The sequence below is a fragment of the Vipera ursinii genome (genome assembly GCF_947247035.1).
Source record: "Vipera ursinii genome assembly, chromosome: 4".
Taxonomy (NCBI): Eukaryota; Metazoa; Chordata; class Lepidosauria; order Squamata; family Viperidae; genus Vipera; species Vipera ursinii.
This window is the reverse complement of record NC_139514.1, coordinates 18,147,233-18,219,321: the sequence shown is the minus strand read 5'-3', so window position 1 is coordinate 18,219,321 and position 72,089 is coordinate 18,147,233. Positions and strand designations below refer to the sequence as shown.

General features: G+C 39.5%; 1 protein-coding gene across 1 annotated transcript; it reads left to right on the top strand.

Annotated features, from left to right (window-relative positions):
* Nucleotides 1-18,047: 18,047 nt before the first annotated feature.
* Nucleotides 18,048-69,188, top strand: ALKBH8 (alkB homolog 8, tRNA methyltransferase). The gene is made up of 11 exons (XM_083362840.1): nucleotides 18,048-18,217; nucleotides 19,679-19,919; nucleotides 20,623-20,754; nucleotides 23,699-23,794; nucleotides 24,824-24,928; nucleotides 25,570-25,640; nucleotides 37,782-37,888; nucleotides 44,419-44,570; nucleotides 52,295-52,551; nucleotides 65,727-65,876; nucleotides 68,491-69,188. The coding sequence occupies exons 1-11, from the start codon at nucleotides 18,083-18,085 to the stop codon at nucleotides 69,043-69,045; spliced, it is 2,001 nt and encodes a 666-aa protein (XP_083218966.1). The 5' UTR covers nucleotides 18,048-18,082; the 3' UTR covers nucleotides 69,046-69,188.
* The last annotated feature ends 2,901 nt before the right edge of the window (nucleotides 69,189-72,089 follow it).

The following is a 72,089-nucleotide window of genomic DNA, read 5'->3' as shown; positions in this document are numbered from 1 at the left end:
TTGTTCTGTTTTTATTTGCTCTGGTATTATGTTACTTCATAAATAAGTTACCTCTTAGTCACCTGGATTTCTGCACCTCATATACTTAGTGCTGGAGTGAATTATGGAGCAAAGGAAACAAGTGGGAGTAAAGCTGCAGTTGGTATTACTTTGCCATCCACAGCTGTTCTCAAGTCTGCTGCTGTTTCAGCAGGCAGAGCTCCAGCAGAGGCCAGGGAGGCCTTGACATCTTCCCAGGGGGATCACTAGTATTGGCCACTCTCTTCTTTTGTGTCGGTAAAAAGGAGTTAAAACCAGGCACAGCAAAATTGAGACGTTAAGCAAAAAGACATATTTCGCACTGCTTTGGGGCCAATGCCAGGCACAAGGAATCAGAATCACATGTTAAGTTCTAGTTTAGAAGATTTATTGCTCAAGCCAATACACAAGAATCTGGTCAGCTAATGGTCAGCACTAAATTGGTGCTAGATATGAGTCAATGGAATTCAAGGGGTGTTGGACTTGGATTGCTTGTGGCAATATAACGATTCCAGACTGATAACTCTCTTAACTCCACATGCAGACTCTGCCTCTTGTACACAGAATCTACCACCTCACAGAATTATATTATATAAGTCCCATTGAAATACATAGAATAGATATGTAAGTTTGTATTGTGACCAATGTGGGATTTAATTATGAGTAAACCGCCATAGGATTGAGCTGCAGTCCTGCACAAACTAGAACTCTAATTGACTGAACACCATTGAGCTAAGTCATATGTGGGATTTGACTGATTTTGGTTTAAATTATTGAGTGAACCCAGTATCTTGACTTGTAGCATTTTCAACCATGGCTTAGCTAACAGTGGCTTACTGCAACATATGAACTCTTTGTATATTGTAAATTCAACCTATGTGGTTAACATGTAGTTCAATGTGTCAATATAGTTCAAAGCCAACCCCTAAAGTGGGATGTTACTTATCTGAACAAATCATGGTTACATTACACAACAATGTATTCTGAGAACACAGCCACAGCCTTGGTGGAGCAGTGGGCTAATGCCTCCTTAAGTAACACCAGCTGCCTGCAATTAGTGCAGGTTCGCATCCCACCAGGCTCAAGGTTGACTCAGCCTTCCATCCTTCCGAGGTAGGTAAAATGAGGACCCAGATTGTTGGGGGCAATTAAGCTGACTTTGTAATAATGCCGCTTGGGGTGTGTGTGAAAGCCCTAATAAGCAGGCATATACATAGAATGAAGGCTACTGCTAAGCTTGTAAGCTGCCCTGAGTCTTCGGAGAAGGGCGGGATATAAATGGAATTAAAATAAAATAAATAAATAAATTTCAGTTCTACAACAGAAGCTCTTCAGAGCCACTGCATACACAAACCACCCAGAAATCTTGAGATAGCCATTTCACAACCAGCTATGGTATCAAACTATAGTTTAATTAGAACCACTGAATCTGAGATGCAAAATCCAGGAAACTTTAGATAGAAGCATTAATTTTGCTATCAAAACAAATTGCCATTATTGGTAATCTAGATTTTTGCACCCCAGATCTGTTAGTCTTAGAACCTTTTCAGTGTACTGATACAAAGTAAATTCTTTCTCCTAAATAATTTTATGCAAAGCATCTCTCTTTTTTCTCCTATGGCAAACAGGAGGAGGAAGAAGAAAAAAAGATACTCTCCTTTGAGCACTAAAGTCTTTTTAAAAATCGGTTGAAACAAATGTAGTCAGGAGTCAGAGAGAGCACCTTAAACCCACCTGCCTTATTGTGTTCCTGTCCCACTTCTCTGCCATACTGCGTCCTTTCTCTAGAAGGGTTTTTAAGTCAGATCTGCTTTCTTTTATTCCTATTTTATTTCGTGGCGATCGAGTGTCACGTTATTTATTTCACAACCCCTCATCAGAATCAAGAGGCAATCAATAATAAATGAAATAACGTCTTCATGATGCTCTAACCTCCCCCCCCCCTGGGCTGGAAGAAAATATTTACGCCACAATGCCAGCACAGTCCTATCCACAGCTATCCAGAAGCACCTTGCCTTGAAGCCCAGGGATTTTCTGCCAGGTAAAAAAAGCACGCCTAGGATCGCCTTGCTAAAACGGTCAGTTCTGACAGCGCCCCAGAAACGCAACGTGTGAATTAGACAGGGGGAAAAAAACAACAACAACCACCAGCAAATAATACAAAAAAAAAAAGGAAGGTCCGTTTTCTCTCGGTACTCACCTTCCTCGACGCCTCCTTCCCACCTTTGCTAAACAGTGAGGGGTGTCTTTTGGAGGCAAAGTGTAACCCCTTCTCTTCCCCCCCACCCTTCTCCCCCTAAGCACGGCCACGGGGAAAATCCGCCAATATTCCGGAATCGACTACTAGGGAAAACCACTCTGCCACAGCGGGCCGTGCAGGAACGACGGATGCCCCAAAGCCACAATCAATAACCGCAATGCCGCCCCCCCCTTCTTCCCTTCTGCTGGCTCGGATGTCCAGATGGTGGAACCGGGCGCGGGGTGCACCGTGTGCGCCCCAGGAGCTCGCGCCGCTCCTTATGATTAATGGATTGCCGGTCGCTAGGCGACCAGCGCTGGGGTTTAAAGATCCCCCCCTTCGCCCAGCCAGCCAGAGATCAACAGCAGCCTCAGCCTGCTCGGCCGCTAGAAAGAAAAGGAGGCGAAAGCCCCCCCCCCTCCCCCGCCACCAATGCAAGCGACGCCAGCCGGGGTGGGGAATGAAATAGCTGGCGCTGCCCGCTGCAATAATGCACGCATCATTTCTACGCAGCGCTGAGATGCAAAGATGCAAAGAAAAAGGCTTAAAGTGTGTGTGTGTGTGGGGGGGGTTTAATGCCCAGGGTTTGGAATCCAGGATTTAGACATTTCCGCAGCTGCAACGAGAAAGAAGGGAGGAGGGGGGGGGGAGACGGGAGGAATCCGAAGGAAAAGTGACCCCTACCCCTGCCGCTTACTCACCCTCTCCTCAGCCACCGCAGCGCCACCCCACCGCCGTCTCGGGAAGCCGCCTAGCCGAGTTTTCCCGCCGCAAGGACGAGAGCCCGCGGGCGCCGCTGGAATGTGGGGGTCACCCGCAGGCTTCCAGGAGGGAAAGAAACGGCCGCCCCGCGGACAAGAGTCGCCGCGCTGGCTGGGCCAGGCAGGTGAGGCGCAACCGCTGCCAGCCGCCTGGGAGAACGGGAGCCTCGCCTCGCCGCCTGCCGGCCAGCGCGAAGAAGTGCGAGGTCAGGGCCGGGGGGGGGGGAGCAAGGGTCGGGCCTGCTCTGGTGTGAAGGCGCCCTGCTTAGGGTTAGTTATAAGGTTCGCTGAGGTGAACGGTGTTAGCCAAGGAGAAGCCGGTTGTGCGAACGCAGCCTTTGCTGCCCTGGTTCTGAGAAGAGCCTAAGCTTGGGCTTCTGTGTTTCCGTGCTTCTTCTCTCTCTCTCTGAAAGAAATTTAGGGCTGGAAAACAGTTTGCCTGGGAAATGAGTTGTGCTTTGGCCTTTTCCTTCACATGATAAGTTATCCAAGCACCAGATATTTTCATCCTAAAAGCTAAACAGCCTACTTTTCCAAGGATTGAACTGAAAATTCCCTTTCAAGGAAATGTCCTTTTCCTGTATTACTTTACACCACACAAGCTTGCCCTGTTGGGGTTGTATTCCTTTCCCTGAATACATTTATTTTAAAATGTCCCTACAGGCAAGAATAAAAAGGCACATCTATAGTCTGTAATGGGACAGACTCAAAAAATCTGAACTTGGCAGACTTGTCATTGAACTTGCCATGGTAAAACTCTTGACTACATTCACACATGACACATCTGGAACCACCATGTGAATTGTTTACTTATTACAAATGCTGGTGCAGTTATCAAAGCTCTGAATGACTCACAGGAGCAACATAATGCACAATAAAGCAGTACACATGCAAACCATAATAATCTAATGAATGGCACAATTAAGCAATCATAATATTCTGATCATAAAACCACAGAACATGAGTTGTGATACCTGGAACTCATTACATACCCAGATTTTTCTATATGATCTCTGAATGCCCTTCAAGTGACAAGTCTTCAAAAAATTTCAAAATTCGAGTAGTAAGAGTGAGAAGCTTCTGTCCAGTTGTGCTTGCTGGTTGGACGCAGTTAATTTTAGTACGTATGGCATGTGAACAAAGTGAAGGATAATACAATGTATGAATCCAATCACTGAATCCAACATTCTATTACTGCAGCAGTGAATGTGAGTGCATTGTGAAAAGTCCTCAATTTATAATCGCAATTGCAACTGGAATTTTGAGTGTACAGTGATGCCTTTATTAAGCAAGTCATCATTTGACTGGACTTGGCTTTATGACCATTTTTACTACAGTTGTTAAGCAAATCACATTAGGTGAATCCAGCTTCCCCAACTGACTTGTTGAAAGCTGACTGGGAAGATCATAAATCTTGATTACGTGACTGCAAGATGCTGCAACTATTGTAAAGGTGAGCTGGTTGCCAAGCACTCAAATTGCAGTCATTTGGCTATATAGGATTGTGTGACCTTCAGGACAGGTAGTAAGTTGCTTTTTCTCAGTTTGTTATAACTTCAAAATTTCAATCCCAATTTTGATTAGAACTTGAGCACTACCTATAATGGGCTCATGTTCACTACTGCAGGAAGAAAATATTGGCTTTAGTAGTTGGGTTCATACATTGCATTAAGCCTCCACTCTGTTCATACACCATATTGAACATTACATTTGTCTATAAAGAAAGCTCCACTTGACATATGCTTCTCAACTACTGGAATTCAAAAATTTTCTTGTTAATACCCATAGCATTCTTCTGTTGAGAAATTTAGCCTATGTACGTGTGCACATTTTTGCTAAGCCATAATGTAGTTTGTTTTCCCTAGGCTTAATGCTGTCTGTGTGGCTTATATCTTTGCATGTGATTGACCATATACTATTCCACATATCATGGTTTAGTTTAATGCAGCACAATGTATGAATGCAGGCTTATTCTCCATCAATTCACAATCTTGCAAAAGCTTGACACCTGTTCCATATACCCATACTTTCCTTTTAGTTGGTCCTTTCATTCTGGTCTTAAAAATCAACAAGACTCTCATCCCCATTGCGGTGTTTTAAGTAGGAATGCCCCAGTCCTTTAAGTGCTCCACTTAGTTTTGCAGGGCTTCTGCCAACAGAACAGTTCAAGGACTGGGCAACCAATTTAGCACCTTAGAAGAAAAAGCAACGAGGGACTGCTTAAATTCTTAATTAAACTTGTAAGTAAATTAAACTTAAATGCTGCCGTGGACTATAGCCAAAAGTATATTGCTCCAATCAATGGGATGTAAGCCAAAAGCCATCTAGGCTTTCAGGATATTCAGCACTTTACAGTGCCTTAACAAGACTCACACATGCGGGAACACAAGATAGGAAGGGCTTTCACTGAAACCCACTCGATTACTTGTAGTACCCATGATGTTGTCTCTTGTGTCCTCCATGAAATCCTTGATCTCCAACTACAGCAAGGAATCAGCTGCTAAGGGGAAAATATTAGTAATAAATGCTGCTATGATAGTTCAAATACAATGTTTCTTTCAGTTTCTGGAGACATGGTTTGTCACAGCAGAAACAAAATAAACATAAGCAAAAATAGATAAATTATGCCTTATTTTACCTTAAGCTCTTTATTGTTGTTTTATTAAAGACACTCTGCAGGTGAATTTTGCTACAGGGTGAAGGATATAGGGCAGGATTGCAGGAGGACCTGATTCCCTTATTCCATCTCTGGAGTTTCCTCTAATCCAGTTACCCAAAACCATCGAGATGAACAGAACTGAGAACTATAATGTAAATCCTAAAATAGCTTTTTTTAAAAGAAAAAAAAATAGAAACATCCTAGTCTCATCCATTTCGCACCATCAGTGTGCTCAGCTTCCCCCAAAATGTTGTATCAAACAGGTAGCCCATCTTTTTGTGAAGGGAAGAGCCAGCCCTGTCCTTTGAATAAGGAAGTTGCTTAAGGTAGCAGGAGGTAAGGTATAGAGAAGGAATGCAAAGTGTTAAAAGAAAGGCATGTATAATGTGTAGGATTTGATTTGTTACCTGTTGCCATCATGATGTCAGCCTTTTGAGATTGGCTAGGACAAGAAACAGACACATTGGGATTGCAAGAATGCTATTTTATTTCAAAAATGCCTTTAACAGAATCTTAAAAGGACAACTAGGTTAAGGTGGGGCTGATCTGAGTATTTTTCTCATGCTTTCTACTTTCCCATGATTAATGATTTTTCCTCTCCCATCTCCTTTTCAAGGCCAGAGCCATTCCTCCATGCAGATGTAATGAAGAATGCTATTCTTTTGCTAGCATTGAAGTGAAATTCCATCATCAGTTTGATTAGTTTTTTTCACATGGAATTGGGGGAAATCATGTGTTTCTTTTTCTAGAAATGCACAATATTGGGTTGGTCTTATTTAGGTTGGTCCCTAAAAGTTCTTACTTCATTACACTTTTTAATATCACAGAAGAGGGCATTTTAAAACACTTTATTGGAGAATACTTTTAGTACTGTAATTACATTTAATTTTAACTACATTTGAAATAAACGAAAACTTCTTTATTCAATAGAATTCAGACCATGAACTTAGAAAAGTTGCACATTTCGATTTTATTCCATAAAAAGGACAATATCTTGATTTTTCATCTTGTGTGGGTATTAACCACAGATCACTCTGATTGCCTAGATATCACCAAAGTGCTGTGAAACGGGATTAGTTTAACTTGCTCCCAGAAAGCAAGAAAATTGTAGCTATGCACACTTCTTAGGATAAGATGTTCCCTAGAGTAGAAGTCACCATCAAAAGCTCTGTTGACTTGCCCATATCCCATGTACTTACCTCATGCATTTTTTGCCTATAGTTTCCTATTTTTGTACCTAACATTATTATTTTAATATTTATTATTTTACTTGTAAGCCTACCAGAGTCACTTTGCAGAGTGAGATATGTGTCATATAAATTTAAATAAATTTATTTATTTATTGAGAGGAAAGGGGCCCTCAACAGCCTCTCTAGATGTCTGCAACAAATAGGCAGATTTTGTTTTGGCAAATAATAATATATCATTTTGCCAAGCTCATATAATAATCAATTGCACAAATGACACTAACCCATTAGTTTAACTGTGGTTAATTGACTAAATCAGAGATGGTTGCTAAACATACATTTTTTAAAAACACACACTGTTAAACATGCATTTTTTAAAACAACACACATTGTAATTTTTAAATATGTAAATCTTGTAATATACTTAGCATTTCTATCAGATATGTCCTTGAATTCAGATGGCATATATATATATATATATATATATATATATATATATATATATATATATATGTGTGTGTGTGTGTGTGTGTGTGTGTGTGTGTGTGTGTGTGTGTTTTCTGAGGTTTATATATATAATATATATATATATATATATATATATAATTCAAATACTTGTAGATTATCTCTCCCAGTGCTTTTTATAGATTTAGTTTGTAGTTTGAAACATCAGATTTAGAGTGAAAATGAGTCTGAACCATTTTGAATTGTTTTATATTTCTATAGAAACCTTCTAAAGTCATGCAGGCTTGTATCTATTGACTGGTGAGGTCAAGGTCAATGGAAGGAAGCATTGCTCTCTGCCCATTTTTTTGGTGTGATAACATGAGGTGAAAGCAACTAAACAGAGGGTCAACAGACAAAGAGAGAAAGAAAAGGAAGGGGGCCAGTTTGACTGTAGTCCAGAACAATAGAAAACAACACATTACTGCCACATATCAGGAGAGCAACTGTTGGAATTAGGGCAGCAGTTTGCCAGGTTCAGCTGGGCATAGGCACATATCACAAAGCTGTGATATTCACTGGTCCATCACAGATGCTGAGACCAGTGGCGTAGCGTGGGTTGTCAGCACCCGGGGCAAGGCAAGTAATTTGCGCCCCCTAACCCGTGGATTTTGGCACTCGAGTCTCTTCCACTAGATTAGTTAAAGAAACCCTTACCCCCTAAGCACATGTATTGTTTGTTATGAAAATACTGATGTAATTAAAGTAAAATGCATCCAATGCGCCCCCCCAGATGTTGCGCCCGGTGCGGCCGGCCCCCCTGCACCCCCCACGCTACGCCACTGGCTGAGACCATTGGCTCTAGACTGAGGAGAAATTGGGACTGTGTTCCCAGAATGAATGGACCAGGAAGTATCTGCACTTGCTTGAAGTCCTGCATTTAGCTGGAGTCACAGACAGGATGAGGGGTGGGACCAGCTCTTTATCATTTAGCTATTACCCTATCATCACACCAATATGCTAAGTTTAATTTAGAAGTAGTCCAGAAACAGGTGACATAGAGTCCTCCCTCCCCATTCTTAATCATGATTTTATTGCATTAACCACTCCCTGAAATTACACAGTCCACTCTGAAGCATCAACTCCAGTGACTGGACTTGCATAGCACACTGAACTATTAAACTAGACTATTTTCGTGTGAATCCATTCACATATTTCTAGCTCTCCATTAGTATGTTTTATGTTAGCCACTCATAACTTTGCTTCAGGAAAACTTCTGTCGTAATAAATTTGGATATAAACTGTCACATATCTACTTCTTTAGTAATGTGCTCAATTGATTTGAATAAATCTAGTTTTGATGCAGTAAAAGTGCTACACTCAATTTGCCAGCAAATTTGGAAAACTCAACAGTGGCCACAGGATTGGAAAAGATCAGTTTACATTCCAATTCCAAAGAAAGGCAGTGCCAAAGAATGTTCAAACTATCGCACCATTGCACTCATTCCTCATGCTAGTAAAGTTATGCTTAAAATTCTACAAACTAGACTCCAGCAGTATGTGGATCGAGAACTACCAGAAGTACAGGCAGGATTTCGAAGAGGCAGAGGAACTAGAGATCAAATTGCTAACATATGCTGGATCATGGAGAAAGCTAGAGAGTTCCAGAAAAACATCTACTTCTGCTTCATTGACTATGCTAAAGCCTTTGATTGTGTGGATCATAACAAACTGTGGCAAGTCCTTAAAGAGATGGGCATACCAGACCATCTTATTTGTCTCTTGAGAAACCTATATGCAGGCCAAGAAGCAACAGTGAGAACTGGACACGGAACCACTGATTGGTTCAAAATTGGGAAAGGAGTCCGGCAAGGCTGTATACTGTCGCCTTGCCTATTTAACTTATATGCAGAGCACATCATGAGAAAGGCAGGGCTAGATGAATCAAAAGTTGGAATTAAGATTGCCGGAAGAAACATCAACAACCTAAGATATGCAGATGATACCACTCTAATGGCAGAAAGTGAAGAGGAACTAAAGAGCCTCTTGTTGCGAGTGAAGAAGGAGAGTGCAAAAGTTGGGTTGAAACTAAACATTAAGAAAACCAAGATCATGGCATCTGGCCCTCTCAATTCCTGGCAAATAGATGAGGAAGAAATGGAGGTAGTGACAGATTTTATTTTCCTGGGCTCCAAGATCACTGCAGATGGGGACTGTAGCCAAGAAATTAAAAGACGCTTGCTCTTGGGGAGGAAAGCCATGGCAAATCTAGACAGCACACTAAAAAGCAGAGACATCACCCTGTCAACAAAAGTGCGTATAGTCAAGGCTATGGTCTTCCCAGTTGCAATGTATGGCAGTGAAAGCTGGACCATAAGAAAGGCTGAGCGCCAAAGAATTGAAGCCTTTGAACTCTGGTGCTGGAGAAGACTCCTGCGAGTCCCTTGGACTGCAAGGCGATCAAACCGGTCAGTCCTAGAGGAGATCAACCCTGACTGCTCTTTAGAAGCTGCTACTGCTTCTACTGCTAAGCTTGTAAGCCGCCCTGAGTCTTCGGAGAAGGGCGGGATATAAATGGAATTAAAATAAATAAATAAAATAAATAAATAGAAGGCCAGATCCTGAAGCTAAAACTCAAATACTTTGGCCACCTGATGAGAAGGAAGGACTCACTGAGCCTAATGCTGGGAAAGATTGAGGGCAAAAGAAGAAGGGGACGACAGAGAATGAGGTGGCTGGATGGAGTCACTGAAGCAGTAGGCATGAGCTTAAATGGACTCCAGAAGATGGTAGAGGACAGGAAGGCCTGGAGGAACATTGTCCATAGGGTCGCGATGGGTCGGACACGACTTCGCAACTAACAACAACAAAGTTTTGAATAGATTCTTAGCCCTGAAATTCTTTATTCTTACCATAACTAAGAGTTCTTATCAGGCAGAACGTATTGTACTGCAAATACTGTCTGGTTGATGTCAGAAAACATACCAGTTACTATCCATGTCCATATCCTGGGGTGGGCATGGGGGGGCACATGAAAAAAACAAGGTTGGAAGGAGACAATGGATGAAACAAGGTTAAGAAACACTGGACTAAAAATACAAATTTCCTTGCTCTTCCTTATCATGAGACAATGTGACACCTTGTTTCTATGATTAAAGAAGGTGAGAGACTCTCAAAATCCCATATAGTTCTTACATAATCTTGAAACGTGAAAGACAGCATGATGGAAATGTAAAATCAAGTGCTTTATTAGAATGGAAATTATTGGTATTATTCTTTCTGGTATTCATTTTTCTTTTTATCTCTGTGGACTTTGTATGGAGAATTTGCCTTTCTTTCCTTCCTTCCTGGAAGCAGAAATATAATTTAAATAGGTCACTGCATATTTATTAGACCTGCTTTCTGCCTAGAACATAACTGTACTCCATAAAGAATTCTGTTACTTCCCATAATTTACATAATCCTGTAAAGTAGTTCAGGGAACCATTGATTTTAATGAACTGTACCTGACATTACCTTTCCCAATTAAATTAATTTAAATCAGTGGGTTTAAAATAGATAATTTGAGGTAAATCATGCAGGGAATTCAACTGTTTTTGCAATCAAATTGTTTTAATGTGAAGTTTTAATGAGGAAGAACATCTATCTTAGGTGGATTTCGGATGCTGTAAACGTTGATATCTTATACACATTTACAGATAGACTGTGTTTGTAAGAACTTTCTAACTAGGCTAAAACAGGTTTTATGGTTCATAGCAAAGAAGGGTCTTGAACTCCCTTGAGTTTAAAATTCAATAATATCCCCATATTGCTTGTCCAGACTTCTAATCAGATTTTTTTTTCTTGCAGCATTTAATCATCCTTAAATGTTATGCCCAGAACTACTCGGTGTATTTGAGATGGGGTCTGAATAATGTAAGATACAATGGAATTCTGCATAATCATTTCTGCTTTGGGCTCACAGCTCAATGCAGCTTAAAATGATAATTTCCTTTTTGGTAGGGATATCACACTTTTGAAACATATTAGCATATGATTAACCACAATTCCAACACCTACTTTACACCAAGGTGAGATAACACCATATTGTACCTATACATTTTGATTTCTCTCTCTCAAATGAAGAATTTCACATTTATATGTGGCAATTTCATTGTTATTTTTCATCCTAGATTTTTGATTTGTCAGTTTTTTGATGTATCAGACTTTTTTTGTTTGTTTACCTGACACAGATCTATAATTCTGAGTTATCTGCTAATACTTTGGGTCTTGGTTCTCTTTTCACTTTTGGCCATCTACAGCACTGCCAAACTTATTCACTGAGCAGGGATGAGTATTTTTAATACACTGTGTAATTCCTCTTTCCTATCTATTATTTCTATCCTTTTGAACAACTGTTATCTTTGAGTTGTCATATTCCAATTGTACAAGTATCCTATCGGTTCTGTTATAGCTTTTAAATTTGCTTTTCTTTATTAATTCAGATTCATTTTGTTTATTTACCATATTCTCCTCATAGTCAATAGACATTGGAAATGAGGAACTACTGATAGCAATGTTCTTAAGAAGCTTGCTTGCTCCTGCTGCCTAGCTCAACACAAGCAGAGGAAGTTTTCTAATCCATCAGATGCCAAGTGGGCTTTCCATATGGATAGCTGCACTGCAATAAACAGAACAAAGAATTTGGGCACCTTAAGAGCCAATAGATTGATATGGCTCAAATTTCCACCTGGCTATTTTTATGCCTCACAGAAAATAGGATAGGTGGGTTAGAAGGGCCAATTGTTGTTCTCTTGTTAAGTGTCAGAATAATTTATTTCATTCTTTATTGGCTAAGCGTGATTAGATACACATGGGATTTGTCTCTGGTGCGTAAGCTTTCAGTAATATACAGGTAGTCTTCAACTTACAACAGTTAATTTAGTGACCATTCAAAGTTACAACAGCAGTGAAAAATGTGACTTATGACTGTTTTTCACACGACCTTTGCAGCATCCCCATGGTAATGTGATCAAAATTCAGATGCTTCACAACGGGTTCACATTTATGACCCTTGCTGTGTCCCAAGGTCATGTGATCACCTTTTGTGACCTGACAATCAAAGTCAATGGGGGAGCCAGATTCACTAAACAACTGGGTTACTAACTTATCAACTGCAGTGATTCACTTAACAACTGTGGCAAGAAAAGTTGTAAAATTGGACAAAACTCACTTAACAAATGTTTACTTAACAACATGAATTTTTGGGCTCAGTTGGGGTGGTAAGTCGAGGACTAAGTATAATCATGTTACCAATAGTAGACGAGAATAGGAAAAATGAAAAGTATAATAGTAATACAGCCCTACTACATGGGTAAATATCCTGAGACATAACATAGTGCTGTGGGAATTAGGAGTTAAATGTTAAATTACATATTAAATGTTTCATTTAATTTTAGTTGGGGAAATCATCTGTCTATCTATCTATCTATCTATCTATCTATCTATCTATCTATCTATCTATCTATATCTATCTATCTATCTTATCTATCTATCTAAAATTTATATAGCTGTCCATCTCACTGAAGGTGAATCTGGGCAATGGCAGAAAAAACATATACTGTACATAAAAATGTATAAAAATCACATTAACAGTAAATATAAAAACGGATACAAATCTTAGACCAAGAGGAAATAAAAACAGATGGTTCAGCAATGGAGTTATCTAACAAAATAATTTTGTTTCTCTGCTGTGGAAATAGACAATTCCGTTTCCAAAACATGAAATCGGAACACTGGATGTGTTTAAATACAAGCTGAACATCCATCTCTTAAGGCAGGGTTCTCCAATCCCTGGTCCGTGGACCAGTACAGGTCTGTGGCATGGCAGCAACTGGTCCACACAAACAAGCAAAGCCCCATTCGTGGAATGCAGGCAGCACACAAAACCATGCCCCCTCCGGTCTGCGGAAAAACCTCTCTCCACATAACTGGTCCCTGGTGCCCAAAAGGTTGGGGACCTCTGTCTTAAGGGATGCTTTCATTAGGATTCCTATACTGAGTTGGACTCAGGGACCTAAACAGTCCTTTCCAAATTTGTGCTTACAACATTAATTGGAGATAAACTCTATTCGGTAGCAACGTTCACAATTTGGGTACGATGTGGGATGTGGTATCTAGTATGTTAATGGTTTTATTGCTACAGATAGGCAAGAGGTTGGCAGTGTTATGGTTACTAGATATGAGCTGGGAAAAATAAGATGAGCAAAAGATGAGATAGTAGAGATATGCAAAAATGCTCAATTTTAATCGTATGGATTTTTACAGCCCAGATTTGATAGATTTGGTTAAATAGCTTTTCAATTTCAAGTTCATGATTTTTTTTTAAAAGGGGCAATGCTTTAAGTATATTATTAATTCAACTGCCGTGTCCTTAATGATGTCACACTAGAAGATCGAGATTTAATTAAGGTATATTAAAAATTTGCAGTTCAACCAACAGAAGCAATGGTTCAGTAAATGAAATGTGTGGGAAACCCACTTTGGGTTCTGCCCATTTGATATAAAGAATTAATTAGAATATTCAATATTTTAAATGGAGCTTTCTCCCTACATATGAGGCCCTACATATGAGGGCAGCCACAGTGATGTAAGCACCGGCTGTAACATGTACTTACTTTCATTTGATGCTAATTCCAAGTGCTCAAATAGAGTGCAAAGATAGGCCTAAGGGCTTGTATTAATTTTTTTAATGCAAATTTTGTTTACTGTTGCTAGCCATTCACTAATTTTAAAGATATATACAAACCATTGAATTTACAGGAATTTCCTTGCATTATGGTGTAATTAATAAAATACTCAGCTATTTCCGAGAAGATTCTGGTTCAAATCCAACTTCAGCTCTGGGTACCTGATGACTTTCAGTCTTTTATTTTATTTATTTTATTATTTTAGGCCAATGTATCTTAAAGCAGGGGTCTCCAACCTCAGCAACTTTTAAGACTTGTGGACTTCAACTCCCAGAATTCCCAAGTCAGCACAGAGACCCCTGCCTTACAAGGCTTATTGCAGGGTGAAAAGATCTTGTGTAAGCTGCCTTGAACTCCTGGTGGAAATAACAAATTGTACGTTAAGTTCTAAACTTAAGCAAAAATGTATTTCCATCCATCCAATAATCCTGCGGCCAGTTAAGAAAACAAAGCAGTGGAACATCAAATAAATAAATGCAATGTTCTTATTTGATGCACAAATTATCAGCCTCAAATTATCTTATTTTGGACACATTATGCTAAGATCTAGCTTTTTTGGAAAAGGCTCTAATGCTGGGAAAGATGTTAGAAGAGATGTCCAGCAGCAAGGTGGGTGGATTCAGTTACACAAGGGATGTGCACTATTGGAAGACCTGAAAGGCCAGGTTAGGGATAAATCGTCATGGAGAAAATTTACCTATGTAGCTGCTGAGTTGAAAATGACCTGATGACAAATAATCAATTAAAGTCAATATTTTGACAGCAACTTAGAAACTGATATACGGGAGAGGTAAGGAAGGATAATATCTTATTTTTCTCTATTAAAAATGTTACCTGTAAGTCCATTGAACGTATTAGTACGTTTTAAAACCAGGATATCCAATGAGTATTGTACAATATAAGCTTCAGGAGACTTCTACTAAGGGGTTAAGTAGCTGAGCGTTCATAAGCATGATGGGAAATGTAGGCAGCGAGGTTCATGGGAATTGCAGTTCTGCCCTCCAACATGGCTGCCTTCAGCTAGGTAAGGGGATCCTTATGTGCTGTGCTCCCTCTTGAATATTTTCAAAATAACAGAAAACTTACTTTTTTTTCAGGATAAGGGGATAGAATTTAGTTTAGTTTAGGGAGATTTCTGTCTCTGAGTAAAAGCCTGTAATTGCATCGGAGCTTTTGCACAATATATGTTGTATTTCATTTACTGGAAATAAAAATATTGGCCAAAGCAGTTCCTCCAGATATCTGTCCAAATTTCTTAGCTCATCTAATCTGGTGTGGTTGAAAATTGTAATCCACTGGATCTGAAAGACTGAGAAGAAATAATCTAAGACGAAATAGTGAGTCTATCGGTACTGTGCTTGTTACAATAGTTGCGCTAAGCATATTTATTTACAGTAGGTAGAGGAAAAGTTTCTCTTCTTTCCTTATTAAATACCCTTAAACAAGGATAGGGTTTTATATGGCCATGGTAAGGCACAAAAATTGAGAATCCTTATTAGCAGTCATAGAATGCTTGCAACATAACGTCTAATCATGTGTTGAGAAAGTATTTATTTATTTATTTGATTTGTATACCGCCCTTCTCCCTAAGGACTCAGGGGCGGTGAACAGTGACATAAATGTCAAAATGCACAAATACAGAAAATTGAGAATAAATTAAGCCCTACTGCCCAAATGTAGAAGATAAGTTAAAACCACAATTAAAATTAAACCCGTCAGACCAGACCGGATTACTTAAATAGATGTATGCAAATACATCCCATGGATGTCTGGAGCCCCTTGAGATTGTGTATGTTTTCTGACATTGGCTGGGTTTATTGTATTTGTTCTTCTTTAGCTTGTTTCTTTCTTTATTCACAGTGCACTGTTTTGTCTGTTTTATTGAAAGCTGTTGGGAGTAATTGAGAAGTTAGGTGGTGCCTAAATCAAAATGAAAGTCACTTTTTTGCCAGGTATTATTTCATCAGGGTATTTTTAATAATATATTAAAGTTATATGCTGCTCAACTTCCATTAGTATGATCTTAATCATGTTTCCCTGAAGATCTAGTTATTATAGCAGAGGTCTCCATTACTTTACCTCACTGTAAATTGTTAATGATATGATATATAAAGCTAAGGGTTGGTCTTTTCCCCAGGGGAAAAAAAGATCCTGAAATTCAATAGTGGCGTTCTTTGATTAAAATGTGTTATTTAGGCACCTGTACATAGCAACATGCACTATAAATTTAAAAACTTTTGTTCAATATGTGTGTTGACACACAAATAACACTCTTGATCCAGATGACAAAGAAGCAAACTGTATTTATTGTTCTTATCTGAAAAGGGATCAGTCAAAATTTTATAACCAGTATTTGCTCTAACCTCGTTTGAAAATAAGTTTTAAAGTTTTTAAAATCTGATAAAAGTTAATAAAAGGCTGTGTTTATACTGAATTGTTTGTTCTCTCCAATTGTCAATTGCCTCTTCATAGTTCTGTGTAGTAGTCTTTTCCAGAGCTGCTACAGAAGAAAGAACATACTGGGCACTGAGTTGTGTTATGTTTTTATATAAGAATCTAAATGCTAGTTACGTTTTCCACTGAAAATTACCTGTTTATTCAACTACACTTGCCTTACTTATTAAATAATAGTGAAGTATAACAAGTAAAGCTTGAACTTGCTAACAGAAAAGTTACAGAAGTGTGTATGTTTAATCATCTTTAATCTTGAAACTAAAAGTGCAGAAATGAAATTGAAAATGGTTAGGTGAGAAATGATAAATAGTGGCATTGCACCATCTGCTGGTACACAAAAACAGTCTTTTAAAATGCTTTGAAGAAAAAAAAAGTTACTTTCCTAGTGTGAAACCTAACCATATATGCATTTGTTTAGTATCAACTTATATGTTCAGTGAGTCTTTCTCACAGGTAAGCAAACCAATTTTACAGTATTATAAAACAGTAGTATATTAGTTTTATAATATTGTATTATAATACTGTATTATAAAACACCAGTATTATAAAACACCAGTTTTATAATAGGAATGGCATTCCACAAACCTAAATATTTTTATAATAAAAAATGATTTTGGATCCTGAACATATTGCATAAATTAAATATATTTGATTCTTTGAATGATTTATTGAGCTTTTATAATTTGTGATCAGGGAGAAAGCAAGGAACTGGCATTTTCATCATCTGCAAAAAGGTGTTCAGAGCTAATATTTTAGTTTTAACAGATTTTGTTTATAAACATATCTTTTTGTATGTTTTATATACATACATAATTTGTTTGTTGCAGAATATATTCAGTTTCAATAAATCCTAAGGTGTAAAATTCCTTAATAAATACTAATTTATAATTATGTGCACATTAATCCTTATAACAATTCTATAAAGTATGCTATTATTTTTATAAATATGAAACTTAAGCAGTGATGAATCTTGTAAAAAGGTAAAATATCTGAATCAGCTTTGATTTCTAGTCACTTCAGGGAAGAATCCACTTTGTTTTCTTAACAACAATACAGGAACAGTTTGTCATTATGTTCTGGGATGATTTTTCAATTTTCCAGCCTAGGAGATAACTGTAGAATTTCCAGGGGTCTTCTATCCTAATGCTAACCAGATAAAACCCTACTTGGCTTTTTAGAATTAGCCATGATCAAACCTGCTTCATTTTTCCAGATAGATCCCTGGTCTGTTTGGTCTTACAGAATTGTTATGCAATAAAGGTGAATAGTTGAAGTTCAAGGTTGAAATGAGGGCCCTTGGATTTTAGAGAACACCAAGGATCTCTTATTGTTTAGGTGTCTTGGCTATAATCTATATCCTGAGTGGGGCCATCATATGCATATTCTGATGTCTACAAATTCTGCTTCAAGTAGAAAAAGGTATTCTTATCCCAAAATAGTTAGCCACTTGTAAATCAAAACTGTTATTACAATATATGGAAATAACCTGTGTTCACAGTATGGTTGAGTTTTCAGTAAAAAAAAAATTTCTGTGCTGTTTCATTTTTTTTAAGGAATCCCAGTTTTGGCTCTTCCTACTTGTTCCTTTCAGCATGGAACTAGATGACATCACTCTACAGAACAAGAAACTAAGCAAAGTAGAAAAAAAGTTGCGACAAAAACAGATGAAGGCCAGATACACCTTACTAAGGCATGAGGGTATTGAGTGTGTATCATACCCTACTAAGGTGATTAGAAACTGTACACTTTATGAGAGTGTGCATTCTTTGGTTGAATTCACATATTGCATTAAGCATAGCTTATGATTTTACACAAAATAGGATTAAAGCATAGTTAGCTAGGTTTGTATAGTATCCTAAACCAAAACTCAACAAATCACTTTACTTCTTGGAAATTGCATGAACCAAGTATGGAGCATGGTTTTAATTGTCTATTTATATGCCATTATCTTGGTATCAGGGACGCGGTGGCTCAGTGAGTTAGGACGCTGAGCTTGTCGATCAGAAGGTCGGCAGTTTGGCGAGTCGAATCCCGAGTGTCACGTAACAGAGTGAGCGCCTGTTACTCGTCCCAGCTTCTGCCAACCTAGCAGTTTGAAAGCATGTAAAAATGCAAGTAGAAAAATAGGGACCACTACAGTGGGAAGGTAACAGCGTTCTGTGCGCCTTTGGCGTCTAGTCATGCCGGCCACATGACCACGGAGACGTCCTCGGACAAGTGCTGGCTCTTCGGCTTTGAAATGGAGATGAGCACCAGCCCCTAGAGTTGGAAACGACTAGCACGCATGTGTGGGGGAACCTTTACCTTTACCTTTATCTTGGTATCAACTCTTATCAAATACATGGTAGATCTACGGAATTATATTTCTCCAGTCTGATTCTTAAGGTCTTTCAGTACTCATCACCACTGTAATCAAGTCTATCCCCCTAGCCTATTGTGATTTATCCAACAAACTATAACTTATACTTTGACATGTGACCCCAGCTGATGGTTCAAACTGATGCATATTAAGCCATTTTTATTTTTAATTGAACAAGTGATGATAGTCTTTTTGCATAGAACACTAAGTTGGAAAATATGAGTTTGCATGAATCAATAAGTCACTGTCTGAGAACCAGTGTGATGTAGTGGTTATGATGTCTTACTAGGACCAGAGGCCACTGGCTGATTTGGGCTGATTTGAGGTGATTCTCAGTCAAACCTATGTTCTAGGGTTGTTGTAGAGCAGGGGTGTCAAACTCACAATATCACGTGACGTGTCGTGATATAATGCAATGGGGTGGACACGGTTTCGCCATGACGCATCCAGCTCGCAGGCCGGCAGTTTGATACCCCTGTTGTAGAGGGAAAAATTGTAGGAAGAACAGCTATAAATGCTGCCTTAAGCTTTTGAAGAAAAGTGGGATACAAATCTAGAAGCCAGAAACCAATAAACCATATTGTGATCATGTTGTGTGTGAAGAAGGCCTACGTAGATGTGCACAAATTTCATTGAGTGCATGAATATTAATTGTAATACAAGACTATTTCAAATCTGAAGATATTATATAGATATTTAGAATTGATCAGACAGGTGCAGTGGTCTCTTTTTCATTTTTAATTGCTGTATTTACAGGATGCTGTTTCCAGATGAATTAACCAGTGTTAATTATTCATACCTGTGTCTCTCTTATTCTCTCCTTCATTAGAGTCTGGTTATTGCCAATGGAGGTCTGGGTAATGGTGTTAGCAGATGCCAGTTGCACTCTGTGGTAGAAGAATGTGGACAAGTGGAAAGCCTCTTAATGCCTCCAAATAAACCCTATTCATTTGTGCAGTATGGGAGGACAGCTTACTCCAAGCAGGCCTATGACTCCCTCAATGGAAAGGAACTAATATTAGACAACTCCAGCCAAAAGGTTGTTCTCTACTTCAACTATGTAGAAAAAGGTATTACTGAAGAAGCTTGCTTTTCTACTCTGTTTTTCTCAACGTATTGTTCATGAACTTAGTTCGTACCTCATGAGGCTCAGGGAGGCATTGGTCAGTTCTGAAAAATTAGCCTAATGAAGCCAACATGAACACTTCTAAGGGCTATTTTATTGTGAGATTTTCTGCTAAGCAGATCATAGATCTTCTTCACAATCAACAGTGAAGTAATAAAAGTTAACTTTGGCCAGCTTTCTTAACTTTTCTCCTGCAGATGTGTTGGACTGCAGTGCCTACAGCATGGGCACTGGCAAGGAATGATGGGTCTTGTAATCTTCCAAGTTTGACTCACCTTAGGCTTAATTAATGTTGTAATTTTCCTCTGTATGGATATTTTTTTTCTTTCTACCTGCATTACTTTACAGTATTTGTTGCCTGTTAGCCACAGACTATCAACAAATGTTATGTGTAATTGAAAGAGACCATTGATTGCAGTTGATTACTCATCTGAAACAAATGCCCCAAGTAAGGAACTTTGCTTTGAAAGAATGACCACAAAATCAATGAGATCTTTGGGCCCCAAACAGAGAATACTTTGTGTAGCACAGCAATGGAAACCAGTCTTGTTTCCCGGAGATCTTTAGTATGTCAAAAATTGTTTTGGATATTACTATTTAATTCACTCAAAATTAAACAGGAATGTTGTTTTCCTGAATGTTTCTAGTGCCTTGGGAAGAAATGAGCCCTCCAGTCTTGCCCCCTGGTTTGAGAGTAATTGAAGAATTGGTTTCACCTGAAGAAGAAAAGATGCTCCTGGAAAACATTAATTGGACAGAGGATGAGGGTATTCCCCTTGGTATGTTGTTCTAACCAATTCTAACAGTAACTAAGCCAGACAGTGTGTTTTGCTTGTGCCTTAAGTTCTTGAAAGTTCGTATGTGTGTGTGTGTGTGTGTGTGTGTAAACTTATAGCACCTGTCTTTCAAGAACTTAAGGCACAAGCAAATCAAATCTGTGATGTATTTATGATAATCTAGAGAGCCTTGGTGGAGCAGTGGGCTAATGCCTCCTTAAGTAACACCAGCTGCCTGCAATTAGTGCAGGTTCACATCCCACCAGGCTCAAGGTTGACTCAGCCTTCCATCCTTCTGAGGTAGGTAAAATGAGGACCCAGATTGTTGGGGGCAATAAGCTGACTTATTATTATTACAAATGCCGCTTTGGGGGGGGGGGGCGAAAGCCCTAATAAGCAGGCATATACATAGAATGAAGGCTATTGCTAAGCACATTGGTTTGTGCTTAAATTGTAAGCCGCCCTGAGTCTTCGGAGAAGGGAGGGATATAAATGGGATTAAAATAAATAAAATAATCTATGATGTATTTATGATAACCCTGATGTATAAACTTAATAAATACATCATGGATTATCATGATGTGTGACCTCAACAGCAATTGCAGTGGATGATAAAGTATTCTTAGGCATAGCAGAATACCTCCATAAGCAATCCACATGATTTAGTCTAAAGTCCTACATTACAAAATAATAATAATAATAATAATAATAACAACAACAACAACAACAACAACAACAACAGCCTTGGGTATTAAACCATCCAGAAAACGAGTTGGCATCAGGGCTTTCCAATCTATCTAGGTTGCTTAAGTGTAACCTTTCAAGTGCAGCCAATAACTTGGAATAGTTGGTCCCAGCCAATTGGAGAGTTCTGACTTTGGAGACGCTTAAGTGGCCAGGTGCAAGAAAATAGATCAAAAGTAGTTGTGTAAAACCAAGTGAATAGGGAGACATTGCAATTGGGCTGAATTGGATTGGAATCAACAGAAAGAGATGGTGTCATTCCATAGCTTTTTTAACTCTTTTGTAGCAAAGTCGAACACTTTGCTATTTGGCCAGAGGTAGGTTTAGCTTTTTTAGGGTGAAAAAATTCCTTGCTGCCTCTGGCTGTTATTAAAGTTGTAGTTTTAGCTGCTTTGGAGCTAAAAGGCAGCAATGTGAAGCAAACATTGGCTCAGGCCATGCAAACGGGATGATTGGAATAATTGGGAAAGGAGGTCAGAATTATTGCAAGGATGAAGGGAAGGTGGAGAGAACCAAGTATGCTATCTTGAAATAAAGGGCAGGAACATAAATACACATGTAGTTTAATTTTTTAAAAGTTAGTTTAAATGGAGGTGGTCTATAAATATTTCAAAATAAATATACTTATTGTGATTGGCAAATGTGAAATTCATCTCTGCATCTTCTACCTGCTAGTAAAGCAATTTGCAAAAATCACTGACTTTTATGATTTTAACAAAGCTAGTTTACCAGGTCAACAGAAGTATTATATTATTATTATATTATATCTTTCCTGTAGGTCCATGTGCCCAAATTTATCCTTTCAGATGCTTGGAACATGCTATATGCGTCTTTATGGCAGATAAATCATTCTGCTGTTTAAAAGGCAATGTCTCCCTTGAACTGAGCTGACCCTTTGTATTAGCACAGTGTTTCTCAACCTTAGCAACTTTAAGATGTCTGCATCTTAGTGCCCAGAATTCTCCAGCCAGCAAGGCATTTTAGGAATTGAAGTTCAGACATCTTAAAAGTTGCTAATGTTCACAAACACTGCATTAGTACATGCAATTAGCTTTCTTGGCAACAATATGAAAAGGGTTTGTTGTTGGCTTTGGGGATATTTTCTGTTTTCAGTTGATGATTATATATTACAGTCCTGGGATTTCCTTGTTGCTTCCCATCCAAGTGCTCTCAGATCTGACCCTACTTAGCTTTTTCAGATCAACTGAAGTCTGCCAGTGTTGATGCTTGCTATAATAAGCAGGCAGTTTCCAAGGATCTTTCAAGGATTACTTATGACCAAGAAGCAGGTTATCTATTCATATCTGAAACAGTAATACAGGTAGTCCTCAAGTTACAACCATTTGTTTAGTGACCATAAAAAAGTGACTTATGAATATTTTTCACAGACTTTCAACCATTGCAGCATCCCTTTGGTCACGTGATCAAAATTTGGACTGTTGGCAACTGGCATGTATTTATCAATGGTTGCCTTGTTCTAGGGTTATGTGATCACCTTTTGCCACCTTTTGACAAGCAAAGTCAAAGGGGAAGCCAGATTCACTTACCAACCATGTTTCTAATTTAATAACTGCAGTGATTTACATAACAAGTGTGGCAAGAAAGATCATAAAATGGAATACTTATCAGTTGTTTCGCTTAGCAACAGAAATTTTGGGCTCAATTGTCATAAATCAAGGACTATCTCTACAAGTCAGGATAGGGTAAAAAGGAAAAAAAATGGTCTGTGTTTTCATCTCAGGTTCCTTGGGGACAAGAAAAGACTTTTTGCCGGAGAAATCAGAATAGAGGAATCTGTAGTCCTCCAGCTGAACTGTAGCTGTTAATGATCCTAGTTCATCTACCCAATAGAAGGGGAAACTGCAAGTAACTTCTGAGGAGCTGTTGGTTACCCTTAAAGGTGTTGAGAGTATTCAGCTCCAAGGATAGAGCAATCAGCATGCAATTCCACTTTTGCACTTATTACTATAACAGTAATGTTTACCACCAATGTAGTACTTTTAAATATTCAAAGCATCAGTTCAGTTTCACTGCAGGTGTTGGAAGCAGGAAAACATGACCTTCCTGAGACTACATTGTGAGCTTATGGCAGAAGCAGGATTTGAACTGAGCACTGATTCATAAGCGTAAGATTACATAGGCTCATAACCAATATTGTATTTAAAATTATATTTTTAATCTCTTGTTTCTTTCTATTTCATAGCTCAGAAGTCTTTAAAACATAGGAGGGTAAAACATTTTGGATATGAATTTCGATACGATACCAACAATGTTGATCGAGACAAACCATTACCTGGAGGTGGGTATCTGATCAGAACCTCTTTATCAGTCTTCCTGTTTCTGTGAAATCGTTTTCATGCCAATGAGTAATAATTTCATTATACAAATGTGGCTGCATTTCTTTACAGTCCCATTGAAATCACTGAAACCTACAGGTAGTCTTCGACATGTGACTGTAATTGAGCCCAGAATTATGGTTGTATATTGTACTGGTTGTTAAGGGGGCTACCACATGTCCACATCTAATTTTATGGCCTGTTTTGTGGTAGTCGTTAAGTAAATCCATTGTCCGTAATGGGCATTGTTTGTCGGAAACAGGAAGTAAATGCTGGTTTCTGGAAGAACATTATAAATTGTGGTCATGTGACTGTGGCATACTGCAAGTGGCCATAAATGCGGGTTGGTTGCCAAGTGCCCAAAATATGATCATGTGACTGTGTGAGAATGTATGTGTGGGTGGCCATTGGAACTTTGAATCTGAGTTTTAAATAGTCATGGGATAGTATGATCATAAATCAAGGACTGCTATACTTAAAAACATGAAAAATGGGGTTGTGTCCCCAAGTCTCATTTCAGTTAATGAGGACATGCATAAGTATGTTATGGATGGATGGTTCTTGATGAAACCCTAGAATATGGAACAGAAGTATCATGTAGTATATAATTTCAAAGGATCATACAAATTCATGGAGAATGTGGTTATCCTGGGGAGCAACAATGAGAAAAGGTGTTGAATATCACTGACTTGTTTGTGGGATTATTGGCCACTGTGAAAGCAAAATCCTGATGTAGAGTGGTGCTTGGTCTAACCCAGCTTGAATGCTTTGATTAAAATGACCCACACCTCATCAAACTACAATTCCCAAGATGCTTTGGGGAAAGTCATGGCAGTTTAAATGTTATAGAAAGCTGTAAATAATACCTGAATACATTCTGTTTTTCAACTCAAACTTTATTGTATGTTTATACTGTATGTTGTTTCTGTTATGAGGAATTTCTGAGGGGACAAAAAAAGTGGCAAAAATTTATCTTTGTTTTGAAATATCAGGTCTCCCGGATTTTTGTGACACAATTCTTGCAAAATGTCTGAAAATGGGATACATTAACCAGAAACCTGATCAACTGACTATAAATCAGTATGAACCTGGACAAGGTCTGTACCGGGGTTTTATATCATTCTTACATGATCTTCCAAGTTCAGGTTTTTGAGCACTGTAAATGCAGCATTGGGGGAAAATATTCAGTGTGGAAATGTGAGCAGACTTAGCAGAATTGGCAGTCCTTAGATATAAAGGAGAAGTTCCCAAGACTGCAACATAAAAGCAAGTATTAATAAGATCATAGGAGTGCTACCTTTTATCAGTTCAGATCAGCCAGCATGGACCTTGAACTGTGGGAGTTTTAATGCTGTACTTTTAGGCTGCCCATTGATGCTAGACTTCATATCTTTTACAAGCCTGCTCGTTCTTTACTGCAGAGCTAGTGTTCTTGACCCCATAGAAAGAAGAAAGAATAAAACAAACATATGCTCTGCATTACTGGATGCTAAACATATGACTATATAATCACAATAATGTGCTGGTTTGAGTGAGAAATCCATATCTGCTCTAGAAGATCTATTTCCCTATTTCATTTTGTGTAACTTTGTTCCCCAAATAAATGTCATCAGAGTGCTGTAGAGAATAGCAGTATATTCTTATGTACTACACTAGTATATTGAAGTAGGACTAATGATGAATAAAGGCTGATTGATTTCACATATTTTTATGTGTTTGTTTTTTATTTATGTTATAGGAATCCCTCCTCATATTGATACTCATTCTGCTTTTGAAGATGAAATAATATCTCTAAGTTTAGGAGCTGAGGTAATTTTTTTTAATCTTTTAAAGACCAGATGAGTTGCATTTCCTCTAGAAGTTGAGAGCATGTTAATTTGTATTTGTGGCTTACCTCTTCTTTGCAGAGTTTGCACTTCCAATGGGTAGACATTTTTCTTGAAAAGACATTTTCTTCTAGGCTTGATTTTTCTGGAGTGAACACGACAACTAGAGAAATAATTTAACTTATACTGAAGTGGTGTTTATAGTAATTCAGGAATGTTCTTCCCCAGTGTGGTATCTTTTGGAAATTGTAGCCCCAGCACACCTGGAAAGAGCAGGTTTGGGAAAACTGCTGTGAAGAACAGATACTGATTTCACATCTCTTATTTAGCTATGGTTTCTGGAGCTATTGTGAGATTGCACCATCATTTTTACTAAGGTCAGTAGTGCTTTAAAGTAGGATTTGGATACCCACATATATGGAAGTTAACCCTTTTTCAACTCAGTGGGATGATCTTCTTATAATGTACATTACTGTCTGTCTGTCTGTCTCTCTCTCTCTCTCTCTAAAATATATATTTGGAACTTCTAGCAATGTCTGGAAAGGACTCGACTAAAAGACGGCACTGAGGCATTGATTATTACAGCACAGGAAAAGGCACTAAGCACCAGATCCATAGAAGCGGAGGTCTGCCATGCTAGATAGGACCAGAGGGGCAGTCTGTGCGGATACAGCCCAACACATAGTGACAGGGTGTAAGATGTAGGCAGGAACAGCATACACTGAAGGGTACAATCAAGTAGCTGGCATTGTGCACTTTTCCTGAATTTTCTTGTAAGACATGATTGTCCTAGTTTGAAATGAGAGAGCAAACCCAGATTGCAGTTCTTGGATTTGCTCTCAGGACATCAAAGAATATACAGCTTTCTTAGCTTAGCTGCTAAGCTATCATGGTCCCATAGCAGATTAGGAATTCTGTAAGTTGCAGCCCCAACATATACATAGTGTATTCTATTGAGGCAATATATTTCTATTTCATATATTTGCTGACAGCTCATTTATGAGGGGGGAAAAAGTCCTGCTGTTCTTAAAAATAAGTTGCCTAAGGAAGAAGGAAGATTTTGCTTTTGCTCTTGTCTTCACCCAGGAGCCATCCTGCCTCTGCCTGCTGAATTTTTAATGCAAGATGAGAATTTCATAGAAGTAAGTCTGCTGCCAGCAGAGCTCCTGCAGGGACCCATGCCTAAAAAGCCTTTCTAAATGAGAAGTTATTTTATTCTGCTATTTTAGTTATAAAGTATTCCTGGCATTGAAGCATTTTCCCTCATCTTTGTTCACTCGGGTCAGAAACTTTTGAATTTTTTGTCTTTCTACTTCAGTTAGGTAGGCTGACATTGAGGTATAGAAAAAAATAACTTGAAGTGGAAAAGAAGGAAAACCTGAGTATTTCAGAGATGAGGTACATTGCAGCCAAGCATAGACTTTAAGTAGAGTAAGTCTGTCAAGTTCCACTTCATCCTGTCTCCAACCTACCCTTTTTGGGAAAGGTTGTTGAGAAGATAGTCACACTATAGCTTCAAAGGAGGAAATGGATTATCTAGATCCCTTTCAATTGGGTTTCAGGTCTTGATATCTGATAGAAATGGCATTGCTCATGCTTTCTGATGATCTCTGGCAGGAGTGAGAGAGGAGTAGGGTGGTTCATGCTCTTCTTGGTCTGTTTGACCTTTCAACAGCTTTTGATACCATCAACCATGGATTAATTAGCTTTGGGAGTTGGGAGTGAAGGGCATATTGTTGTCTAATTTACCTCTTTTTCAGTGGTGATCAGGAGCGAGAGGTCCAGTCCTCGGCCCTTGCTTTGTGGGGTTCCACAGGAATTGGTGCTCTTTCTGCTCCTGTTTAACAGATACCTGAAATTGCTGGGTGAGATCATCCATCACCACTGGATGATATAGCATCAGTATGCCAATGGTATTCAGCTATACATCTCTGAATTAAGCAGTGACGTGACTGTGCTTTCCCAGTGTTTGGAGGCAGTTGAGATCAGGACGTGGAACATCAGTTTAAAAACTGAATCCTAGCAAGATGGGAGTAGCTTTAGTTGTGTGGCTCTTTAGTTCTTGAGGAATTACCATCTCTGGTCATGGATGGGGTTACATTGCCCCAGATAGATCAGGTGCATAATTTGAGGTTCTGCTGGACTTACAACTCCTGCTTGAAGAGGAACTTTGTACAACTGTGTGTTGTGCACTAACTACACCCATTCCTAGACCAAGGAGCCCTTCTCCCAGTCACTATACCCTGGTCATCTCCCAGTTGAATTAATGAAATGTGGGGCTGCCGTTGAAGGATATCTGGGAGCTTCAATTGGTCCAAAATACAGTGGCTCACAGTTCTGCGTAAACCTGGATCTGTGCATGTGTCACCTCTTCTGGAGTAGCTGCACTGGTTTCCTATTTACTTCCAGGTGCAACCTGGTCATAAATATGGTTGTTAAGTGTGAAAAAGTAACTTTTTTCAGTGCCATTATAACTTTGGCCACTAAATGAATGGTTGTGACTTGAGGACTATCTGTAACTGATGATTTAAATTGAGTTTAAATAAAATGGCTTAACGCTGTATTCAACTCTTAATTTTGGCCTATATGTGCAAGGTTGAATAGAAAGCAACCTTAGACCAGGTTAGACTGTTGATCCATCTGCTTTGGATGCAGTTCAGGTTTTTAACCTGACTTCCCTCTGTGATAGTAAACAAGCCCTTCCATTAAAAGGTGGTAAAAAGCACTATTTTATCCCCATGTCAGAGAAAAGGAACATGAGAGTAGTTCAATAACTTTGAAGAAGTCTTTAGGAAAGTAGCATATTATAGCTAGACTTGTCTAGCTGGTCATTATGGCACCATCAGGAAAAGCAATAGAGGTGGAAAGAGAATAGCATTTAAAAAGAAACATTCAGCTTTAAATTAGTGGTTTTCAGACCATTTGCCTTTAGGAAAGCCTTTATAAATTCATTGGCCTGTCAAATCAAATAACCTCTTCAAGCCACAGTCTGTTCTTAGGAAGACTGCTCTGGCATTTCAGGTTGATTATTATCCTCGGGGAATTGGGTTTGTCAGTGATGAGCAGGGGTTTAGGTGCCCTTGTCCAAATTATTTTCAGTGTGACATCTTTTGTAAAGGGATTAGAACATGCTGATTAAGAGTTCTTGCATGGTTCCTGCTAACCTCATATAGGCTGCGTGAAAAAGAATAAGCCCGTTCAGAGCAGAGCGCATAGTTCTCAGAGCAGTGCGCATAGCCCTACTCAGCAGTCGATGAAACTAGCTTTGAAGATGAGATTCAAGATTAGTTGCATGAAATATTTTTTCCATGGCAGCACATAGAGTCCATGGAACATATGAAGCCCCTGGAAACCTTGCTTGAATAACACAGTGTTTGAAAACCTCTTGAAATGTGTTACCAAATTGTAATTTTAATACAGCAGCAGAAGAAAATGACAATTTACATGCATGAGAGTAACCGCATTAGCCACATTTAATTTTAATTACTTTTAAAAGTATGTTAAGTTAATGTTAAATTCTGCTAATTGTTCAGCCACAGAGGATAGCTCCAGACACGTACTCAGTGCTGGATGCATCTCTCTGTCCAGAAAAAAGATGCACATCCCTTTGGTAAGAGTTGGTAACTCTTTCAGGTCGACAACTCTTTTATATCGCATAAAATAACGTCAAGATTTGTCATTCCATGTACCACAAAGCAAGATGCAAAATAATGCATTTAAGTTGTAGGAAGGCAGGTTATAGTATTTTTTTTCTAATAGAACAATTCATTCATAGCATCAATTACCGAGAAATGTAATGGGTTTCTTTTCATTGGATATGCCCAAGTGAAAGTTAGACAACCACTTAGGAGCTTCAAGATGGGTGGATTTCAGTTCCCAGAATTCCCTACCCCACAAGCAGGAGTCCAACCATCTTAAACTTCCTGAGGTTGAGAAATATTGATATAGTTACTGGTTTCTTCCTTATTTCCATGATGCCACAGAATTGTAGAATTAATTAAGCCTAAGAAAGAGACTGAAAATACTTTTATTTTTCTTCCAAAATTTCCATTTTATTTTGCTATATATTTTAACTATTTTTACTACAGTGTAGGTAAAAAGTAGTTTTCTGTTGTTTTATTTCTTGCTGAAATGGGCAGAAACAAATCTACAAATGGTTTGGTGGATTGTATTCTGTTTTTTTTTTTGGGAAATTCATAGATTGCTCTTTGCATGTTTCCAATTGCACATTTTCCAGAAGGCCAGAATTATTGTACAAACTCTCAGATCAAGGCAACATGACTCACTGAATTCATTGAATCTTTTAGCATGCTGTAATTAGAAAGTCTACTTTTTATTCATGTCCCAAACCAGAATATCAAATATGAAGCCCATTTTTTTTTAAAAAAATAACCTTGAAATATTTCAACAATGGGTGACCTTCTGGAACCGAGAGACCATTTTGTCCTTTTCTTTTCCTCCCTGCCTCCAAGCTGAATAAATGTTAAGTAAGCATTCACAGATTAATTGACTTATTAGCTTAACACAATGTTGCCTTTCACTCACTGTGGATTTATTTCTGTTGTCCACTTCCACTTACAACACCGCTATTCGTCATATTGTTGATTCATTCTTAAAAATAGGGGGCTTTATTAACATTCATCCTGTGCGTGGCTTCACCTTCGGTGACACTAACTGTATATAATGAATATACATTTAATTTAATTTAATTTAATTTATTAATATTTCTATACCGCCCTTCTCCCGAAGGACTCAGGGCGGTGTACAGGGCAAGAATAAAATACAAAATTACAAAAGTTAAAAGTAATTAAATACATGCCCGTTAAAAGAACAATTAATACATAATAAAAAACCCCAATAAAATAATAATAAACCCCCCCAATCCCCCCTCAGGCCAGGCCGGCTTGTTCGAACAAGTATGTTTTTAGGTCGCGGCGGAAGGAGCGGAGATCGGGCGCCGTCCGGAGCTCAACTGGTAGCTGGTTCCATAATTCTGGGGCGCCCACAGAGAAAGATCTCCCCCTGGGGGCCACCAATCTACATTCTCTGACCGGTGGCACCCTGAGGAGGCCCTCTCTGAGGGAAGTTGATGCCGGCAGCAGGTGTTCCCTAAGGTACATCATATGTTAATTGCAAGCTTTTCTGCTGCCAGTGTTGGGGAAAAGGAGCAGAAAACATTTCTAGTTTTCCAAAGATAATGATATTAGAAGAATTGACTACATCTTCATTCATACTTGTCACTTTATCTCTTGTGGTGGGTTTGTATGAGGAACTGTATCTTCTTTTGACTGAGATCTATCCTGGGGTAGAAGAAAATCAGGTATCAGTTGCTAGGCAACTACTGGATTCTATAGTAAAGATGGGTATCAAATGTTTCCTAGCAACCATAGTGTGATTTCTCCTCCTCTTCATCCAAGACATGTGTTTGACTGAGGGTTACCTTTATTTGTTACCTCCATTTTGTTCCTCAGAATGATTTCTAAAAGTACTTCTAACTTGGGTGGGGAATCTGTGACCTGCAGATGTTGCTAACCTCCGGCTTCTCACATCTTTTACTGTTGGTACTGCTGATGGGAGTTTTTTTAGCACCAACTGAAAGACCCATCGTATTGGTCTAATATTTCACCAATTAACATTTAATTGGCCTCACTCTTTTCTTCCCTTGGTTTTATTTGACATTTTAAATTGCTCTCATTATCTCTTTCCACATTACTTCTGTGTTTGCTTTATTCTTAAAATAAAAGCCTAAAGTTCTGATATCTCATAATCTTATTTCAAATGGATAACATTTTCATTTCTTTGTCCTTCCAGTCCCAAAAGTTCTATACCAATGCCTCTTCAGTTGTGTAAACTCTTTTTGCAAATGAAGGGGATTTTTTTTTAAAAAAATCAAAAATAATTTTAATACATTTTTAATTACAATCCCTTTTTGCCATCTATTTTTGGGAGATCAATACATGGAGCATGAAATGAGACTGCTGGTGCTTGTCATTAATTAACAGCTGCCAAGGTGAACTGTGGTGCTTTAGCAAGGAATTGTTGCATTTCAGTAATAGATCTACTCAGGAGTTCAATAAAGGGGGAGTAATTTCATTTAGCCTCTGATGTCATTACCCTTTTGTTATAGGAGTCTATTTTAAAGCTTGCAGGTCTCAGTCACAAAGTTTTCTGCCTGTAGATGAAGCTGTGGTATAAAAATGCCAGTAGGAGGCACAGTTGGTCTTTCAAACAGTGCAGTCAGAAACCCACCAATTATTGCAGTTCACTGGTAGTCTCTCTTCTGGATGCAAAATAAACCTTGTTAATATCTCAGCCCCCCCAAACTTGCTTATTCCTATTGCTGCATGACAGAGAGTCCCACAATTTTTTGAAAATTGTATGCCTATTACTCTAGTGCATCAACATATTTGTATATGCATCTAACTCTTCTACTTTCTTTGAAGTACTTCTCTACCTGAAAAACTGCTATTGTATTTTCTTGTTTTTCTATATGCCATCACTTTTACTTGTATTAATTGAGAAAGGAAACAAGGTTATATATACGTAGGTGAACACAATGCACAGTTCCAGAACTCATTTTACCTTACAAAGACTATTGTCTGAAGTTGCAGAGATCACTTTGCACCTTCATGATCGTTACAATCAATGGTGGGTACCATTTGACTCTACTGGACAGCAGCAAAACACAATGGATTCAAAAGACTGGACAGCAGCAAAACACAATGTTGGCATTAATAAGTAGAGTCATTACAGTGTACTTTTCTTTGCATTACAAAACTTTGCCCCAAGGTGCTCAACACATTTCAGTGCATTATCATACTTTAAGAGCAAAAACAGATTGTTTCAAACATGGCATGATAAGGAATGTGGAAATGAAGTCTTATGTATAGGGACTAAGTGGTATTTGATATGTTTATCCTTGAGAAAAGGCAACTGAAGAGCAATATGGTAGCACTGATAGAGTGCTACAGAGAAGGTTAAAACCTGTTATTTATTACCCTGGAGTGCAGGATATAGATAGAATAAAGACCTTAAGTTGCTGGAAACTTCCTAATAGTAAGATCTATTGAATGGTGGAACTAATTGTTGCTGCCAGGGTGGTTAATTAATATTTCAAGAGCTATGGTAGGATTATTTCTCTTTTGTAGCTTTTTGAGCTGTTTCTGTTATATTTACCACCAAACGCTGCTGTGGGGATTAAGTAGTTATTAAATAAAATCAATTATCAAAAGAATTGGTGAACTTCCATTAGAAGCTGGTTGATGTTGGATATGCTTTAATTTGGATTCTTGCACTGAGCAGATGGGTGGGTGGTCTGTATAATCCCTCCTGATTTTCTGATTCTGTGATTCATCTAATATTTAATCAAAATTTGCTTCCCTGCAGTTTGTACACTCTTTTTAATCCTGCTCTTACGACAATAATCAAGAGGTCTGTTCCATTTTTGTGTGAAACTCTTTTAAATTTTTCAGAATTGTAAGTTTAATTTGATTTTTTTTTACCCAGGTATAGTAATAATTAAATAAATTTATTTCTAGAGGTTTAGCAATTTCAGTTTCATAAATCATAAAGGAGTGTTGTGAGATTATAAACAGGAATAGCTTTATTGTTGCTTTTTGGATTGTATTCTAGTCATGCTGATAGGAAGGGGTAGGAGTTATTGTTCCTGTACAGATTTGTTGAAACCTTTAAAATATCAGGTCAAGAGAGAGGTTTCCTATCTCTCTGCTTAATTTACAACTCAATATGTGTTCCAGTGTTGTTAAAGCTTTAAAAAGACATCAGCCCAAAAAAAGAGACTAAACTGCATTAAATAGTTCTTGCTTGTAGAAATAAAGTGAGTTAGGCAACTATGAGAGTCTTTTATCTGGAGCAGAGCATGGGCAGTTAGTGAAATCTAATAAACCAGACTATGCTGGAAGCCTAAGTGAATCATTGGTCTTGTAATCATAAAAGGTACCCACGGCCTGCATTACTTTTCCTAGAGGGATTAAGTTCCTGATATACCAATCAGCCTGAAAGATCAAGAGACAATGAACACCATTAAGTTCTCTGCCCCAGGAACTGAAAGTTCTTGGCAATACGCTTGCAATAACAAATATTTTGCATTGTAGGGAAACTAAACTCATTCTAAATAGGTTGGGAAGGGAAGAAGGAATAGCTCTTAGCCTGGCATAATGGAAATTTTGGACAATGGATAAAAGAGTAAACTGTATTGAAGTCATGTGGAGGATTACATTCCATTGGCAGATATAATTTTATCCTTCCAATTGGGAACTATTATTTAATCAGAAGGAAAGCGATAATGCTTCAAAAATACATAATTACTGTATGGAACAGTCCCTAGAATGACCGTGTTACTGTGAAAGGCATTTGATTAGATCTTTCTACCTAAGATGATTTCTCTTATGCCTTGCAACTTGTAATCCTAATTATGTGATTTATTGCATTTATACCCACCTTTTCTTTTGAGCACAAGGAAACACTCAAGTAGGTAATACAAGCATGCCAAATGTCCTCCTTTAGGTTGCATTGTGATAAGCCCAGAATCACTTTGTAAGATAGATGGTCCAATGGAATCTTGCAATTCATATCCAATCCCCCAATTCATATTCAGTTCCATATCCACTCCACTCTGCTGGATCTCAGAAACATCATGCTATACCTGTGTATTGAACTTACACCCTCAAGAACATTTTTTTGCCTACTGAGTCTTTTACTTTAAACCTAGACCCCCAGGTCCTTAGCACAACACTTAAAACAAAGTTAATGGAAAAATATAAACTGGATTATATTTCTCTCTTGATCAAGATGAATATGTAGTGCAATTTCCAGGAGCAGGTACATCTTTATAGAAACTACCTATATTAGACTATGGTTGAATCATTTGATTGCTATATGAGTCTACCATTTTAGGGCCAAATTATATATTACAAAGATTTGGGGATTTTTCTTGGAAAATGCTTCCATCCTCTATTTTAAGCTCATTGTGATAAGTGTTCTCTCTCTGGGTTGCCGCTAGTTCCTGAGGACAAAATGTAAATTGGAATAGCATTATGACAAAATGATTACATACAGTTGGAAAGATATGGTAATGAAAGAGAATTGGAGAACTTTTGGATAGTTAGCTCTTTTTAGAACAATCTAAAGGCAATAATAAGCAATGATAGAAAATGGGAAAGATTTACATATTTTCTGGGTTTGTGTGTGTTTTAAACTGTAAAAGCTATTTTAAGACATATATATTTCCTGATTCAAAATGGTTGGAAAAATATGCTGCTGTATTTCAGAGGCAGGTGTAATTCTCATTTACTGATCATACTTAGGAATGGTCATTCAGTGAAGTGCTTGCTAAGTAAAACCATGATTATGCTTATGATCTTCGGTTTTCTGTTGTATATTTGCAAAAGTCATAAATATGAGGATTGGTTGCAAAGTTTCTCATTACTGTCGTAACTGAATATTTCCTGCATGAGGCAGTCACTGCCTGTATTTCTGTATTAAAACTTGTGATTGTGTGTTTTTTTAAAATAAATCTTCAAGTTGCAGTTGGATGAACAAATACTATATAAACTCTACCAAACAGATAAAAATTTGAAAGAGCATCGCATCTAACTAAACTAATCATTAACTAAAACTATTTAAGTTACATTTAGCCTGTCATATCATTTAGTGTTATTTATCTGTTAGATTTATTCCTGGCCTTTCTTCCAGAGTTTAAAGTGGTTTACATAATTCTCCTATCCTGTGATAGGAAGCTTTGCTGAGAGAGAATAACTGGCCCTAAGTCATCTAGTGAGTTTTTAAAGGCTTATTATGGACTTGAACCTGGGCATCCCCAATCCTACTTCAACACTTTAGTTGCTATACTGCATTGTTAGTATTCCTAGTCTTATTTTTTTCTATCAGTGATTGTGTAGGGAGGAAGAAGAGCCTCGGTGGAGCAGTGGGCTAATGTCTCCTTAAGTAACACCAGCTGCCTGCAATTAGTGCAGGTTTGAGTCCCACCAGGCTCAAGGTTGACTCAGCCTTCCATCCTTCCGAGGTAGGTAAAATGAGGACCCAGATTGTTGGGGGCAATGAGCTGACTTTGTAATAATGCCGCTATGGGGGGGGAGCGAAAGCCCTAATAAGCAGGCATATACATAGAATGAAGGCTATTGCTAAGCACATTGATTTGTGCTTAGATTGTAAGCCGCCCTGAGTCTTCGGAGAAGGGCGGGATATAAATGGGATTTTTTTTAAAAAAAAGAAGTGTGCATACATGGATGTATTGTGTGTAGGGTGGGGATGAGAATCAGGCTTTAGTTCTGCACTTGAAAAATTCAATTGAGCATTACTGTATTGAGGTCTTCCTGTGGTTTTCTATAGACTTGGTTGTTGCAGGAATTTAGAAGCGTTTGAGCACGATCTGGATGATGGGACGTTGCAGTGCTTCTCAGAATTTAGATGGTTTTCTTTTGCAGGTTTTTCATACTTGTTTTAAGGGCCTTGTATTGCTTATTCTCTATGCTAATATTGCAGTGACTGTGAACATCATTAAACAATGACTCACTTTATATAGCGTCTTTATAGCCTCTTCAACAATTATTTCTCTGCTGTCTCTTCTGTGGCTCACCAAATCTAATTTCATCTCTGAGCAAGCAGCCTTGCCTAGCTTTCATACCTTTAAGAAATATCTCTTGTTCCCTCTGCTCTTGTTTGTAAAGTGTCCCTCCCACCTCCCCCAACAGATGCTCACAGTTTGCTTGCATTATTTGGGCTGTGTCTCACGCAGCAGGAGCAGCATTCAAAATGCAAGGGGTAGCTTAGCTGTCTGAGCATTTCTGAAAGACCCATCACACAGTCCCTCGTCACAAACATCGGCTCCAGCGTCATGTTTTCCCCGCAGAGCGATATTATTAGCTTCATGTGTGTTCTTCCCCCTACTTAAAGTTGCAGGGAAAAAAAAAACAAGATGGCAAAGGATTGTGTGAGAGTAACACATCAAACTTCTTTCTTTTCCCCCCTGTTTGTTTTTCTTTTTAAAAAAGAATTATTATTATTGACTGCAGTCCCTGATGATGAATTATAAGCAAGGTAGAAATTTGATCTTTATTGACTTTGCCACCTCTGGGAATAAAGAAAATGGATAAGAACAAAAGTAGTAATTGGAAATAGCTCCAGTGGAGGGAGCCTGTCATGAGATGAATTGATTCAGCAGTGGCAGAAGTAGCACTATTGATTGGGAGCCTTTGGTGAATTAAAAAGAGGGCCCGGCATCTAGCATGCCTCTTTCTTTTCTTTTGAATCTATGGATGTGCAAAGGAATGAAACAAAGAAGTGGAAATATTAAAAAAAGGCACAACAAGGTCATCTCTTTCTCCTTTGGCACCTGATTTTTAATAGGAAATGGGACCAGGACTTTTCCCTATTGAGGCAAGATGATGATGATGATGAATGATGGCAGACGTCGTTTGAAGATGAATGTAGAAGCTGTAAATGCTGATTTTCAAGCTGATATTTAAAAACATGTTTAAAAGGGGGATGGAGGTGGGATTAAAGAAAACAGGAAAAAAAAATTTTGGCTCAAGAGCCACAACTTGAGGTCTCACTGTGAAAGCTTTGAATTCTAGGCTTGTAAAGTTGGAAAGGATCACAAGAATAATCCAGTTTAACCCTTTGCAGTGTGCAGGAAACCAGTTAAACCATCCATGAGGGATGGCTTTCTATCTTCTTCAAAGCCTCCAATGATGGAGAACCTACAATGTCCTAAAATAGACTGTTCCATTGTTGTAGTTTAACAGTTATGCAGATTTTATATAATAAATCTTTTGCTTAAATTTAAATAAAATACAGGCTGTTGCAGCTTAAACCTGTTACTTTTGGTCCTCGTTTCTGTGACCATGGACAGTAGTTCCTGACTATCTTCTTCCCTTTTGAACCAGTGCATGGATATTGTGATCCCTGCTCCTGTGGATACCAATGTGTCTCTCAGGGCTATTTACTTATGATATGAAGCAGAAAGGGCACTAGTGTGTCTCTCACCAAGTGATCTGAATGGTAAACCTTGCATCTTGCAAGTACACATCTTGACAACTTTCAATGGCAAGAAATAACTCTGGATTCCATTCCTTTTCTGCAGATTGTTATGGATTTTAAACATCCTGATGGACACACAGTTGCAGTGTTGGTGCCTCAGCGTAGTTTGCTAGTGATGTCTGGAGAATCCAGATACCTCTGGACCCATGGGTAAGAGCTGGTATTTCCTTGCAGTCAAATTATAAATTGTCAGTATATTATAGCGAGCCTTTAATTTTTGTTAGCAGTTACTAATGCAAATAGCCTGTTTAACCTGTTAGTAATATGCATAAGAGACAACTCATCACCTTAAAGTACCTATCATCTGAATTTTGATTGACTGGGAGAGCAATTAATGAAGGAAGAGGTGTTATACATATTAAGCTCAGTTTTCTGTTCAATTAACAACTAAAGAATTAAAGTTTTTGTACAGGACTTATTGAAGGGATGCGGTGGCTCAGTGGGTTAGGACACTGAGCTTGTCGATCAAAAGGTCGGCAGTTTGGCGGGTCGAATCCCGAGTGCCACGTAACAGAGTGAGCGCCTGTTACTCATCCCTGCTTCTGCCAACCTAGCAGTTCGAAAGCACGTAAAAATGCAAGCAGAAAAATAGGGACCACTACGGTGGGAAGGTAACAGCGTTCCGTGTGCCTTTGGCGTCTAGTCATGCCAGCCACATGACCACGGAGACGTCCTCGGACAAGTGCTGGCTCTTCAGCTTTGAAACAGAGATGAGCACCGGCCCCTAGAGTCGGAAATGACTAGCACGCATGTGCAGGGGAACCTTTACCTTTTACAGGACTTATTTGTCGCAGAAGAAAGCAAACAGTGATACCACATGGGTGAAGGTGCAGGTATTTATGATTTATGACATTTCTTAACCCTACCCTTCATTCAAGGAGCTTCTCCAGATGTACATTTCATTTTCACATCAACTCTGTGAGCTCATGATTTTAATCATCTGCAAAGCTTTATGGCAGATGAATGATTTGAATTTGAATCTCCTTCAACCCAAGTGAACCTGTTAATCAGTAGAACACCTGGATTGCAGAGGGCATCAAAAAGAGCAGGATATGTTAGCAGTTCCTAAAAACCTTAAGAAGTAGGAAACTGATACAATTAAAGCAGCTTCCCTCAGTTTATTGTAAATAGCATGCTAGCTGGGAATTTGGAGTGTAATTCCAACATTTTAAGATACCAGCTTAAGAATAGTGGGCTAAAGGAATAAAGCAGACCATGCTGTATTCATATGTAACAATGGACCAGGAGATTTTGAAATAGACATTGCAAATGAAGAAAGTAAGCACAGATGATTTGGTCAGTTCTTGAGTTTTGGGTTTGTTTCTTTGTTTTTGTCAGCTTGTATCCAGAAAAGAGTGAAACATAAAAGCAGGCTAGAAATTATGATTCTGGTAAACTGCTTTTAAAAATAAGCTGTGCTTTGTGAACTAACAAACCAGGGCTTCCAATTTCTTTTTTAATCCATGCATCATGTCAAATTAAAACATGCCACTTTGTGGCTTAATAAGATCTAAGAACTTAGAATGTACGAAATCTGACTGCAATCTAGTACAGGTAATGCTCAGCTTACAATTCATTTAGTGGCTGTGCAGAGTTACAGTGGCACTGAAAAATGTGATTGACAACCAACCTCGTACTTATAACCAATATGTTGACAGTCACATGTTAAAAAAATAGGTTGCTTTTCTTTCAGATGGTTGCAACATCCTGGGTTCATGTGACCATCATTTACAACTTTTCCCACTGACTTCCTACAAGAAAAGTCAGTGAGGAAAGCCAGATTCACTTAAAGACTACGTGATTCACTTAACAACTGCAGTCATTTTCTTAACAGTCATGGCAAAAAAAGGTCATAAAAGGGCTGCAATTCACTTAACAACCACCTTGCTTAACAACAGAAATTCTGGCCTCAGTTGTGATTGTAAATGGAGGACTGCCTGTAACGCACACAAAATGTTCATCAGTTTGGTCAGTTTACACCCATTTTGCGAAAAGCAAAGATTATGCTTCTGACATTTATGAAATGTGTACACAAGTGTATTTGTGTTTGGTTTTTCTTTGCTCGCCAGTCACAGCCACTCGTTATTTGCTCTCCAGTAATATTTTTTGTCTTGTTATAGCTCAATTGACAAGAATAAACTCAGGTCTCCAGCATAGATGTCAGTAACGGGCAGAAAGCTTTTCTTGTTGGAAATGAAATGCTGATGACCTTGAAGGTTGGAATTGTGAGGGTTTTTCAATACAAGCTGGTCCGTGCAAGACCAGGCTAGTTCCCAGAGGCAGGTTCCACTCTGAGGTAGCTGATTATCAAGCCGGATTATTCTAAGCTCCTTCAGTATTATTCAGTATTCCCTCTTTCCTGCCATCTTTAATATAAAAGAGATGCTTTGGAAATAGCCTTTTGCCGCTTGGTTCCTGCCACCTCATCATCTTTGTACTGTCCTTTCAAGATTGTCTTCTGTTCATGATCCTCTCTTAAGCTCATGCATTATTTGCTATTCAGCGTGTGTGTATATATATATATATATATATATATATGCACGTGGACATATTCCTATGAGGCAAGCTTTTTTATTTTTATTATATTAAAGAACTATTATTATTTGAAAAAATACCCAACTTGCTATATTAAAAAGCTATACAAGAAAGAGAAACAAGCTCTGTGGTAAACAGGATCAAAGAGAGAAAAATGGCAAAAAAGAAATCTAAAAGCAATAAATCTAAGATTTAAGTAACAAAAAAAAACCCCATCTGAATCTTGTCTGAGCATATAGCAACACAACACTCCACTGTTGTAAGGAAGAAAAGCAACACTTGGACAATTAGATTGACCTTTGATTTGTTGTGTGCTCTCAGAATTGCTTTACTTATGAGAAACCCCACTGGGGAGGGTACTGCAATATAGAACTTGTTCTTCTGGTCCCAGAGACGTCTAATTTTTCTGCTTGCCTACCTTTTTTTTCCTTCCTTCATGCTGGCTCTTTTGATTCTTCTTTTGACACTGGATCTGCTCTGTAGGGACAAGAACGGTACTAGCAGGAATGCCTTTGCAAGTGTTTTGCATTTAATAGAAAAGCACTGCTCTCCTGTCTTTTTAAACATCCCGATGAACGTGCACCACAAAACAAATTTGAGGATAAAAAAAGATTGGACAAAATGGACTGCAGAGATGTCGGAAAAAACACTAGAACTGAAGAGACAAAAAATGATAAGAGAAACAGAGAGAAAAAGATTTTCAACAACACGAATGGGCAAATGCTTGTACTTGACTTACCTTTTATATCTATAGTAACACTTACAAGTATATGGAAAGATTCTTTGATTCAGCAGAACATATTAAGAAAGGTACTGGGCAAAAGAAAAAGGCTAAAGTGAAAATTAAGAAAATAGATGATGGGACCTATCAGAGAGAATATTTAAAAAAGAAACACCTGTTTGAATATGGTTAGAAAGATTGATAGCAGGATGCCAGCAAGGCGCCAAGCCAAAGATGGCAGACATGACATAGTGTCAATGTTGAAGTCTCCAAGGACCTCCATTTAAACTTGCTCACCTGTGGATGGGCCCTGAGACTAGCCTATGCCTGAAATTCCTTCAGTAAAGGATCTCTCTCTCTCTCTCTCTCTCTCTCTCTCTCTCAAATAATACACACGTCTGACAATCAAGGACATGACTAAACAAGTACACACACATACAGATCCAAAGCTAAAACCTTTAGGTATCTGGATTCTTCATACATCACTAGCAAACTATATTGAGGCAGCATAACTTCTGTTGCACGTTCATCGGGATGTTTAAAAAACATCCACAAAGTTTCTTTGTGGTTTGAAATCGTTGTTTGAATTAGTTGCAACTTATCATATGTCTCCTCTTGAAAGGTATTTATTTTTTCTTGATAAGTTCTTTCTATAAGTCTCTGATTTTCCATGATGACCAAGAATCCAAGTTTTCTTTTCTCTGCAAATAGAGTTAAGTAGATACTTGTAATCCAGAAAGTTCAAAAAAGTTTTTTTTGTTCCCTAAAGTTTATAAGTCCCTCTTTGTCTGCAGCCCAGATTGTTTTCTTTTTTGTCACAGCTGTTCTCTATTGTTAGAGCTTTGAAGATCACAAGTAGAAATTATGAAAACCATAGCTGTCAGAGTCTTCATCCACCACTGGATGTCAGCACCGGTTTAGGGTCCCTTAACAGGAAGAAATTCAGCCAAAGGGCACGGAGCCCTGAACTCCTCAACTGCTGTGCTACTGCGCAGGACCGGAAGTCAATCTTGAGCCCCATCAGGATTGAACTCCAGGCTGTAGGCAGAATGCTACACTTTAACCACCATGCAACTACAATGTTGTTAGGTAAAGGTAAAGGTTCCCCCACACATGCGTGCTAATCGTTTCCGACTCTAGGGGCCGGTGCTCATCTCTGTTTCAAAGCCGAAGAGCCAGCGCTTGTCCAAGGACGTTTCCATGGTCATGTGGCCGGCATGACTAGACACCAAAGGCGCATGGAATGCTGTTACCTTCCCACCATAGTGGTCCCTATTTTTCTACTTGCATTTTTACGTGCTTTCGAACTGCTAGGTTGGCAGAAGCTGGGATGAGTAACAGGTGCTCACTCTGTTGCGCGGCACTTGGGATTCGACCCGCCAAACTGCTGACCTTCTGATCGACAAGCTCAGCGTCCTAACCCGCTGAGCCACCGCGTCTCCGTTGTTGTGTATATGTTGGACCTATTGAAAGGGCAGAGAAAAAAGTATCTGTGTTTGGGCTTTCTGTGACTCCTCATCATGTCCAGATCACTTTCCTTTGAGGTTAATATTAGTCTTAGCAGACTACTTAAAGAAAACCCCTTTAGAATGATCCATCTGCCATGTCTTACAAAATGTAAGGTTCCTTTGCAATTAAAGCCCTGAATTATCTTTCCTGAAATGTACAGTATCTGATTTTTTTTTACTCTCTTCAGGTGGCAGAATAGGTATTGTATAATAAGAGGTCTTCAAACTTGGCCCTTTTATGACTTGTGGACTTCAACTTCCTGGCTGAGTAATTCTGGGAGCTGCAGACCACAAGTCATAAAAGGACCAAGTATGAAGACCCCTGGTATAATATATACAATTCTATGCATAATATATAACATCATAACATCCTGTATGAGTCCATCCAGCAGTAATATCATTTAGCCCATATTTTACTATATAATGGAGAGTATCATGAAGCACTCTGTCAAAGGCTGTGTGATACATTAGTCTCAGTCTTCCTCTTCTCCTAAGCTAGGATCTCTATTAAAGGAGGTAAGCTTAGTCCAGAATGATTTGTTTGCTACAAAACCCATCGTTACCCCTGTTAATTGAAGCATGCTTATCCAAATCTTCATAGGTGTGCTGCTTGATAATGTTTTTTAAAGATCTTGCCTAATATAGATATAAAAGTAACACAACTGTTGTTTCCCAGATCTTCCTGCTTCACCTTTTTGAAGATGGGAAATGACATTTGCTTCCTTTCTTTTGTGACCTTCCCAATCTTTCAGGAGGATTTCAAAGATTGGGATTTAAAAAGTGATTCTGTGATCATATCCTTCAATATCTTAGGATGTATTCCTTCTAGTCCTACTTAAATTAATTTCAGTTAGCTAATTTCTCTTATCTTTTCCTTACCAATCATAAGGCATAGTTCCTTCCTTCAGTGGCATCACCCTGAACTGGTAGAGCTCCATTTTTCTCTTGAGAAGACAGGTGGAAAATATTTTTATTTATATATGAAATTCAGAGACTGCCCATCTCAGTCACAGAGCAAGTCTTGGTGGCACACAATAAAAAACATTAAAATATAAAATATTATATTTCAATAAAAGGTGGCAGTTAAAACAAGGATAAAATGAGTTAAATGAGTTAAGACGTTCAGCCTTGTTATCACCACCTATTACCATTTCACCATTTTCTCCTTGCAGTGGTCCTGTACTCTTCTTAGTTTTCTTTCTGATTCTAATATTCCCAAATAATACATCTTTATTGATTTTGGTATCTCTTGCAAGCCTTAACTTTTTCAGAGCTTTAATTTTTTCCCCTCCCAGACTTCATACCATTTCTGGATACGATTTTGTATTCTCCTTTGGTTATGTTCAGCTCTTTCCATATCCTATACATATCTTTGTTAATACTTATTGTATATTTTTAATTAACATATTATTTATTTTATTTGGGTTAAATGTTTTATTGTTATACGGGATATGGAAAACTCATAGATTCAGAAACAGATTATGAAGTTCTTCAGAATTTTTTTCTTGAATTTAATGTAGAGTTTTGCACATTCCTTTTGTTGTAATACTTTTCTTCTATTTAATATCAAGCTCTGAAGTCTAAATATTCCCCATTTTGTCCTTTTTATGGTATTATAAGGGCATTTTTTTGCTACTTCTGAATACAAATGGGATCAAAGATTTTGTTATGGAGTACTATTTAACCTTCCCTCTTTGTCATTACCCTTGTTTGGGTTACTCTCCACCTGAATTAATTGGGAGGAAGAATTTAGAGGCAGATAGAAAAGATTCTGTCTTTGCTGAAATTGTTTTGGATATTCATATAATTCTTCAATATTTCACAGACTTTTTAAAATCTAGCTTGAAACATGTGTGCCAAAATGTGACATTTAAGAAATATAAAAATAAAATCTTGATCTCTGTTTTATTTTAAAGCATTACACCAAGGAAATTTGACGTTGTTCAAGCATCAGAAGGAGAGAATATTGGAAGCATCACTGCTGACATCAGAAAGTTAACCTTAAACAAAAGGGGAAAGAGAATATCTTTCACTTTTCGGAAAATAAGGAGAAGTCCTTGTTGCTGCTGTAAGTACCGTGCTACATGCCTCTTTCATTGGGAATCTTTTTTTTTAAAACAGTGGGATTTTCAATAATCATTTTATCTTTTGAAAATGATAATTATATGTTCCTATTGCAGAATTTTATTTTAAAAAATTCCACCCAACACTATTCATAGAATCAATATTGAATTAAAATTAGTCTGGTTATTTGTGAATTACATCATAGCCTCACTCTACTTTAGTAGAGACAGGTATACTACTTATATAGTCATCCACCTCAGAGGTGACTCTAGACAGGCCACAGAGGATTAACATAAAACAACAACATAATTATTGAATTGAATTGAATTGAATTCATTAAATTTATATGCCGCCCTTCTCCCTAAGGACTCATGGCGGCTCAGAACAATAAAAAGTTAAAAAACATAAAATACAAAATTTAAAAAAGAATTAAATGATAAATATAATAAATACATAACAATTAACCGAATAAAACCAAATTTAAAACTATAGTCAGTCCAGGCCCGATTGTTGGAACATCCATGTCTTCAGATCACGGCGGAAGGACCGAAGTTCAGGGGCCATCCGCAGCTCTGGAGGCAACTCATTCCAGAGGGTCGGTGCTCCCACAGAGAAGGCTCTCCCCCTGGGGGTCACCAGCCAGCATTGCTTAACCGACGGAGCCCTGAGGAGGCCAACTCTGTGGGAGCGAACCGGGCGATGGGAGGTTGACAATGGCAGCAGGTGGTCTCGCAAGTACCCCGGGCCTAAGCCATGTAGGGCTTTAAAGGTAATTACCAGCACCTTGAATCGCACCCGGAGGGCAACCGGAAGCCAATGCAGCTCGCGCAGGAGTGGTGTAACATGGGAGTATCGAGAAACGCCCATAAGCACTCGCGCGGCTGCATTTTGCACCATCTGAAGCCTCCGGGTGCACTTCAAGGGCAGCTCCATGTAGAGAGCATTGCAGTAATCCAGGCAAGAAGTGACAAGGGCATGGGTGACCGTGCATAGGGCATCTTGGTCCAAAAAGGGGCACATCTGGCGCACCAGGCGAACCTGTGTGAAGGCCCCCCTGGTCACAGCAGTTAGATGATCCTCCAAGTTAAGCCGTGAATCCAGGAGGACACCCAAGTTGCGGGCCCTTTCTGAGGGGGGCAATACCTCCTTCCCATCAAAAGAGATGGAACATGTTGGACAATACGAGATGCCAGTATCCACAGCCACTCGGTCTTGGAGGGGTTCAGCCTGAGCCTGTTCCTTCCCATTCAGACCCGCACCGCCTCCAGGCACCGGGACATCATGTCAAGGGCATCACTGGGTTGGCTCGGGGTGGAGATGTACAACTGGGTATCATCCGCATATTGGTGATACCTTACCCCAAAGCCACGAATGATCTCATATAGATGTTAAACGAGGGGGGGAGAGAACTGACCCCTGAGGCACCCCACAAGTGAGGGGCCTCGGGGTAGATCTCTGCCCCCCTGCCAATACAAACTGCGAGCGGCCCGAGAGGTAGGAGGAGAACCACCGTAGAACAGTGCCTCCCCCACTCCTAACCCCTCAAGCCGTCGCAGCAGGATACCATGGTCGATGGTATCAAAAGCCGCTAAGAGGTCAAGTAGGACCAGGACAGAGGAACAAACCCCTGTCCCAGGCCTGCCAGAGATCATCAACCAGTGCAACAAATGCCGTTTCCGTGCTGTAACCGGGCCTGAAACCAGACTGGTGTGGGTCCAGATAGTCCGCTTCATCCAAGAATTGCGGGAGCTGACGCGCCACAACACTCTCAACAACCTTCGCTACAAAGCGAAGGTTGGAGATAGGACGATAGTTATTCAAGGAGGCCGGGTCCAGGCAAGGCTTCTTGAGAAGGGGCCTCACCACCGCCTCTTTTAAGGCGAAGGGGAAGACACCCTCCATCAATGAAGCGTTAACAACTGCCTGGAGCCAGCCCCCTGTCACCTCCCCGGTGGCCGAAACCAGCCAGGAGGGACATGGGTCCAATAGACAAGTTGTAGTGCTCAGTCTATGCATAATCCTGTCCACATCATCCAAAGACACAGGGTCAAACTCACCCTAAATGGTATAACCAAGACCTGTCCTCTCCACTCCGCTGGATTCCACCCAGTCGGAGTCCAAACCAGTCCGGATCTGAGCGATTTTGTCCTGCAGATACTGTACAAATTCCTCAGCCCTACCCTGCAAGGGGTCATCCCTCGGTTGCTGATTAAGCAGTGAGCGGGTCACTCTAAACAGGGCAGCTATCTGCGGATGCAATGAGAGCAGAAAAGTAAACACGCTTTGCCGCTTACATCGCCACTAGGTAAGACTTAAGATAAGTTCTTAGCTGTGTTCGGTCAGATTCGGATCTGCTGGACCTCCAACAGCTCTCTAGGTGTCTTTTCCGGCACTTCATCTCTTGGAGACCCTCAGTGAACCAGGGGTCCACCCGGGATCTGCGCCGGGTCAGAGGTCGCAAAGGCACAACTTGATCCAAGGCCCCAGCAGCCGCCCTCTCCCAGGCTTCTACTAGGGCCTCGGCAGAGTCGTGGGCAAGGGAAGCAGGAAATGTTCCAATCTCCGTCTGGAACTTCTCAGGGTCCATCAGGCGCCAGGGGCAGAACCACCTGGTCGGTTCCGCCTCCCAGCGGCGGGGGATGGCGTACTGAAAGTCTAGCCGGAGAAGAAAATGATCAGACTATGACGGGTTGGATGGTAAAATCCCCCCTACCCAGATCATTAATCCACTGTCCAGAGATAAAAACCAGGTCGACTGTGTGCCCTCCATTATGAGTCGGGTCTTGAATTACTTGAGTCAGGTCCGTGGCTGTCATGGAAACCATGAACTCCCGAGCCAACTCAGACGCCTCACCTGCAGAAGGCAGATTGAAATCCCCCAGAACTATAAGCCTGGGGAACTCAATCGCCAACCTGGGCAAGACGTCGAGGAGCTTGGGCAGGGCCGATGAAACACAGCTGGGAGACAGGTACGTAATCAATAGGCCCAACTGACCTCCAGAACCCCACTTCAAAAGGAGAGACTCACACCTGCCTATCTGAGGGACAGTGGCCACTCGCAGACAAAGACTCTCCCTAATAATAACTGCCACCCCCTCACCCCTGCCCTGGGCCCGCGGCTGGTGAAGCACCTGGAAGCCCGGTGGGCATAGTTCTGAGAGGGGGACCACCCCTCTTGGCCCAACCAGGTCTCTGTGATGCAGGCCAGGTCTGCGTTCTCCTCCTCAGTAAGATCATGTATGAGGGGAGCCTTGTTCACCATGGACCTGGCGTTGAAATAAACCAACCTGAGCCCAGGGTCCTGCAATCCTATGCCCCCGGGGGAGCAAGAAGAGCCACGACGGCGGGAACAGGCAACCGCTTGAAGACAATTAATAATTAAGACAATTAATAATTACCCAAAATAGTAATAATAAAATACAGACCCAGGGCCTAAAAGTCATTCCCTTTTCAATCAGTGGGTATAAGAACAAGACAAATCTACTCACAAAACTGGTTTAAGATTCCAGCAGCTGAAATGCATGAGAGAACATCCAGAACTTTAATACCCTACAAAAGGCCAAGAGCTCTAAAATTCTGAAAAACTAAAAATCTACTTTTCTGTGTTATTAGTTCTTAGCTTGGGGGTCCCTACCCTCTTTGTCCTGATGGACTCATTTGGAGTTATGAGAGTTTTACTTATTTTATTTATTTATTTATTTATTTATTTATTTATCTATCTATCTATCTATCTATCTATCTATCTATCTATCTATCTATCTATCTATCTATCTATCTATCTATCTATTTATTTATTTAAATTTCTATACCGCCCTATTCCCGAAGGACTCAGGGCGGTTTACAGGGCAGAATAAAATACAATATAAAAACAATATAGAATTAAAATACATTAAATTAATTAAGCCCAATTAAAACATTTAAAAAGCTAAAACCCCTTCAGTCCAGGCCTGATAGATTGAAAAACCAGGTTTTCAGGTCCCGGCGAAACGAACGCAGATCGGGGGCAGTCCTAAGTTCCACGGGTAAATCATTCCAGAGGGCAGGCGCGCCCACAGAGAACGCTCTTCCCCTAGGAATAACCCGCCGGCATTCCCTAACCGGCAGTATCCTGAGAAGGCCCTCCCTGTGGGAGCGCACGGGATGAAGGGAGCTTGATGCCGGCAGCAGGTGTTCCCTCAGATAACCCGGACCCAAGCCATTAAGGGCTTTATAGGTCATCACCAGCACCTTGAATCTCCCCCGAAGGGCAACCGGAAGCCAATGCAGCTCGCGGAGTAGAGGTGTTACATGGGAGTATCGGGAAGCCCCCATCACAATTCGCGCGGCCGCATTGTGCACCAGTTGAAGCCTCCGAGTGGTCCTCAAGGGCAGCTCCATGTAGAGAGCGTTGCAGTAGTCTAAACGGGAGGTCACGAGCGCATGAGTGACTGTGCGTAGGGCATCTCGGTCCAGATAGGGTCGCAACTGGAGCACCAGGCGAACCTGGGCAAAAGCCCCCCTGGTCACGGCTCCTATATGATCTTCTAAACTGAGCCGTGAATCCAGGAGGACGCCCAAGTTGCGAGCCCTATCAACCTTTATTATTAAAGGTATATCTTGTTTTTTGTTTTTTTTTACAACTCCAGGTGGTGTTCATAAGACACTGTATTTTCCTCATAACAGCAACTTTATGAGATGAGTTGGTCTGAGAGAGAGTGCCTGGCCCAAACTCACAGCCAGCTTCCATGCCTAAGAGTGAATTAGAACACATAATCTTGGTTTCAGCATCTTAATCTCTCTAACATATTGTGAATATATAGGAAGTTCTCAATTTATGACAGGTCGCTTAACAAAGTTACAACCTATTTGATAAAGGGGGACTTAGGACCCAGATCTGAAGTTCAAATGGTTGCTCCCCATCCCTATGATTTAGTGACTGCAATGTGGCCTCATTTTTGGCTGTTTGCAGCATCCCAAGGCCACATGACCACACTTTACTATGGTTTTGCTGAAAACTGGCACTTACTTCTATTTTTTGGCAAAGCCATGCCATAGCAAACAGTGGGTTATGACTTCGAAATGGACAGGCACCATTATGGTCATAACTCGAGGACTGAGAAACTTTGCCAAGGTTGAGAAACGTTGTTGTAAATGTTCTCAGAGAAAGGGTCTTGGGGAGGGATCTCCAAACTTGCTTTAAGATTATGGACTTCAACTCCCAGAATTCCCCAGCTAAGGGATTATGGGAGGCAAAGTTCACAAGTCTTAAAGTTGCCAAGTTTGGAGACTCCTGTTCTATGATGAGCAGCTGTCTTGAGGTAAATTACCAAGCATCACCCCCAGAAGGTTTCCACTGCCCTTTTTCTGTGCAGATGGCACATTTCCAACAAAGCTAAAAGGCCAACTGTCCATTCTTTCTATCTTCCAAGAAATGTAGATGAGGCTGTAGGCTTTGCTTTCCAGCATATTAACTTCCTATAATAGAAGTTAAATTGATGCTATATGAATGTTTAAAAAAACAGTCTGTTTACCATAGTCACTTGTAACAAGAGTCTCGGGATAATAGCTTTGTTTTCCTCTTTCAAATCATGTACATGAGATTCACAGCCAGATTTCTTAGTTTATTTCTGTGATGGAACATTAGGCTACTGATGAAAAATTTTGTATGGAAATGAATGAGTTATGTTGAAATACACTGTATAGAGTCTGGGCCATTAAGGGTGGTGTCATTGTGGAGTCATTATACATAATTATTAGCCTACACCAGGGGTGTCAAACTGCCGGCCCGCGGGCCGGAGCGTCATGGAGAAACTGCACCCATCCCATTTTCGGCAATGGGAAAAAGTTCCGATACGTCGCACGACGCCACGTGACATCGCAAGTTTGACGTGCCTGGCCTACACAATAAAGGTCAGGTTCCCCCCCCACACACAATTCTTTTTCTGTTGTTTGGCCTTGTATAAGCTGACTAGAAATTCTGAGTATTACAATCCTAACATGACTTGTTTAATACCAGGTTACAAAAAGGAAAGAAAAATATTGTTTGCCTTCATTGTGCCTTTCTCTCTTCCTTCTGAAAATCTGAAAAGCTCTGAAAATCCTGGATGAAATGCAAGAAATAAATAATCCCCTCATCTCATTGACCATTTTTTTCTAATTAACTTTCTTTTTAAAAATATATATGTGTGCATCGGTAATGAAACTATGATTAAAATTGACATTTATAAGTGCTAGGAAACAGCGAAAATGAATAGGCAGACAGAGGGGACTCTTTGAACTCTCAGAGAAGGGGCTTCTCTTCAAAAGAAACCCTTTGATGTCTCCAGAAAGGCCATTCCAGAAGGTTCTAAGCCGCTAGAGGATTAACAGGGACCTGGAAGTAGAAGAGGAGGTAGCTCCAACATACAAGTGTCCAGTAGATGGCAGCACCAAACTAACTTTCGCCATTCTCAAAACAAGCTAAATATTGGATCTGTTTAATCCTTGGGCAGGGAAGCAACAAAAGATACTAGAGTTGTAGTCTAGACTGGGAAGTTGAAAAATATCCTAGAGGGACATAATGACAAGCTTCATCCATGTTGTTGGCCGCATAAATGTGTGAATGTCACCAGCCACCAGCCTGACCTTTTTACTTTATTAATAGAGAAACGCTTGGGGTAGATTGGATCCTGGTCATACCATTTACTGCATATCATTCCTGGAATATGATTTTCATAGCAGCTAATTCACAGTAAATTGCTTATTTACTTTTATAGCAGGGCTAAGCATATTGCCAATTTTGGGAGCATACTGTAGGGACTTTCCCTAAAAGGTGTGGTCAGTTTCATTGCCAGTTGCCCAGAACGACAAGCTGGCAAGATTATTCTTTAATTTCCTCTTTGTCTCCTAAATTTGTATGTCCTGTAATATTTTCAGTTTTTAAGAATGCCTAAGACATCTATTTGAGGTTCAGAGGCAAATAAAAAGGCTTTGGCCAATTGGCTAAAATGATACATATTGTGTTTAACTTATAAAAAAGTATTAGGTGGGACAGGAAGTTTGTTAGTTGCCAAGAGAGATATCTCCAGACTTGTTGCTTACTCTAATCCTCTTTCATAATGTCCCAGTTAGTGATGAATACCTTTTGAACTTAGCAAATATTCTAATTTAGAAGGAGGTCTGCTCTTAAGCAACAGACTGGGGTGGGTGGGGGGGCTGGCATTCTTATTATTGAACTATGGGTGAACCTCCCTTAACAACTGTTCACATTTAGTGTGGTACTGAACAATTGGTAGTTACAACTGGTACTCGTACATATATTGGTTGCAATGTTGTGTAGTCATGCGATCACCATTTAGGACGTCTTTTCTGACTTCCTACAAGCAAAGACAATGGGAGAACCCTGCAGGACTTTGCAAATAGCAACCACATGACTGCCGTCACTTAACAACGGTGCAGGAGTCATTTAATGTCAGCAGTGCCTTAATTTCTTTGCAAAGCAGCACGATCATGTGATGTAACACTTCACAAATGCATCACTTAGCAACAGAAATCACGGTCCCAATTGCTGTTGTTAACCAAGGACTATCTGTAATTAAATTTGCAAAAAAGAATTAAGTTTGAAATTTACAGTTCAATTTGCAACTGTCTGTATTCTCTCCATTAAGGCAATAAAATAAAATAAAATAAAAAGATTGTTCTGGGTCTAAACCTAGCATATTAAAAATAAACATGTCTTCTACCTTTCTTCTCCCAATCCCCTTCCCCCAGCATTTCCTTCTATATGCGACAGTCGGCATAAAGAGAGGGTAGCCTCATTTCACAACAGCGACAAAGATGCCTCTGTGCTAGAGCAGAAGTATGTCCATGAAGTGTATGAAGATATTGCCAGACATTTCAGCAACACCAGGCATAGTCCATGGCCGCAAGTGCTTGAGTTCCTTAAAGGTTTGCCACGTGGGGCTATTGTGGCTGATGTTGGATGTGGCAATGGAAAGTACTTAGGCATCTGCAAAGACTTGTATATGGTAAGATGAAATATTGTTTGCATTTCTGTAAGTTTTGTGTATGTGAATGAAGGCAAATATACGTGTCCCAGGATAATGTGGCCGGATCCAGAGGTTTAGTCTTCCGAGTTTTCGGAACTTCTCTCTACCAGAATGTGTTTGTTTATGTGCTACATTCCTGCCTGAGCAGGGGGTTGGACTAGATGACCTCCAAGGTCCCTTCCAACTTTACTATTATGATTATATGCCATTTTAAAGTTAGAGCAGGTAGTCACTTTTAATTGTTGGAGTCCTTACGGCCATCCCATCAAATCATGGCAGTTTACTTTTTTGCTTTAGAGGCAAGAAGCAGGTGAAAATTATAGTGCAATCCACAAATAATCAAATCACATCTAAACTGAATGAATCTTCAGAGAAACCTCACAAGTTGTTTCAGTGCTTAAACTAACCCAACTGCAAAATAGTTTTGGCTAAGTTAGATATATGAAAAAAATCCCCCAAATCTTTTTATTCAGGCAGGCTGTAGAGGAGGACAAGAAGTTCTCAATTCACAACCATTTGTTTAGTGACCATTCAAAAAAAGTGACTTCTGAAATTTTTGGACACTTATGATTGTTGCAACATCCCTGTAGTCACCTACAGAAATTTTGAGCTTAATTGTTGGACTAACTGTACTGAGTTGGCCTTGAAGAAGGTATCAGCAACTATTAAATAGCCATAGCTTAGCCCCAAAAGGTAAGGGGGAATGAAAAAGAAGCTGAATATCGACCAGCCTTGACTCTCTTCGGTACAAGATCAGGAAAATATAACCTCTGCCAGGCCTTTAACCTTATATTATTATACGCTTTAACAATAAAGTGGAATTCCATAGTTCGTAAAGGTAAAGGTTCCCCCGCACATACGTGCTAGTCGTTTCCAACTCTAGGGGCCGGTGCTCATCTCCGTTTCAAAGCCAAAGAGACAGCGCTTGTCCGAGGACGTCTCCGTGGTCATGTGGCCGGCATGACTAGACACCAAAGGCACACAGAACGCTGTTACCTTCCCACCGTAGTGGTCCCTATTTTTCTACTTGCATTTTTACGTGCTTTCGAACTGCTAGGTTGGCAGAAGCTGGGACGAGTAACAGGCGCTCACTCTGTTACGCGGCACTCGGGATTCAACCCGCGAAACTGCCGACCTTCTGATCAACAAGCTCAGCGTCCTAACCCACTGAGCCACCGCGTCCCTTCCATAGTTCTTACAGTGTTTATTTTCTGATCTGGCCATCTTGACTGATACATACCTAATGTATGCTTTTAAATCTAACCATACATAGTCCTGGATGGATTTTAGGCCTTTTCTTAATATTAGATTGCATAGTTCCTCACAAGGAATCTTCTGACTATTTATTAATCCCATTTGTTTTCTTTCTGTGACTTTCACATTTTCCCCTTGAGTGTGTCTGAAACTGCTAACTTTCATTTTCATAGAATAAATCAGGCCACTGCAAAAAGAATAGATAATACAATAAATCAAACCACAGTCTGGCTTACTGTTCAGATTCACATTAGTTGTAATATCAAATAATGTCTGCTGGAAGCATTATGTAATCATATCCAAAAAAAATCAAGAAAACATGAGAGCACAGACAGTGAAGCAATAGGTCTTCAAGCTAAAATCACAGGAGAATTTGCTTAGCTTCAGACTAATTATTTTTTTACAATTGCTGTTCAAACTCTTAGGGCTGATGGATAGTAATCTGTAAAGCAAACGTATTGTCCTCCTTGGCTTCTCTATATGTTTATCCTGGCTATCAGGTCAGTTTAAGAGGTTTTAGTTGTTCGTTACCACATTGCCCAAACCAAATATTGATGGTGGGGTCATATGTTCAAGTCATTACCATCTAGGTGTAAGAGGTTAGGTCCATACGGTGGGTATAATCAGGAAATTACATTGTTCTCAGTGGTATATAAAATTAATTAATGTGAATTAATTAAAACTGGATAGCATTTTTGGAGCTAGATGAAATTACTTTCAGTTAGGGGCTGCTAGAGCTGAATAATTGTTTCACTGAACTGCAGGTTGCAACACTCCTAAGTCATTTTCCATAAAGCCTCTGCCAATTTCAGATGATTATTGGATCTGTTCAGATAGAAAGAGTTATAAAGGGCTTCTTATTGCAGCTGAACATTTTCTGATCATCAGGTTCTACTGACTTTAAACAAATGAGAAACCCCTGATACCTTGAAATGTAATTAAAAATACACAATAATTATTTTGCTTTTGCGGTTTCAGACTTATCATGGTTACCAAATTAGAATTGTTTGGGTTTTTTGTTTGTTAGAATTATATCCACCACGATTTCTTGGACCATCATCTACATTAGCAGTAGCATGGAATATTGTCCATAATATGGGGTGACAGGAGATGTGAAAATAAGTTCTGAGAGAAATAAAATGTAGGAGATACAAAGAGTGAGGGATATAGGAGAGAGTTTACACTATCAGCCCATAAAGCAGTTGTGAATATAGCACAGTCTTGCTTGGTGATTAATGTAGTGTGATAAATGTCCTTTGGCTCCATATAATCCATGGGTACAAGAATGAAAGAATATGTTGACTTTTAATACAGCTGTTCCAAGAGGAAATGTGGCTTTTTAAGTTATTTTTCTTGAGAATGGCCATCTTGAAGTGGTTTAGGGACTTTCTTAGAAGAAAAATCTTATTGCATGAGAATCTATCTTGTTTTCCCTCTGTCTAATCTATTTTCTTTGAAGGTAAATTTAGGAAATGGGATTATTTTTGTCTAATAAATCTAGATTGCTTGCTTTGTTTGAGGTAAAATCCATCAGGAATTTTAAGCTACAATCCAGTGGGTGCTTTACCTGACTGTAGATTCTGTCAAGCACAGCAAATGGTATTTTTAGTGAATATACACTGAATTTTATTGTCAGTCAAGCATTGTTCTCTCATCACATATTGTGACTATAACAAACAACTGGCTGTATTATTATAAAACCTGTTACACATTATAGTCTATGGATGATGGCAAGCTTTCGTCTTGACTCTTATGCTCATGGCTGAATCAGAGGTCATAGCCTGAAACATGGGTGCACCCTCCTGAACATATACCCCTATATATCATACATGAACATGGATATGTACAGTGCAGAAATAATCTTTCCCTCCCCCTCTTTAAATGTTTTCCTACTTTCACTGGAAGCGGGAAATCAGTATTCTGGAGTCTCAAATGATCAGCTAGCTGGTTTGAACTACATTGCTAGGAATCTCTACTTGTGCAGTTGATAATGTTGATCAGGTGACCATCTACATGAAGGTAGATGTTCCCCCTTCCAAGTCCAAATTCAAGAACTGCATTATTTTATTCAACTCCTGGATCTTTAACAGAATAACAGAGTATGAAGGGACCCCGGAGGTGCTCTAATGATCCAACACAAGCAGGAGATCCCACACCATTCCAGACAAGTGGCTCTTCAAGCTCGTCTTAAAAACCTCCAGTGATGGAGCACCTACAACTTCTGAAGGCCAGCTGTTTCACTGGTTAATTGTTCTCATGGTTAGGAAGTTTCTCCTTAATTCCAGGTTGCTTCTCTCCTTCATTAGTTTCCATCCATTGTTTCTTGTCTTGCCTTCTGGTGCTTTGGAAAATAGGTCGACCCCCTCTTCTTTGTGGAATCCTTGAAACTAAATTTGTTTTCTTTGTTAAATTTTGTTAATGTTTGTTAAATCCTTGAAACTAGAAAAAACCCTTATTATTAGTTTCTATAGATATTTATTCTCAATAAATCAATTTGATTTGGCGATGCCAAGAAATGAATGGAATAATTACAGATTTTTATATTTTGTAAACAGTGGGAGAATGTTTTAATTTCTATAGTAAGTGTGTCAAAGGATCTCAGGTTAACTTCTCATATTTTTCTTATCTTTTCAGTAGATAACTCCACTCTAATCATAGGCATCCACTGTGATGAGTGGGGGGAGAAATTTACATTATCATGCAAGCAACACAAGTTACCTGTTTTTGATGTCATGATGCAGCTGCACAATTGCATAATTTATGTAGCACTGTCCCGATGCTCACAATATTTTAATATTATTGTGGCGTGTGATGGATGCCTGCAGCCTGAGGTATTGTGGTATTTCTTTGTAGCAAATCTTACATTCAGTCATAAAACTGATCAACATACCCAACATTTGTAGGTAGTAGGCATCATTGCATGATATTGCAGTAGCCAAAAATCAAAATCAAATTAATGTGTAGGCTGAAATCTTATAAGAACAAAAAGGCAGATGTTCTAAAATCTTATTAGATGAAGATCATCAAAAAGGATAGAATATTTTTAAATGAGTACATTAGTTGTCAATTCTCATGTATAGGTATTGTCAAAGACAGATTCCAACAAGTGAAAACCAGGTTTACAACTCCCCCCCCCCCCAAAATGGCCAATCTTAATATCAACTTATTTTTGAAGGAAACAAGGGAATATTACATCTTTTAACTTTCTTTTTGTGGGAATCTATCATTAAGATGCTCTGATTTTTCAATCCAGTAGGTTTTGCTCAAAAATTGGAGTCTGCAATGTAACTAATAATTATTTCCAAGCTACATCTTTCAGACATAAATATGCCTATTCATAATTCAATAGTTTCCTCATGATTTAAAATAAATTGCTGAAAGCAGATGCATTGTAATAGCAGAGATTTTAATAGCAACTTACATTTTGTAAATGAACGGAAATGAGATAAATGTATCTGCCATGGATGATGATGATGACAATAATAAACCTTTACTCTGAAAGACTCCAACATTTTTATAATATCAATATAGAGAAAAAGTGAAAGAAAGGAAAAAAGGAGTCATGGAGCACCCACAATTTCTGGAGGCAAATCATTCCATTGATTAATTGTTCTGTCAGGAAATTTCTCCTTATTTCTAGGTTGCTCCTCTTCTTGATTAGTTTCCATCCATTGCTTCTTGTCCTGCCTTCAGGTGCTTTGGAGAATAGCATGACTCCCTCTTCTTTGTGGCAGCCCCTTAAGATATTGGAACACTGCTATCATGTCACTCCTAGTCCTTCTTTTCACTAGACTAGACAAACCCAATTCCTGCATCTGTTCTTCATATTTTTTACCCTCCAGTCCCCTAATCGCATGGACTTCAACTCTCAAATTCTGGGAGTGGAAGTCCACACATTCAAGGTCTAGAAATACTGCTGTAGGCTGTGTCTCTTTATCAGGAGTTTTATTTTTTTTCCCTAATGAAGTTACGTGGTCTAGAAATGTTTGAAAACCCTTAACATAAATATCCACCATGTACAGAATGAATCTTTAAGGCATGTGAAATCACCCCAGCCCATTACAGTTTATTTGAGAAACCATGGCTTAGTGCAATATGTGAATTAGCTCTGTGTCATCAACATACTGTAGAGGTCCTTCAGCAAGACTGTCACAGTTCCCTGTCCATGAGCTGATTCACCACCATCATCTCTCTTTGTTGCTACTTGAAGGTTCAGTGATCCTTTTCCTCCGAGTTGATTTTGAATTGCTTTGCAGTAGGAAAAGTCAAGGCAGTTATAGCTCCTCCTTGCTCCTCTGCAGACGGCAGATGCAAGTGAACAGGAGACAGCAGAAGAAGGGGGAAAATACCCTTACGTCCATAACAGGAGCCTTGTCAGGTGCCCAACTCTTTTGTAATGCCCTTCTAAGCACCTTGAAATAAATACCTCACTTTACAGATTTGATGAAATGAACCTGGGTCCCCTCTTCCCCGCCCCGTCAGTAGATGATGGGAAATGGTCCTGTTGTTTTGAAATGCCTTGGAGGCATTCAAGGCAGCCATTTGTAGTAAAAACCGCTGATGGATTTCATCTCTGCTCCACAGAATACCAAGGGCTTGCTCGTGGGAAGCTTGGATACTCAGATTTTATTAGCAGTCAAGAAGCTAAAGTATCTCGGAGATTAAAGACTAGAAGCAGCAAACAGCAAAAGCTTAAAAGTATAATGCAAGTTGCTGGAAACACATCTGCCAGCGAGAGATAGGCTTCTCATTTTCAACATAGCATCTTTTCCCCCAAAAGGTGATACAGCTTTCTCTATGGGGAAAACAAAGCTTTACGTGAAGCAAATGTTAAAGGCCTGATTCAGAACAAGTAGACCAAGGGAATTACTCTCTCTTCCTCTGCATGCTGTCATCCTTCTTGCTGTGTTTGTATGCGTTTGCCAGAATTTAATTTGCTTTCTCAAGACTCTCATGCTATTAGTTATAGCTGAGATATTTCTCTGGGGAGCCACGTAATTTCATTTCAAAATTAGATGTAGTTCTCTCTTCATTAGTTTTCTGATACATTACATCAATCAGATTTCAATGGACTTAAATGATTTAATTCTACCTGATGGAGTTAGTTATTATGAAGTAAAGCTAAATGCCCACAGCATCTCATGTTCCTTTTTGTTCCCTGAACTTGGATAAGTAATTAATCTCTCCTGGGTTGCATGCCCCCTTACAATTACTCTCTTCTGCATTTTCTGTCTTAATTGCTACTTCGATAATAGAAATAAATGGGGCTACTGCTGAAATATGGCTACTGTTTAGGATGAAACCGTAACATTTTGACTTCTTTCTTTTCTGGTCTAAAGAAATGTAGTCACTTGATATGGAAACCAAAAATGGGGCAGGAGCTATTCTTTTATATATTCTATTCTCGATTTTATTGAAATCTAAAGAAAAGGGCTTTTTCATTAAGTTTTCATCTAAAAATCATTAGATTATTTTTAGTAGTTGTTATCATGTAAGGGGCATGAGTTCTGAAACCATCTCTTTATTGATGAGATTCATCACCTGGAAAGCGATTGAAAATGGCTCTTTACCGCTATTTAGTAAATGCCGCTCCCATCATCTGAGAGGTAAACTAGAAATCACTTTCTCCTCAAGATTGTATTTTAATGTTGTGGTTTTGGATGGTCATTTTAGAGCCAACTTCTGTATAGTTAAATACAGGTAGTCCTCGACTTACAACAATTTATTTAGTGACTGTTCAAAGTTACAATAGCACCGAAAAATGTGACTTATGACCGTGTTTCATAGTTACGACTTTTGCAGCATCCTCATGATCATGGGATCAAAATTCAGATTCTTGGCAACCGGTTCATATTTATGGCCTTTGCTGTGTCTCAAGGTCATGTGATCACCTTTTGTGACCTTCTGACAAGCAAAGTCAATGGGGAAGCCAGATTTATTTAGCAACCAGGTTACTAACTTATCAACTGCAGTGATTCACTTAACAATTGTGGCAAGAAAAGTTGTAAAATGGGGCAAAACTCACTTAACAAATGTCTCACTTAACAACAAAAATATTAGGCTCAATTGTGGTCGTACGTTGAGGACTACCTGTACATGAACAAGATTCAAATGTTAGTCATAAAATAATAATAAGATAACAATGAAGCAACAGTATTACTAATATCAGTAGCCAGCCCAAAATATCAATGTATAAATGAAAACATATCAGAGAAACACCAGTCTATCTCAGGATTCTTAGCATGGACAGTAATGCAACATCTGGAAGCAAGAGTACTCCTAAAGACACATCTCCAAATTTCACACTATGTAGTTGATATTTTTGCCATGATCGAAAAAGAACACACACACAATTTACAACCTTTTCTTGCAGCGGTTGTTAAGGAAATGCATCAGTCATTAGGTGAACCCATTGTTTACTATGGGTGGGTTTTTGTTGCAAACTGGAAGTAAGTGCTGGTTTCTGGGGGAAATGTCATAAATTGCAATCATGTGTCTGCAAGACGCTGCAAACAGGTGTAAGTGTGGGCTGGTTGCTGAGCACCCCAAATGTGTTCACATGACTAGGGGGCTGGCTGTTGGAACTTCAGAACCAGGTCATAATTGGCTTTTTCAGGAGGGTCTGTTTTAAATTTGAATGGTCGCTAATTGACTGGTTTAAGTCGAGGATTATCCGCACTGAATTCCCCGCAGAGGTTGTGCTAAAAAGTTGCTCATTTTTCCCTGCTTGGGGGGAGGTCTATACCTCCTTGCTTAAACGATGAAATTCTCCACTATTCTTTCATCAGTTGCAGTGTGACCTTTTTCAGCTGCTGGTTTCATCTGTCCCCGTTACAAGTGGCACTGTTATCTGTCCTGCATCTTCCGTAATCTCATAGCCGAAGCGCTTTTGCATTCTATGGACTTCTGCTTTTTTGTTCTCATTTGTTCAAATCGGCTGGTTCAAGGTTGCATCTGTCCCTTCTGTCTTTGCCATACATCAAGGGTATGAATACAAATAGCATATTGAATGCAGAAGATCTTGTTGGCAAGCCGGGTGATTGTACCACTGTTGGAAAAAGCTCATCGGTATTCATCTGCATTATTGCACATGCCCCAAAGTTCAGCCTTGGCATTCCAAATCGGTTGCTGGGCTGAAGTTCGTCTCTGAATCAATCCTGGTCACAGAAGCATGTCGAGAGAGGAAGAAAGTTAATTAGTTAGAAAAATGTTAAAATAACCTCTGATAATCTGAATGGGATCACAGCACTAGTTGAGAAATGATAAAATGCAAGTTTGCAGTAATTATCTCTTTCCAGTTTCCATGGACATGCATCCAGTATTCATCACATTTATACTAAAGGGAAATTTTCTCTGGAGCTGCCATATCCTTTGTATTTTTAATCACACTTGAAATACTTGATGCTCTGAAGTATTTTTATTTTATTGCAAGATCTAATCTTTTTGCAACGGATTCACTTTGCTACATAGGACGTTACAACTAAGCCTGACTTTGCAATTATGTGATATAATTTAGATGCAAATTAGGACTTCATATTCTGGCTGTCATATGCTTTATTCCTCTTGGTTAGCTAAGCTGTTACTCATTACATTTTATCACAGTAAGGTGTTGTTGTCTCTTTCAAGGTCGTTTCAGGGTTGTCTGATTGAATTCCTGCTTCTCTGTCCATTTTTACTGTTCTTGGGACAACAGAAAGTGATTGCAGTGATTGGAATGTTGTCTCTTTACAAGAGAACCAAGTTTGCCTCTTGAGTCTCTATTTAGTTGCTGAGATGTTCGTATGAAGGTCCAAATTCCATCCCTTTCTCCCAGCTTTAAAGTATATAACAGGTCTCTTTGTTAGAAATTGTTTTCATCACTGTTTTAACATTCTTTTTTTCACCGAGTCATGAAAAATTTCTTTTTTAGTCCTTGTAAACACCAGAATGGACCAATTTGTTTGTTTGGAGAGCAATCTGTTCTGCAGATGGTGGGCTCCGGTGCTGTAATGTTCTTAATTAAAATCAAAGTCTTTATGATCGTACCCAGTAATGAAATTGGCACCATTAGCAATAAAGATTTCCCAGTTACGGCCAATCTATAATATGAATAGCACTATGTGCAATTGGTGTACACTTTACATTTATCCTAATCCAACAAAACTGAAATGCGGGATATAATTTTTTCCTTAAAGCTCTTTCCCTTTAATGAAATGGAGCAAATTTGCTTTGAGAATTAGATCTGGCATATATTCTGTCAATAAACCACTTTGTAACTGGCAGCTAAAACTGACTAAATTGAGAATTTCGTCTGTCTTGGCTGGAAACACTAAAATAAATAACCTGTTGTTTAAAAATTCCATTTATGTTAATACAAATGAGTAAATTGTTAGAGTTACCAAAGGAAACTATTTATTGGTTTTTTTATGCTCCATCTTTTGACTTTACACGCCATTATTTTCATTTGATATATGCAAGTGCACGAATCAAACCTAGTTTATAGCTTTTGCATTCTCTTTTTATTGTTTTCTAGTAGCTAATCCATCAACTAAAATTAGTCTTGTAGATCAACATTCATATTCATAGCAAGCAAGCCATGGTACAGATTTGCATGATTCCCTCTGATGTTGGTTTTTTTACTGTAATAAACTTTTTATATGTAATTTATTTCCTCTTTGCAAATATCATATTTTGCCTGTAAGCAGACCGATTCCTGGATTGCCATGATGATTATGACTAGCCATAATTTTTTATAATCTATGAATAGAAAAGTATTTCACTCATAAAGTTGGGCTTTACCCGCTCACCTTGGCAACCTCTGAAACATCCTTGTAAGGTGTGTAGGTGTGCATATTTATATGTTACCTTTCTGTTCAGAAAGCCTTGTGGGATTCTTGGAAATAGCGTGATATATTGCAGGAGAGTATAAACCAGGAGTCACAACTGATGGAGAATTTAGTGGATGTTCCTAAATTTTGAGATCATGTTATATGCATTCTCACAAAAGGCTGCCATAGGGGATATGCTTAGTCACAAAATACCTATTTTATCCAAGGGCAGAATTTATCCAGTCTCCCTTTCCAGCTTTTATGGGTCCATGTAGAATGAACATTATCTGAAATAAAGGTAATGCTTGAGCCTGACAGTTTGCTTTGCACAACGTTAGCTTTCTGTCATTTTTCAAAAAAGAAACTAAAAAGTAATAAAACCAGATCGGGCATGGCACCCAGCAGGCATTGCAGGAGGTATCCCTGAGGACCAGACTAGAGTTTTAAGCTGTAAGTGTGGGGCAGAAATATCAAGCTTGTTTGTTTCTTGCACCAATGGAAAAACTACTTGGGATTCAGTCTGGGGTTTCTTTTTCAAATCTCCTTCAATTTGTAGCTGCTGCTGTCAAGTTGATAGTAGCAATACAGTAGAAGTGCTTCTGCCACAATCCTGCTGGATTTCCACAAAGTCATTTGATGCGATCTGAAGGTCAAATGAGAGTGCTACAGTGCTCCTTTTGTTGAGGTTGAAAATTAAATTGATCTCTCCTGCTGTGTGTTTCCATGCTATTTGAACTGGGCTGTGGTAGGAAACATACATAGACTTCCGGAGAAAAAAGGAGGAACCTGCCCCACTTTACATTGGAGAGAACTGTGTAGAGAGAGTTTCCTCCTTTAAATTTCTGGGAGTCTACCTCTGTGAAGATCTGACCTGGAAAGTTAACACAACCCAGGTGGCTAGAAAGGCCCAACAGAGGCTTCACTTTCTTAGGGTCTTGCGGAAGAACAGGGTAGAACAACAGCTAATGACCCTCTTTTACCGGTCTACCATAGAGAGCGTCCTCTCGTATGGTATTGTGGTTTGGTATGCTGGTCTGATAGCCGCGGACAGGAAAGTATTACAGAGGGTAGTGAGCACAGCACAAGACATTGTGGGCTGTTCCCTGACACCACTGGATGACATCGCCAGGGCTCGTTGCCTTGGAAGAGTGAGGAAGATTCTCAGGGATGACTCACACCCTGGACGGTATCTCTTTACTCTCCTACCATCCGGTAGGAGATATAGAAATATAGCCAGCCGTACCAACAGGCTGAAAAATAGCTTTTATCCGTGGGCTGTTAGGCTTTTAAATAGGACATAATCTTATGCAGTATTGACTTGGGAGGCCGGTGTGTGGTGTAGTTGGTTCACATAGTGTGGTGGGATGGAGGGTTTGTTGTCACTGTGTGTTGGGGGGAGAGAGCACGGGGGGAGGCTCAGCTAATCTCAATGTACACATGTACTTTGACAATAAAGGTTTATTATTATTATACAGTTGGTAGTAAATTAATAAACCCAATCCGGACTGTCTCTGAACTTCTTACTGATTGGGGAAAAAAGGGAGGGATGTAACTATATAGCTGTCTAACAGCAACAGAATAATGCCCTTTTCATGCCACAGATTATTATTTTTTTAAAAAAAAACCTCTGATCTCAGACCAAAAGAAAATGTCTCAGTGTCTTCTATAGATGGACTGCTCTGCCTGTTGAGACTACCTCGTTCCAAAATGTGGATAAAGTTTTTTAGGGGTAGGAGTTCTTCAGTATTTACAATTACTGCCAAAAATTGTAATTCTAGTAATTAGTAATTCTAGGAACCATGGTTTATATTACTCATAAACCTGAATACCACCCTACCCATGAGGACCGTCTGAAGGAACTTGTGGTTGTCAGCAAAGAAGATCTGTATACAGATACATTGCCAGTGACAAATAGTCTCTATCTGAACTTGTCTCCTATCACTTGGCTGGTAGCTAATTATTATATTTTCAGTTATCAAATAGTCTTGTCAAAAGTAACATTAGAAGGTAGGCAGTAAGAGCAGCTAAGTGGCACCAGTGAAAAGGTAACCTTGATACTGTTCTCATGAAAAATGCGTTAAGGCCATCTGCAGTGGAAATTGGATAAGATGGTGGGTGGAACTATGCTCAACCTAGACTTTTGCGTTCAGCCTAGCCTTGTATTCATTGTAGTTCTGATGTCTTCCACTTAATAACCGTACATGCATTGATTTTTATTCCAAGCTGTTTTGAGTGTCTTATGGAAGAGACGTGGGGCAGCAGAATGTATTTCAAATATACAAGGTCAGGGCTAATATTGCTGCAAGCATTCCTAAGTGAATTGTCTAGTTGGAGAAAAAGAAAATTAAAAGGGGCAGAGGTAGCTGTCCTTCCCCCCCACTTTTTTTTATTTGGCAAATTGACAGGATGTACAGTGGCAATGCAATAGATGGAAGATGTGACAAATATTATCTTTTCCTGGGGGAAACATGGAGCACCGGATCAGTCAGGATCCATTTCCTGTTGCTTCTATGCATATCAGATGATAATAGAAAGTGGAATTAAAGTGTAAACCCTATTCGTTTATGTCAGTTGGATCCCAGATGGGGTGTCTTGATGGCAGGAATGTGAAAGAGAACTGATTTCTTAATAGTACTGAGGGATCAAGCAATTGGGTTTTTTAATACCATTTAGACAGAGTTGGCAAGCTCACCTTCTATAAAATGCAGCTAATATTGAACTATCCCATAAGTCTTGGTGGGGTAAAAAAGGAGGTTTATAAATCAAGGCAGTCAGTGTGGTGGTTTGTGTTAAAAGAACAGCATAAAAGAGAGAAACGTAAAGCTCTGATGCCTGCAGGTGCAATGTGGAGTTTACAGTCCTTCACATCTGGGCAGCCAGCTGTTACCGTTCCTTTCACTGAAGATGTATGCGTGTATGTTGTTAATTCAGCACTTAGATCATTATTTGGGTTCTTCCCTAAAGAGATAAAAATTAATCAACATTTCAATATTGGATCTAGAAAACTGGGTCTCTGACTGTTGCTTATTTATGAAAAGCCGCATAATTTTAATGTTCATTCTTGGTTTCTCACACTTTTTTTTTATTTAACAGTTTGGCTGTGACCGTAGTAAGACTCTAGTAGACATCTGTGGAGAGAAGGAATTTCAGGCTTTTGTATGCGATGCGCTCACTCTGCCAATACGGAGCGGTTCGTGTGATGCCTGCATATCCATTGCGGTCATCCATCATTTTTCAACACTGGTAGGTTAAAACTGCCTAAAAGTGGAAAGATTGTAATATAGTTTGTCCTTCTGTTTCATGGCTGTTGTTGTTGCTGTTGTTTTCATTCCAGGGATTAGTTAGCTTTGATTGTCAGTTCTATTTTTGCAACTCCTAAAGAACTTCCAGATTGCTTCTTTGATTTTCACATCACAATTAGTGGCACCGTTGAATTAAGGCTTACTGTGCTTATTTTTTCTATCTATAACTATTTTCTGGGGTGGGAGCGGGGGCAAGAAAGAAAATGGAAAAGAAATTCTGGAGTACCTTCCCATCCTGTGAAATTCTTGTCCCGCTCAACTTTTCTAAATTTCTTAACGCCCCAAACAGCCTGCAATACAAATTCTTCAGTTCGGTCTCTCCTGATTGGCAGTGGTTCTTCATATTCCCTGGCATATTATCTTAAGTTTTTGTTCTCTGAAGATGCTGCTGTGAAATCTGAAACTTTTTACACAAAGCACATGTTGGACCACTTAGCAGTGATCCTGATTCAACTTCACTGGAGATGGGTCTATTGAAACAAATTATGAATCCAGTGTTGCCTTGTGATGAGAGATTCTTCTGACTCTTCTGAATCTTTTTTGCAAGACTTTGCTCTCCACGTTAGCTTTTGTAAGCTAGGATTTCACCAACGTGGCATTAACCTTTTCTATTCTGGATGTGAACAAATCATAGAACTTGCATCCAGTGGTTCTCAGTTTTGCTAAGTTACAACACAACCAATAGTTTTTTTTAAAAAAAGTGTCAGAACAGAGGATAAAGGATTTAAGCTTAGCTACTGGAAGACCTCTTTTGCCTAATTAGACCTGCCATTACTTCCCTTTCAAAGGAAATCCAGTTACGTGCCCTGTTAACATTCCTAATACAGTTAAGGAAGTTCATGTGGGCTTCCTTACTATGAGAGATCTATTTTGTTATGTTCTACAGGTACTCCTCGACTTACGTCGGTAATTAAGCTTGCAATTATGGTCATAAGTTGTGTCAGTCATTAAATGAATCTTCATGTGACCGCTCCTGGTTTTATGATCTTTTTTGCAGCATTTGTAAAGCAAATGTCACAGTCGTTAAGCGAACTATTATTCGCTATGGGTGTTTTTTTTTCCTAGAAACTGGAAATAAATGTGCTTTCCAACAAAAACATAAATTGTAGCTCCTTGGCTGCAGGATGCTGCAAACGGCGGTTGATGCGGGCGGTTGCTGAGCACCAGGGCATGGGCAGCTGTCAGAGCGTTGAATGTGGGTCCTAAGTAACTTCAAATAGTCACTAAGCAACAACCGTTTGTAAATCGAGGACTACCCGTAATTACAGTGGTTCTTAGTTCTTTCTTTCAACAAAGTGCTCAGATGTTATGGTAGCAGTTACTTGTTCTGCATATTTAGCTATTTTATTGTTTGCTGTTTTTTAAGAAAAAAAATCATTGTATATTAATTATGTTAATTTCATTGATATATAATTCTGAAAGGCCTGAAAGATGTATAAATTTAAAAAAGTAGAAATGTACAGACTAAAGAATAGTACAGTGTTTCTAATTCACTGAGCTCTGTTTTGTACCATATTTTCCGGCGTATAAGACGACTTTCTTCTCAAAAGTTGGGGGGTCATCTTATACGCCGGGTCGTCTTATACGCCGGAAAAAAATAATCAGTCGAGCGTCCCCGTTCTTGCAAAGCCGGGCCGCCCCGTGCAATCGAGCTATCTCCGGCGCGGCTCCGGGACACGGCTGAGCGGGAGCGTTGGGCGGCTCTCCCCACGCGAAGGCGGCGCTGCCCGTTGGCTCTTGGCCCGAGGGGAGGGCCTCGCACCCGCCGGACTCACCTGTCACCAGCACCGCTCTCCCCCCTGTGGGGATGCGCTTCCGCCGGGCGGTGCTGGCCAAGACGAGCCAGCAGGCAGCCGCTGTGAGTGCGGCGCTGAGGGGCAGCAGCAGGACGGCCTGGCCCAGCGCCTGCAGGACGGCCAGCAGCCCCATGCGCAGCAGCAGCCGCCGGCTCAGCAACAGGTCCGAGCGCAGGAGCCGCACTGCCAGGCTGCCCACGAAAAGCAGCCACACCGAGAGGCTGCACGCCCAGTCCAGCTCCATGAGGGGCAGGGCGGGAAGCCGGCCAGGAAGAGGGACCGGGAGCCCGGGCCGAGCGCGCCTCGGCCGACAGTGAGAGGGAAGCGGCACATGAGTTCTAAAAAAGAGGCTGCGGGTGGAGCTGCCCCACCCTGTGCCGAATGGGAGAAGTTCAAGGCCTGGGGGGAAGCAGGAGGGGCGCCGGCCGTGGCGGGGTGGCGGCTGCCCTCCGGCGCTGCCTGCTGCCTGGGAAACGCTGCGCCTTGGGGGCCGGCAGAAGCGCAGGAGCAGCGGGAGGGCCGGCGGGGCCAGTCGGGCCTTCGCCTCCTCTGCAACGGACAGGGAGGGCAGGGCATGTAAGTATTTTCCGGCGTATAAGATGAAAAACCTTGAAAATCTTAAAAGTCAGGGGTCGTCTTATACGCCGGGTCGTCTTATACGCCGGAAAATACGGTATTTTGTTTTGTTCTGAAGTACAATTTTTAGTTTGTTCCCTTTTACCTTTAGAATGACTGACTGTGTTTCTCCCCCTTGAGTAGGAGAGGAGGCTGGCTGTGCTCTGTGAACTAACTCGGTTGCTGAGACCAGGTGGGAAAGCACTTGTTTACGTTTGGGCAATGGAACAGGAATACAAGGAGCGGAAGTCGAAGTATCTGAAAGGGAAAAAAGCTAGTGATAAAAGTCTTGGCAAAGCTGTCAGCGACACACTAAATAAAACAGGCAGCACTGAATGCCAAGGTTTAGCACAGCCCATCAAGGACTGTAATCAACCTAAGGGGATGAGCAACAGTCCAAACCAGGTGGTTCCTGCCAGCTTGCCAATTCATACAAACAGAACTTCCTTTGAATCCCAAGATGTCTTGGTCCCTTGGCATCTGAAAGATGGAATAACGAAAAAGACAAGACATGCCAAGTTTTGTCAGCCTCTGGATGGCTCTACAAATGCTCCAGAACCCAACCCTGTTTTTCACCGCTATTACCACGTCTTCTGTGAAGGTGAACTGGAACAGCTGTGTAAACAACTAGATTGCATAAAGGTGCAAGAAAGTTATTATGACCAAGGAAACTGGTGTGTGGTTCTTGAAAAGCAGTGACACCTTCACAGTTCCATGGAGGCAGCTGTGTCTTTGATGGATTTATGGATACAATTATTTCTAAAACATGATTGGCTACCTTGGCATTTGGCTTTTGGTATTGTGTTTCTATTTTTAAAAAAATAAATATCACTTCTACATCCTCCAAGGAGAGAGTGCCTTGTTTTTTCCCCGATTTATGAAATTTTATGATGATCCTTTATGATTTCATGATCATCCTTGCAAATTACAGATCTGTTGGTTCAAAGAGATGTGATCAAATTTTGAAAGTTTCCGATTTGATGCTCCCAAATGCAGAGGAACAATAATTTCTTGAGAAATGTCAAACCTATGGAAGGATATAAACAACTATTTTATTTAGCAAAACTAACGGGTTACAGTGAATTCTGGTCCTGTGCACCTGGGGCAAGCCAAAACAAATATCGTAGGAATACCTCAGACCATCTTAAGGATTTGATCAAAGAAGGACAGAGCATGTGGTCAATATAATGAAGCAATGAAATGTATTTGAAATTAATGCAGGAACAGAAGAGAAGGCCTGGAATGGTTTCAGAGTAGGAGAGGCAACAAAGGGACATTTTGAAAGGTAATATAGAATCTTTGGTTCAAGGCAGTGCCAGCACTCTATTATTGTTCTAGCAAGCTTGCCCATTGTCTCCTTCACCACAACTGCAGAAAAAGAGAAATAAGAGGCCAACTGGCACATTCCCATGTACTTAGCAATCTCCCACATCATTAAATTTGGTCATAAATTCTAAAAGTATTTGCAAAAAGGACCTGTGAATCTTTTAATTATATACAGCCCTGCACTTATACTTGGTTGGTGATTCTATAAGATACAAACATCATTGGCATAGAAATCAAATTAATATACAGTGAGGGAGAGAGAGAAAGGGACTGATGCATAATATTTTCTAGCGAATATTCCACTAATTTTCATTATTAAAAATGATTCTGTGTAGAGATACCAAAAAGGTATATAAAGATACAGAGTATCAAAATTTAAAGTTTCAGAATACAGTTTCTATTTGTCAGCTTTATGTTTCCATTAAGACTTCATTTTTAATTGATAATAGACAACCTGTGACCATTGGGTCATTGTTTCAGAGACATTTCCTTAACTAAACAGAGAAATAGAGTAACTATGGCAGGCAAAAAGGCAATTGGATCGACTTCCAATTTCCTTTCTTTTGAGTTTCTTGTGGGAAGCTGGCAGGTAACATGGACCTTCCCTTCCTTTCCCTTCCCTTCCCTTCTTCCAACAGGCAAAAAAATAATAATTGCACAAGTGACCAGGAAGGTATCAGGGAACATTGGAAATGAAGATCACATAATTGTTGAGTAAGGTGGTGCTGAAGCAGCCACAACTTCCCCAAATTTCATTCCCTTAACAGTAATAAGTCCCGGCATTCAGAAAGTTAGTCTTTTTGAGTTACCTCGGTTCAATAATTATTGATCTATACCTTCTAATTTTGTCCAATTGAAAGTTACAAAACAGACATGACAATTTTTGTACAGTACTCTGTACAAAAGCAAAAAAGCTTGCATAAATAGGAGTATGGTATGCACCATTTAATATTGGGGGGAGGTGGGAGAGAAAACACCACTCAAAAATAATAGTAGCATCTTTATTACCAAAAAGTAACTTGTAGTAAAATATATTACAAGATGCATAATATATCATTTGCAAAATAAAGTATACAGAATTAAAATCTAATTAGGCCTCAACACAATTCATAGTAAATGAATCTAGTCCAACAAGCTAAATCTAACGGGCAAAATACAGTTAACTAAGTATCCTATCATATCCAAATAATAAACAGAAGTGAATATAATGTAATAAGTTTCAACAATCTTAGCTCCATTAGCTTCCATGGAAATAATAAAAAACAATACCATGTTACTGTTCAATGAATCAGTCAATTATATTAGATCCAGAACCAGACTGCAATGAAGTAAATTATATTATTGAGTCCATGCAAGATAATGCAAATAGTCCTCGCCTGGAATGATAGTCATAGATTGTAGTGGTCGCTAATGCCCATGTGATCACTTTGCTTAATGACCACAATCCTAGCTCTCCCTGTTGCAGTTGTTAAGTGGAGCATGAGGTGTCTTGGGATAGAAAAGGCATTGGGAGGCCTGTTGCAGTCAGCACTGTGACACTTCCCCAGCTCTTATGAGGCTTGTCCCCACCCCAAGGCACCCCTTGCACAACCTCCCACCCCTTGGGCTCTTTCCCCCCCCCCCCATCACACCTTGCTCTTTACTATTCTTTTTTCAAAGGTTGCCTTTCCCAAGGAGAAGCAGCCAATGTGCCATGCAGCCTTCCTATACAGAAGCTGTGGGTGCCGTCCTGGAAGTGGGTGCCATTTGGAAAGCAGCCACAATTGTCACAATTTGAGAATTGCAATTGTTCCCCCGATGGCACCCGATATCCAGAGATTGCCTTTCAGAAAGAGAAGCAGTCGATCTGCCATGTGACCTTCCTATACAGAGGCCATGTGGTGCCATTATTAAGTTTCATTACAAGATAAAAGTAAAGAAGAAAGCGAAGTCAGGAAAATAAGAAAAGGAAAGAGAAAAGTGCAAAGGGAGAGAAAAATAATGACTTCTGGCTTTCTTTAGTGCTGTAGATGGCAAAAAAATTAAATAAAAATAAAAATACATCAACCTTTTGCTTTAATTTCACAATTCTATAATTACAAAATCATTCTGATCATCAAAACCTAAAATCAACATTTCATTTTTTTTTTCCATCTCGAGCAGAAGTAATTTCCAAATAGAAACAAAACTAGATATTTTTTTTTTGCTTTAATTAAAACAATTTTGGCATCTCCACATCTTCCACTGTGGATATTACTGTGTCTTTCCATCTTTGCTCATCTACAAAACTAGATAAGGTCTTTTCTTTTAATTAAAACAATCAATGTTGCCAATTCTGTTAAATCTTATCGCCTTTAATCCCCATTCTTCCATTGTGGGAATTAGTGCGTCTTTCCATCTTTTCACATATAGGTTTCTTGCCACTGTCAACAAATACA

Bases quoted from the DNA above. Each gene is read 5' to 3' on its own strand.
- ALKBH8 (XM_083362840.1), top strand. From the start codon at position 18,083: ATGGAACTAGATGACATCACTCTACAGAACAAGAAACTAAGCAAAGTA. The intron at 19,920-20,622 runs GTATTACTGAAG...GAATGTTTCTAG, and splicing joins CTTCAACTATGTAGAAAAAG to TGCCTTGGGAAGAAATGAGC. The intron at 37,889-44,418 runs GTAAGAGCTGGT...TTTATTTTAAAG, and splicing joins AGATACCTCTGGACCCATGG to CATTACACCAAGGAAATTTG.